This window comes from Bidens hawaiensis, unplaced genomic scaffold (assembly GCF_021521415.1).
Source record: "Bidens hawaiensis isolate Kalapana, Puna unplaced genomic scaffold, B.hawaiensis_p1.1 tig00024292_1, whole genome shotgun sequence".
In the NCBI taxonomy this organism is placed as follows: domain Eukaryota; kingdom Viridiplantae; phylum Streptophyta; class Magnoliopsida; order Asterales; family Asteraceae; genus Bidens; species Bidens hawaiensis.
The window spans coordinates 148883-220971 of NW_027493829.1; the positions used below are offsets into that span (position 1 = coordinate 148883).

Genomic DNA, 72089 nt, shown 5'->3' on the forward strand with positions numbered 1-72089 from the left:
TTCAAATACCCGATCTATACCAAAAACATACCTTAAAATGAGCCGAAAAATACCCCTAAAAAGTGCAACATCTTAAAAAATTCAATCTATACCTATTAAAATACCTGGAAAAAAGCCCGGAAAAAAAAACCGATAATAGGGTTTTTTAATACCCGAAAATAGATTATTCAAAAAACTGGTTTTAAAATACTCGGTTCTATACCTGACCCAGACCCGATGAATAGGTTATGGTTTTTAGAGACAATACTCGGACCCGAACTCGACCCGGGTATTACTACTACCCGATTGTTCAGTACCCGGTCATACCCAAACCTGGTTCCATACCCGAAACCAGGTATTTGAAATACCCAATTTGTCCACCTCTAGGTAAATCCTCCCCTTTTTTTCTCTACCTATTTACCCTTCAAACATGTATCCATCCTTCCTTTGACAGTTTCTCCCTTCCTATCCTAGTCCTTGTTGCGGATAAGACCATTCATTAAATAAACAACCATTTCCATAGCGACATTGACAGTTTGTGGTAGATGAGACCTCACCATGTCTCGTATCTCTCTTAATAACCTCAGATGTAGGGTATTGCCAATTGATGAACAAGTCTACAATACTCTTGAACTTTGTATTGTAGTCTTTCAAACTTGTTCCAACCACCTTTGTGGTTCAGGAACCTTATTTGGATCTCTTCCTCTTGACATTATTAGGGTGTTCCACCACTCTAATGCTTACCCTTTAGAACATTTTTATGTATACTGGATCTTTTCTTTCTCAGTGCATTTGCTAATAATCATAATTGACTCCATTTCTTCCAGCCAACGGAGTGCAACTATGGCGCTTTTGTCACCATGAAAAATTTTTGGTCCATGAGCCTTGAAATCTTTGAAAAGACAAACTTCAATTCTTAACTATTTATTTTGTTGAAGTTATCATCAGCATTCGAACTATGCACACTTTCTTCTTGATGTACTGAAGGATTTGGACGAGATCGGGATTTGACGTTTTATTGGACTGTCGAGTTTCACTTTTCAGTGTTGATCCTTCGTTCATTTATCGAATAATTGGGTTCATTGCATTGGTTATCATTTCTTGAATTTTTGTTATCAACTGCTCATGAATTTCTTAAGATGGTTCGGTTATGTTGCTTCTTGGTACCGAAGCTTCGTTATAATGCAAAGAGTTGTTTTGTTCCGACATTCTACAAAAAAAGTAGATTTGTTTTAGAAAAAAAAATATTTGTATTCTCTTGGATTGGATATTTTATGAACAACCTAACAATATGTACAAATACTAACGATAGAGTATAATACAGAGACTGACACAGAACAAATGATTACAAACACGATAGAACATGATTCTTAATCCTTGAAATCTTTGCTAATACTTTTCATTTTACTACAATTCTGTAGTAACTTCTTCCCAACTTTCTTCTTCTTATTATTGTCTTCGGCTACCTTCGTTCTAAGATCATCGGTTTCATGTAAAGCACGGTCAATATGCTCATATTGTCTTTGCGGAATGAAATTGGGATATCTATAATGTAGTGGCGGATCTTGGTAACCCATCATTACAATATCATAATGATTCCTTGGGTATGGTTGTGGGGGACTTGATTGAAATGGTACATTATAAAAAGCTTCGGCAACTTCTCCTTGCTACCTTATTTCATCAACTTGCTCTAATATGGTGGGAATAACACCCGTATAAGGTGGGAAATTGATTGGTGTTTGAACATCATTGTTTTGATAACTATAATGTGAGGGCACATGGAATTATGGTACTTGCAGGCTAAGGTATAAAGAACATTCACATTCCATATTATTTTTCACACATGGGCATTCGTCATCAACACTTTCCTCTTCATGTGTTTCTTTATGGGAATATCTAGGTGGATCCACATAAATTTCTTCTTATGATTCTTTTTGGATCCTATTCTGATTCTTCCTCTGGGTCTTCCTCAGAAGCGGTTTCTATTTCATTTATGTTTACTTCCATTTGGAACGTAAAATTATGCTGAGGTTTCATCACCCTTAGTCTCTTGGATGGGCCTGCTACTGAGTCTGTGTTGGATACAGTGGGGTTGTCTGTTGGTTTTCCAAAACACCGTATGCTTTGATCTGAATGACATTGCATCCAACTAGATGTATCTGGTTTTAGCTTGATTGAGTTTTCCACCTCCATCGAGGGATGATAATATGGAATATTTGAAGGATGATATTCGGGAGTGGGTGGACCACATGGTATATTGATCGGCATTTGCACCATGCCAGGGAAAGTAACTTATTGGATTTTTGTATGGTATTACGGGCACAACTTTACGATCTTGGCTAAAGAAGTCGGTATAGTAATTGTCTCTATCCTCTCCTGTAACTTCTAGAATAGTTGGTTATGATCAATTTGTCATTCCACGCTCTTGGCTAAAGGTGTCGAGATATTTACTGAACGACATCTATCAAGATTAGAATGGTAAGGGATAGAAAAGAGTACCAACATATATTATCCCTATAATATACCATAATATAGAGAATTATACCTGATCAAAGCGAAGGTATGCTTAAATGCCTAATTTGTAGGTCCCCCCGGGGCGTCGCCGATCGATACGAGATCCGCACGAGGTCTAGGAGTGCGGAATCCTCCTAGACTCGTTTATTGGTGTAAAGATGAAGAACACAAACACGTACACGAACAAATACAAGAACGGGATAAACAAATCTGCAGATTCTTTATAATAATAATTAAACAAACACGTTACATACCGTAACATAAACAGAAACACGTCCGACCCGAGGTGAGCTCTACCTCGGGTCGTCCCTAACGACACTCTCTCTCTGTTTGTTCTCTCTCGACACTCAAACTGTAACACACAACTCTCTGAATTACTGGATACAAGACCTAAACAAGACACACATATATATAGACAAAACATCTTCTCGGGCTTGGGCTTGGGCCAGTAGGCGAAGTTGTTCTTAACTTCGCCTATGGCGAAGTTGTTATAACTTCGCCTAAGGCAGAAGTTGTTACAACTTCGCCGTTGGCGAAGTTGTTATAACTTCGCCTAAGGCGAAGTTGTTCTAACTTCGCCGTTGGCGTCTCCGCTGGTCTGAATTGCATAGCGACGGTCACAAACTGCACCAACAGTCTCCCCTTTGACCGTTGCTCTCAATTCTAACAAACACAAAAGATCATCGGTTACACGACATGCACCAACAGTCCCCCTCTTAACTGATGATCTTCTGTTTGCAGTCAAACAGCCGTGTCTGAATCTGTCATGTAGCTTCACAAATCTACCAATCACCCAGCGTCTTCCATATCAGATCTCCCCATCAGTATAAGCTTCTCCGACAATATAGATTGAGGTCTTTGAAATGCATGCATCCTCGTGCCAATAGATCATCTCAACCAATCACGTGAGTCCATCTGACTTCACCAACACGTGAAGTTGGGCTTCCTCCACAACTTCACCAACTCGTCGGCATACGATAAGGTTTAATCTTCAACTACTCAACATCAAGTGATCAATTTCATCACAAAACCACCATGACAGAATCTAACACATGACCATTAATTAATCCGAAGCATCTTCAATCACCAGGGATAGCGATCAAGAACATAAACACTTTAGTTCCCGATTAAATCCAACTTGTTCCAGAATTTTCACTCTAATAAATAAGCATCACGTTTCAGGATCCAATTCTCGAACGCCTTGAAAATAACATAAATAATATGCTCTGACCGCAATCCAGTAATGACAAAAACCTTCAGTTCAATTTGACTTTCTTCAGTTGGTCAACCTCGAACAACAACAATTTCATTGCCCACAAACACCCAAATATGTGTCAATATCCAGTTTCAATCAATATCCCATTCTCAAACTCAACTCCATATCCAGAGTTGACACGTATTTGTTCACACGTAAGACCCAGAGATAACAAGTTTCACTCGTTGACGGAACAACATCTCCGGTCTCACAATAATCGTGTACACATGGCCATACAGACGAAAACACCAAAATACTCTTTTTTTTTTTTTTTTTAACTTCGCCGAGAAGTCAACTTCGCCTAAAGTCAACTTCGCCTGTTCATAACTTCGCCTGGCTATAACTTCGCATGTCCATAACTTCGCCAGACCTTATATCTTCGCTGAAACCCTACAAACAGTGACGGCAACTTCGCCTGATGAACAATAACTTCGCCTGCGGCGCTGTTCGGCCAGAAACGCACAGAAACGTGCCAGAAACACCAAAACGCAGATCTCGAACCATAGCATAAGAGCCTAAGGCTCTGATACCACATGTAGGTCCCCCCGGGGCGTCGCCGATCGATACGAGATCCGCACGAGGTCTAGGAGTGCGGAATCCTCCTAGACTCGTTTATTGGTGTAAAGATGAAGAACACAAACACGTACACGAACAAATACAAGAACGGGATAAACAAATCTGCAGATTCTTTATAATAATAATTAAACAAACACGTTACATACCGTAACATAAACAGAAACACGTCCGACCCGAGGTGAGCTCTACCTCGGGTCGTCCCTAACGACACTCTCTCTCTGTTTGTTCTCTCTCGACACTCAAACTGTAACACACAACTCTCTGAATTACTGGATACAAGACCTAAACAAGACACACATATATATAGACAAAACATCTTCTCGGGCTTGGGCTTGGGCCAGTAGGCGAAGTTGTTCTTAACTTCGCCTATGGCGAAGTTGTTATAACTTCGCCTAAGGCAGAAGTTGTTACAACTTCGCCGTTGGCGAAGTTGTTATAACTTCGCCTAAGGCGAAGTTGTTCTAACTTCGCCGTTGGCGTCTCCGCTGGTCTGAATTGCATAGCGACGGTCACAAACTGCACCAACAGTCTCCCCTTTGACCGTTGCTCTCAATTCTAACAAACACAAAAGATCATCGGTTACACGACATGCACCAACATAATTTTCTAAGATCGATGGCTCTAATACCAACTTGTCCTACCCCAACTTAGGGCCTAGGAGTGTGACCAATAGTTGGTAACTGTTTTGTAAATATATTAGAGTTTATGGTTGTAAAGAGGAATTCTTTGATTAAAATATTCAAAAGTCGGGAATTAAACACTCGATATCGCTACAAAGGTTTTTAACTATAAACAATAATTTACATCATTTATATAATAAAACATTCATCTGAGCCATCAAATCGTCTAATGTCTAACCATTGTCTAATGTAAAACAGTTTATAAAATACATCAGCAGCACATGTTGGTGAACATGTTGACTTTATAATATTTATGAAAACCTTTAGTTCTTACACGGAAAAATCAGTGGTCCTCAAGAGCGGAGTACCAATTATATCACATTAGTCAAGCCCACACGGTCCTATAGACTGACCCAATAAGACGCGATTGGATCAATAGCCGCCTTTGATTATTTTAATTTTCCGCTTATCGCGACGGATGAGATGGTGGGTTGTCACATATTACGGTGTCACCCACTAGGGTTGCAATGTTGAACGTAGACCTGACATATTTTGACATGTAGTTGGACACGTGTCACACGATCGTGGTGATTACGTTGCATATTGCGATGGTTTTGAAAAGTATTCCATCGCGTAGCGCGACACCGCCTAACATTGGGTTTTGTAATACCTCCATAGCATATCGCGATGGATCTAGAAACTCAGAATTTTCATTTTAGTACTTTATCTTTTGTAATTTGTCAAATTTGGCTAGAAAGTTTAGAGATGTTACGGTCACCATGCATGAAACAACTTTTATAGTAGCCCGGACGACCGTGAAACCACTACCTCCAAGCCCACTAGAGGGAAAAACTAGGTTCTCACACACGTGTTTATCTCCCATCCATTCAAAAACCATAATGTCAGCAGTTTGAGTGTTGATATTCCTTCCAACGGTTTGGTTAAGAAATTTGTAGGTGCTTCTAATTTAACCAATATCCAAGCATGCCTAAATATGTTAAAAAGAACATCCATGACCAAGTTCTATAGGTACTTGAACCCCAATAGCTCTCTACAGCATACCGCGGAACGTGTTCCCCCAAAGGAGTCAAAGCACGCCTTACGACAACCAGGGAAAATACATCCTAAATTTTTTTTCATGCTATATGATATGAAACTAGTAGAAAGAAACAGACCAATGGTCGATTTAAGGGGTCAACCGCCCACCTTAAAAAAATATATAGTGTACTACACGTGTTAAAATCCCGAGTTAGTTTTGGGACAAAATATGTTATTTCTCCAAGTTGATGGAAAAATAAGTGGGTAACCACCATTCTTCTCCCCCTACCTCCACCATTCACCCCCTCCTCCTTCTTTTCCGGCGCTAACCATCACCACCAACTCACCAAGACATGATTTGTTGATTTGTACATACGTTGCAACTTCAAAAACAACTACATTAGGGTTTAATCACCCTCAACCATTCCTTCACATCTCCACAAATCAAATCAACAACTTCGTTATCATCAATATGTCTCTCAATTTCACAAACCTCATTTTTTATTGAAGCGACTTTACTCACGTTCTTGTTTGTTGCTAATCTTTCAACATTGACATTATTGTTTGTGGTTGATCAAATGAAATTAAGTGGAATGGCACAGAAATGACCTTTTGGTGACATTTTATGTTGTGTTTGTTGAACCGGAACGAATTGGAGGTCGTTGTCGACTAAGGCAAAACCCTAGTTGTGCCGCCTCTATTTCCTTTGTTTCTTCCGCCAACTAACTCCGGAGAACATGTCTTGTTTCCTTCGTCGGATAACGCCACCTTTGCCGTTTCTTAGGCCCAAAACTCACGATACCCCGAGACTCAACACCTCCACTCATCTTTTGATGTTTGTTTAATAGAATATCGGGGAGACATCTTGGTCATTTAATAGGTGACCGACGGTGGTAGTGTAAGCGGCATGATGTGGAGGTGGATAGGGATGAGCGTTTTCGATACCAGTACCGATTTGGTATCGATTGTACTGAATCGGTACCAAATTTTGAGTTTGCAGTATCGGTTCATACCGATATTTATCGAATTTTGCATGAAATATTGGTACCGAACCGGTATCGGTATCAAATAGTTTCAAGTTTCAGGATCGGTATTGGCCGTCCTGAGCTCATCCCTATTGGTTGAAGGGAAGATAGAGAGTTGTTTTGGTGGTCTTGAAAATGAAGATGGGGTGGGGGGAAGTAAATGATGGTGATGGTGATGGTGATGGTGGTGGTGGTGGTGGTGGTGATGGTGGTGGTGGTGGTGGTGGTGGTGGTGATGATGATGATGATGATGATGATGATGATGATTGTCTCAGTTAACTTAGAGAAATGACTTATTTTGTTTTAAAATTAATCGAGTTAATCGCTATTAGGAGAAGGTTCGGTGGATGCCAATAAGATGAAAGTTGAAATTAGCCTAAAGAATTTTTTAAGTTGAGATTAATACCCATGAATACACCAAAGTTTAGAATTTCTTTAAATGATTTTGCCATTAAACAATGGGTGTAACGTTTTCTTTCTTTTTATTTTACAAGAATTGAGTTTGCTCTTATTTTTCTTTTTACAATTTTATGAATATTGAATATATTTGTTGATATAGGTATTGGTGCCTCTAAAAAGTTATATCAAGGCTCTCACTTACTAAAACAATATAAAAATATGTATATAGTATTTTAGTGCCAATAAAACAAAAGGCTACAAGTTAGCACGTGCAAGAACATGTGCACCTCACTAATGGAGTAAGCTTTCGTGTGATCGGTGTGAACAAAACTCTCGGTTGCAAAACAAACGTGCGATGTCGATTAAGCAACGTGCTAAAGCATTTTTGATTAATGCCAAAACAATTTCAGACGATCACCTTCTTTTGTCTAGAGGCACCCCGTGTAGGTGCGGGCATAAATTTGATTTATCCAACCTTTTTTGAGGCCAAAAACGAAATAAGAATTAGAGGCTCTTTTCAAATTTTATTGTAACAAAGCAAAACAACTACGAATATATTGACTTTTCAAGTAACTTAACGGTCACTTCCATTATTTATCCATTGCTTTTATATAACCAACCTAAAAACCGAAGGTCCTATTCAAGTTTGGGGCCTAAAGCCTTATCTTGAGTTTACTCCTACCAGAGACTGCCCTAGCATAAATACGCTACCTTACATATCATATGTGTGTTATTAACCTTTGCATCCCCATGTCACATCAGTCATCTTTGGAAAAATTATTCAAAGCCTATAACATTATATCTTATGTGCTTTGCATACAATTTTTCACATATGACGTATCATATACACTTGTTAAAAAATGATTTTGCTGTTACATGGCCCTAATCGGTTAATCGATTTTTTATATACTTAGCTATAAACCAAACTAGTTAATAACTGGTTTGGGGATGCCTAAAACTCCAACCTATAAAACCGATTAGACTGGTAACTGAAATAACCAGTTTTTCGAGAAAAAAATTAATTAAATACTAAATATATAAAATAAACTCAATAAAGTTATCTTTTGTTATTTATTTTGGAAACTTTAAAATTAACAAAACATAATATCGTTACAAAAAAATGCCAATACATTTTCTTTTCGATTAAAATCATCATTGTTGTCGATTTGTTTCGCGTTTATTATTCGGCTTCAAAACTAGAGCATACCATTTCTTCGTAAAGGAGTTCATAGTTGAAAAATGGAAGCATCTTTCCTCATGCCACTGCTGCTTCTTGGTATAATTCTTCTTTGTGAGAGTTTGTCATGCGAGCGTTTGAGGCTTGAGATTTTTTAGCCTTCTTGTTAAAGTAGTAACACCAATAAGACCCTAAAACAAGTTCAAACGGGTATATATCAGTTTGAAACCGGTTTCTCAATAACTGGTTATTGAGTCAGGCCGGTTTTCGTTACTAACCTGTTTCGATTAGGTTAACCTGTTTTCTTTTCTCTACTCATATATTATGCATATCCAAATGATTCACCTTATAACAAAGAAATCCAAATATGACAAGCCTCCATAGAGGCCCAATATTTATGTCCAAATGATTCACCTTACTCTCATTCATATTCTTACAAGCTCATATCAAATTAGTTTATAGCTGGTCTCAACCGTCCAAGTATTCGATAAAATATCAATCTTTTGCCTTGCCAATTACATTGTGTGTAGTGTTACAATGCTATGATCCCAAAATGGTTAAAAGGAAACCAAAAAGATTATTATATAAGGCCAAAGACACCAAAACTGAAAGCAAAAAACAAGAAAAACAGCTGTACAGTAAACTAATCTTGCTACAAAAAAAGAATGGTTCGTAATTACCAGTAACTACACAGGGAAAGAAGAAAGAAACCGAAATAAGACCAATTGGAATGTTGTCAAATAAGAGGTTCAGAAAGCTCCATTTCATTTGAACTATGTGGTCGTGAATCAGGCGTGTGTGCGTGTGCATTCGAGTGCGAACCAACAAAATTCATTCCGAGCCATTGCCAGGGCCAGCATACGTACCTAGCACTACTTTGGCTGCTTTGACTCTCACGTGTATCAAGTTTTTCAAGTTGACTAGTCAACTCTTCCACACGCTCCCTCAACCGTGCAGCCCTAGAGTCTGCTAGTCTCAATGATTTCTCGGCTGCATCTCTAGCTGCCATGGCAGCTGCTGCTGTTTCCTCTTTGAATTTCAACTTTTTTTCCGACTCGATCACAGCTTGTTTCGCTGCCTCCAGTTCTTGCTGCACAGTAGATAGCTGCAACCAGAATATCAACACAAGACATGCTAAAATTCAAACAGGTTTCAATGTCAAAACTCACAAGTCACAACAATCAGATAATTATCTAAGTGGACCTACCCGGGCCACATACTCTTGTTCTATAGCCCGGCCTGCCTCGGCTTCTTGCTGGGCTGCTGCTTTCCATCTTGTAATCTCTTCTTCAGCTGCAGCAATGTCCATCATTAGCCCTTCAACCTAAACCATGCACAAAGTCAACATAGATACTTATCGCTGCTATAAACAATTTAGCATCAGGTTTAAAAATGTATAAAATGCATGAAGATAAAACCGGTAACTTACATTTTCATTGGCCACTCTCTCTTTTTCTTTAAGTTTCTCCACCTGTTCTCTGCTCTGCATAAGTTCCTTTGTTTGAGCTTCAGCATTTTCCTTAAGTAACCTGGTCTCCGCCCTTAAATTACAAAAAAAACCACAGTTGGTATTTAGCAAATATCTTTAAATAATGAAAACGGTTAACTTATAATAATCACAGTCGAACTCCCAAAAATAGATAAAAAATCATATAAGAGAAAATAATTATACCTTAGTTCATCAACAGTATGTTTCAGCTCAATAATCTCAAGCTGAGATTGCTTTATAATGTTTTCAAGCGCGCCAGCCTGTGCAAACCATATAAAGTCTTAGCCAAGAGAAAACATAAAGTGTCCCACATAGTTCTAAAGTTGGTGTTAAGGCTAAAACACGCACCAATGTGTATATTTCATCGTCTTTGTTGTCTGAATCCGAAGCGGTTCTGTTGTCAGTATGGTTGCTAAATTTATAATCAATCCCGGCTTCTTTCAACCCATTTTCTGCAGCTCTAAAAAGCTCATTAGTCTTAGATGCCAAATCATCCGGCATTCTTCTTGATAAAGCACTTCTGAGTAACGATCCAATATGTTCTTTCTCCTTCATCAACTGCGTAACACTCTCATTCAATCTTCTCACTTCTTGATTCCTCTCAAAAACCAAATCTTTCGTTTTCTGATGAACAATTGATGTCAACTCACTTACCGATTCTAACCCTGGTAAACACGCCCTAATATTCTCCCCAACATCGGTTTCTTGTGGTAAAAACATCGAATCTGACAGAACTGTCTGGTTATTATCACCATCATCATCCAATATCTTCACAACACCACAAAGCTGTTCATGCAGTTTCGAAACGTAATTCAACTGGTCAACAAGTAACGGCCTTTGCGAATCAATCCGCAACTCCAACTCCCTCAACTTCACATCATAATCACTCACTAAATCCCGCATATCACTTTCCAATTTCATCATCTTTTCATCCTTCTTCAACACATCTTCCCTAAGCTCACTAATCGTCGACTCCAGCTGCGACACCTCAATCGCAATCTCATAATTCCGTTGATCCACCTGCTCACGCGCCTCATTCGCCGCCTTCGTCGCCAACTCAATCTGTCTCAAAAGCTCCTCGACAATCTCATTCGACCTCTTAATAACTCCGTAAGCCACCGCAGGCAATCCGGTATACTTCTGAGACCTGGGCAAACCCGCGGCCACGAAATTCTTATAATTACTAACTTTTCCCGATACTTTATCGATCCCGGTAACTAACATCTGCGCGGCGGTCTCGATTTCCGATCTAACCGAATCCTTGGCTTTAACAGACTCCTCTAACTGCTTAACTAACTCGTCTTTCTCCTTAACGGCTTCAACTAACTGGGCCGAGATCTCGTCCCGTTGGCGCGAGATCTCGTCGCGTTTTTTGATGCCTTCGTGTGCTAAAACTTTTAATCGGTTGAAGGAAACTTGTAATTCGGATTTTGATTTGTCAGCTGCTTCGCGTGCTTTGCGTTCGCGATCAAGCTCGGTGAGTAATTCTCGGAATCTGTCAACGGACACGTCATCGGTGGTGTTGATGAGCGTTGCCGGAGGGATGTCGTCGTCTTCCACGTCACTCAAAACGATGCTGTCGTTGTTGTTGTTGTTGTTGTTGTCTTGTTCGTCGGCCATTGGTGATGGAGATTAATAAAGTTACTATGATCGGTTAATCGGAATTGAGAATGATAATGGTTAGGGTTTAGGTTGAAAATTTGGGAATTGGATGATGAGATGGCAAGACAGAAACAAGTCACATTACGTTGTAGCTGACCACTTGGCTCTTTGTTGTTTCAAAACAACAACATTTAGGGCGTGTTTGGGATTGCTTATTTAAGTGAAAAAGACTTTATGTTAAAAGAGCTTATAAACTTATGAATCTTTCAAAAAAGTGTTTGGATTAGCTTATGTGTTAGGAGAAACCAAAATGACTAAAAAGTACATCATTTTTAAAAGGAGTGTAATGAGTTTTGAGTGTTAGAGAGGTGTAATAGGTAAATCAACCTCATTAAGTTAATAAGGTACATATTCCTAACTTTTCAAAACCCCTTTATTTTGTCTTGTTCGTAAGTTAAATTCATAAGGCCTTATGGTTTGTCAAACACCTTATACCCGTTACTAACTTTTCAAAAAGTTTATAAGTTATAAGTTGATGAAAATAAGGAATCCCAAACACCCCCTTTGTTAACTTTGTTAAAAGTAAATCTGATTTTGGTGTCGCTAACGTACTCTTTTAATACGATTTTTAATAAATGTATACCTTATTTAACTTCCATTTAACATTCTTTAGATATGCATTTCCAATGTGATGCATTAAGTAATTTGGGTTTTTTTAATGGAGACTCGAGTTTAAACTCTACTAATAACACTTTAAAGAGGACATAGGTGGCTCAAAGAAAGAAGAGTGGGATGATATCCATTTGGATCCAGAGGGCATTCGGGTTTTCTCACAAGTGGGCATTTGGGTGGGCGGGTTTTTCCCGGAACTGAAGATATCTTGGAGGCGCTTAAGGGTTCGTGCGACTGGGTTGGGCCAGCAGACGATGGCCTTTTACCATTGGGTCGCCCTGCACGGAGTACCTAGGCAATTCTCTTTGTTGGTCGTTCATAAAAAATATTTTTTAGATACATATTAGACTCTTCAATATTTTATTTTACTTAATAATCTCTACTAAATATATATCAAATAAAAAATTATTTTGTTATTATTAATTACTTTTATTTTTATCATCGTAAATATTATTAATATTTTTTATATATAATAGTATCAATATTAGTATCTGTTTCTGTCACATAAACACATATTTATATATAGTTTCATAAATATAATAATAGGGTAAAGTTAAAATACAAAGGACAACAAAAATGAGAAAGGTGAAAAGGAATCCAGTTCATTGATCTTATATTTGAATGACTGAGATTAATTTAATAAATAAAAATTGATGAAAAAGGCATGAAGGTAATAACACATCTTTGTTGACTTTCTCTCTCCACATGCAATGCACATGTCAATTCCCCCATCATTTTAAAATGTCCATAACTTTTTCATACAACATTATTTTTTATGAAAAAATTCACCATAATAATAAGCGTTTTTTATCTTTAATATGAGTATCATATTGTTATATAAAAATAAAAAAAGTTAATGGGTTTTTTTAATTGTGTTTTTTTTGTTGTTCATTGTGTCATTGTGTAATATGTTGTTTCCATTGTGTTTTACTTTTCAAGTCATTGTGTTATATGTATTCACCGGTGTGTCTAACGTTTTAGGTCATTGTGTTATACATATTTACCATTGTGTCTTACGTTTTAGGTCATTATGTTATACGTATTCACCATTGTGTTTTATGTTTCAAGTTATTGTGTAACATGTATTAAGCATTGTTATATGTATTAGATAAAAAGACACAATTGTGTGCGAAAAGACACAATGACGAAAAGACACAATGATAAGCGAAAAGACACAATGTTGTGGGAAAAGACACAATGACGAAAAAAGACACAATGATAAGCGAAAAGACACAATGGTGTGCGAAAAGACACAATGATAAGCGAAAAGACACAATGGTGTGCGAAAAGACACAATGATAAGCGAAAAGACACAATGGTGTGCGAAAAGACACAATGACGAAAAAAGACACAATGATAAACGAAAAGACACAATGGTGTGCGAAAAGACACAATGACGAAAAAACATACAATGATAAGCAAAAAAAACACAATGATAAGTAAAAAGACACAATGGTGTGCGATAAGACACAATGACGAAAAAAGACACAATGCATGATAAGCGAAAAGACACAATGGTGTGCGAAAAGACACAATGACGAAAAAAGACACAATGATAAACGAAAGACACAATGACGAAAAAAGACACAATGACGAAAAAATATACAATGATAAGCGAAAAGACACAATGGTGTGCGAAAAGACACAATGATAAGCGAAAAGGCACAATGGTTTGCGAAAAGACACAATGGTGTGCGAAAAGACACAATGACGAAAAAAGACATAATGATAAGCGAAAAGACACGATGGTTTGCGAAAAGACACAATGGCGTGATTTTTGTTTTAAATTTTATATAACAAAAATCATACTCATATTAAAGATAAAAAAATGCTTGTTATTATGATGAATTTTTTTTTAAAAAAAAAAATCATACGAAAAAGTTATAAACGTTCTAAAATGATGGAGGTATTAGCATGTGCCTTGCATGTGGGGAGAGAACATGTGTACAATTACCTCTATACTCATTTTCCTTTGTTCCCCAATTGACACATGTCAATTATTTATGACTTCTCACACTTCTCATTTTTGTTACCCTTTGTAGAATAACTTGACCCTATAATAATAAACCAACAATAATAATAATAATAATAATAATAATAAATATTATTATAATCAAGGACAATAAACATAAAAGGAGAGAGAAACAAAAAAAATAATAATAATAAAATTTTAAAAAGAGATCATAAAATATAAAAAATGTTAGAGACTAGTAATAAAATTATTGAATGAATTCAAAGTTCAGGGGATGATGTATGACAAGTAAAGGGGAAGGTACATGTAACCTAACCCTTGAACTTTTTTTTTTGTTTTGAGGACATGCTAGGACTAAACAAGTTAGGATTGAGTTTAATATATTCCGTGTCTTATGTATGTTAACATGTTTAAGACAAATTTATATTTGTAAGTTAACTTTTTAACAACTTGTTTAATCATTTTATATTTTTAATATTCTATAAAAAAATAAAATAAAATATATGGATGTGACATGACACATAACAGCCATTCATGATGTGTAGGTGGAAAGTAGACAGAAGAAGGGTATTGTTTAGAAGAGGTTCCATGCTAAATTAAAGGACAAATTCTTTATAGTGTTGTACTTCGACCGATTATTTTATGCGTAACAGATTGTTGGGTCATCAAGAAGACATAAATGCATAAGTTAAAGGTAGCAGAGGTGAAAATTCTTAGATGGATCACAAGCTTGGACCAGATAAGAAATCAGCGTACTAAGGGAGAAATAGGGGTCCTAGTATTACAAATAAGATTAAAGAGTGTATATTGAGATACTTTGAACATGTGAATAACTACAGATGGTTAGAAGGATAATGTAACATCATGAAAATAACGGGTCAAAAATACCAAGTTCAAAAGATAAAGTACTAAAATTGACAAGTTTTAAACTTAAAAATGAAAAATGAAAAATCTATCACCAGGCATGATCGCGATACGCGACGGCCTTAGACCAAACGTCATCGCTATCGCGATGACGAGGTCTGACATGGTGACACGTGTCCTGCCACGTGTCACCACGTGGCATAAAGTCGTGATAAGGTGACACGTGTCGACACGTGTCACCTGGTGGCATTATGTGTTGCCACGTGGCATCGCGTCCGCCACGTGGCAGCCCTAGAGGTGACTATGCATGCCTACATCGCGATACGCGATGGCATTATCAAGGGACCATCACGTGTCGCGATGGATCCCAGATCAGCCTATAAATAGGGGTGACCACCCCATTCTTTCATAACACCCAACTTCAAACTCTCTTTCCCTCTCTAAATAACTTTCTCTCTAAAATTTTCCTAGTAAATTGTGCCAGGACCCTCATCGTTTTCCGTGCCAAAAACCCGACATTATACCTCTTAAACCGTATCGACCCGACGACCCGCCTCGAAGTACGTGCCGACCCGAGACGACCCGACGACCAGCCTCGAAGTGCGTGCCGACGAGACTTGAAGACCGGCATGCCTCGATTTACGTGCCAATAAAGTGTTGATCAAGACTCTCGATATACGTGCCAGCGTCAAATTGATGCCCGAGAATCTAGAAAATAATAAGCCAAATAAGGTAGGCATAATGCCCGAATTAAATAAAAATAAAATAATAAAGGCTTAGACCCTAGTAAAAGGTATAGTCAATACCTCGAAAATAAATAAAAGAAACTAAAACAAAGAAAATATAAAAATAAAGATAAAAGTATAAATTATTTATTATAAATAAAATATGATTATTATATAAATAGATTTTAAATAATAATAAAAAAAAGAAAAAGAATAAAGAAATAAACGAAATAATCTTTATTAATATATAAATATAAAAGTATTTTAATTGAATATATATATATATATTGTTTATATTATTATTATTAATATAAACTAAATGATGTATATATAAGTATATGTTTTGGAAAACGTAAATTTTAGAGAAGAAAGCATGTCAGACTATAGGTCCGAACATAAGAATAAAAGATACATGGTTTAAACTATAGATTATAACATGTTATAAAAGAAAAGGAAAATATGAAAATAGAAAATAGTTCTAATTGATAATATTATTTAAGTTTATTATTCTTAAATGATAAGTAAAAGAAAAAGTATACGTTTCTTAATTAAGAAGAAACGTAGAGTTTAAGAAAATGGAAAACAAGTTAAACTAAATATTTATCTTGTAAAAGAAAGAGTTTTAACTTGAAAAAGAAAAGAAAGAAATGATGTTTTAAACTAAATGTTTAAAATAAAGAAAAGATGTTTTGAACTAAATGTTAATAAAGAAAATAAAATCGAGGTAAAGATTTTACAAAAGAGACTAGAGGTTTTAAGCCGGATTGTATATCCGACTAACAAAAAGTTATACTCGTACTATAGGTGTGGGATAACAAAGAAGAGGGAAAGACCCTCGGACAGTGTATTGAAGCTGATCCAAAAAGAAAAGGGGAAAGACCCTTGGACTGTGTATTGAAGTTGATCCAAATCTAAAAAGGTGAATACGCCCCAAACTTTACAAACTTGGTTAAAACGAGTCAAATGAATTAAATGAAAAGGTTTACATGGGACTACGTGTCTCTAAAACATTATAAATAAAAGTAAAAGCGCTAGCCCTCAGGCTGTCGTGTACGTTTGTCTGGATCCTTCCATATGTGGTATACGCGGTGGGCACACCGCACCATACCTGGTCATATTACGCTTTCATGCAGGGAGCATGACCATGTGTATACGAATGGTACTTAACTAAGTTGAACGCTGCGGTGTTTGCTGGGGTATTTAGTGTAGAACATGCCCGGCTCCGAGAAAGCAAAAAAAAATAAATTGGGCCGAAGGCGATTTTTTTTTAGCCTTAATTAAACATGAGTATTTTGTTGGTTTAAACAATTAAATTTTTATATAGTTTACTTGGTTATAATTTGGGTTGTGTAAAATTTTTTTGTAAAAAAATAAGAATAAACATGTCTTAAATGAGGCTTGAACCCATAAGCTTTTGGTTGAGAGTAATACCCATTTACCACTAGACCAAGCTAGTGGTCATGTAATTAAGTTTAAACATTAAATATACATATTATTTTTTAATAAAAATAAATATAGTCTTTTTTAAAAAAAAATTCGGGCCTAACGGGGTGTCGGGCCTGTGGCCGTCGACCACCCCGCCACCCCTATGGGCCGGCCCTGGTGTAGAGACTTGAGTTTATAATTGCGTTGTTTTAAAGCTTGACTATTCCTAAGTCACGATGGGCCAAGTATAACTATGTTCGAGGGGTAATCAAGTATAAGAAAATATTTTCGCGTCAGCGTGTTCACCAACATATCGCTGACGTATTTTTATAACATTTCAGGAAATTACAGTATCAAGAAATTGGATCCATTCATGAAGTGGATGTTCACAGGTAGAGATGACTCATTGTTTTAATTATTAAAATAACACACTAAATTAAATAAAGATTTATAAATACAAATACTTGGGTGTTTATTTCCCGAGAAGTTTTCAAAATAAAGGAAATTATATTTTATTAATAATGGTTTCAAAGTATATAAATATATTATAATAAAATGTCTTCCGCTAAAATAAACTCTGATATATTTACAAAATCGGTATCAACTATTGGTCACACCTAGATCCTAAGTCAGGGTGTGACAGATAAAAGCGAACCCAAACTGAATTGTGATGAACATGTTAGCCAACATTTGATAGGCTTCCACCTCTCTTTACAAACTGAATTTGTAAGACGTATAGTTATGGCTAGGGCTCTCTAGGGGTGGGTATAATTTTTTTTTATTTTGTTTTTGAGGACTTAGTCTTTCTTAGGCTATTAACGGCGGTTGCCTGTTATCCTTTTTACTTTCGTTGTCTTCATTTGATGTTTTATCTACCACTATTATACTTTGGTATCATGTTTTGATTATTGGTTGTTTGCTAATGATATGTTGTTAGTAGTTTTCATACAAGTATCCTTTTTGGTTATATGGATTCACGATAGATATATGTACTCTATGTTTCCGATACAACTTTCATATCTAGATATCGTGTTTGGAGTTAAGAGCCTCTTTACAAGCAGTCTCTCCATCCATCCTATAGAATAGAGATATGCTATGTTTACATCTCACTATCTCCATATCACACTAATAACTTTTTTATGTGTAAGATTTTACTAGGTATGATTATTGTGTTTTTTTAATTTTTATTGTTAGATTTCAAAAACAACCATAAACATTAGTAAAGAATGAAGGACAAATATGTGTGTGAGGAAAGTGAGAAAATCTTGAAATCACCTTTTACACTTATTATTATTGTTTTTTTAATATAATCAAACTCACACGACAAGTAAAAAGTTAAACGCGGAAAAAGAGTTACAAAAGCATCATGGGATTTTATGCCTACAGTCCTATACACCCAGTAAAAAAAGCTAAACTTCTTATACCCATTACTCTATTAGCGATCCACAAAGTGAAATGAAACGATATTACTAAAATCTTTATCCTTCTTTGATTTGAGAGCACCAAAATTACTCTGTTACCAAATCTCCACAAATCCCACCAGATAGTCATTACTATTCATTCTACAATGGTCTTTTTGACAGAGGTTAATGGTCACAAAGTTGATCAGTTCGCCAACAAGTCAACCATGCGGGAAAGAAGGATAAAAAGATTGAGCCACTAGGCTATTGAGGACCAAATCGAATAGGCCACCTCATAGGAACCGAGAATATTTATATGATTGACATCTTTGTCACAAACAGGGCACACTAAGTTAGGGATGTCTAACGCCTCATTATCTAAATTTTGTCTAGGAGAAATTCGATTCAACCTGATACGCCATGCTAATATATTATCTATTTACATTTATATATATAAAAAAACAATAAGCAAATCTTCTATTGTTTTAAACTTCCCAAGAAAAGAAATATTAGAAAAAACAAAGGGCCAAAATCATAAATGGGCTTGCAACACCAACCTAATCAAAATTCCATTTTGATCTCACTACCATTTTTTGTTGTAGATAAGGTTATGTTCTTCCTCTTTTCTTTCTTTCTTTTCTTGTCTAGCTTGAATATATACTTATAAACCTAATTACCAAAAGTATACACCTGTCCACCATGCCAAAAACTTTACCTCTTATTTCGTGCCTTAATGTATAAACCATTTTTCAAAATTTAAGCAACAAAAACTGATTTGTTGGACGGAGTATGGAGAAAGAGCATGGCCAAAAAAAGAGTGAGTTGCCTTGGAAGGCCTTCAAAAATCTTAGAAAGTCAAAATGTGGGGTTCGTTACTTCATTTAGCAATTACCATTCATTTTCAAAATCAATAAAAAGTTTTTAACAAACAATTGGAGTGTTGGGTTCTCAATTTGATGCCTTGAAATGTTTAATTTGAGCACATATATTTATTTGTAGTAAAGAAAAACCCGTACACAACACACTTAAAATAGTTATTAAATGTATAACTTAAAAACAACTTGTCTAAACCAGTAAACCATTTATTGATGTAGGAGTGTTTTTATTTTAATTATCTTTTTGTTCAACTCATTTTGAGTTGTTGGTTTGTTTGGTGTTTATCTTTTATATTGGTTGATGTTTATCTTTTAGTTATTTATCGTTATCTCTGAGTTAGTTAAAAACCATTAAAAACACTTTCGATTTGAAAATCAAATGGGTGATTTTGTTTTTGAATATTACATTTTATTTCCCAAGAAACCTTGAGAGTTCTTGAATTCTTTTAATTTAATCATGAAATTATCCAGGCATCTGACTGCTTCCGTGGATTCGACATCATTCACCAAAACAAATTTTAGTTTTTAAAATGTGCTATAAATATAAACATCAAACATAAACGTGTGAAACGGGTTTGATGGCTATAGGATGGGCTAAACAAGTTGTAAATGGGTTGATGGATCAACCAATTAAATAATTTAACCTATCAACATGTTTAATTAAATAAGTGAAACAGATCAATCAGAACAAAACTCATTTAATTTATTATGTACGTTGTTCATTAACATGTTACATTTTATTTTTAGTTTAAAAACACGTTTACATAGAACAAACTAAAACCTAATATATAGTTATAATATTCTAAAGTCTAAACTAATCATTTAAATAAAAGGATAAGATATTAAGATGTACACCAAACGTAAATTAGTGGCAACTAAAGTTGAAAACAACTTTCTCTCATTATAAAAGTATATATATATACATACATATATTATTATACCCACCAAATCCATAAATATGCATCTCTCATCCTCCTCATCACCACCACCACTCTCCACCACCACTTCACGGCGGCACTACCACTCTCCACCAACTCACGGTGGATAGTGAACGATGGAGGTGGTGGAGAAAGAGTCAAACTGTCATGTGTGAACTGGGTTAGCCATCTTGATGCAGTGGTGGCAGAGGGTCTAAGCAAGCAACCAGTTGACATGATCTCTAAGAAAATATTGAACATGGGATTTAACTGTGTGAGACTTACATATCCACTGTTTTTATTTACTAATGATAGTTTAGGGTCTGTTACAGTGAGACAGTCTTTAAAGAAACTTGGTTTGATAGAGTCCATTGCTGGATTTCAAGCCAATAATCCTTCTTTCATTGACCTCCCTTTAATCAAGGCTTTTCAGGTATATGCTTACACTCCAAACTTATTATTATTAATATATTTGTTTTTTATATGTTCATTTGTATGTATGGTGTAGTGTAGTGTAGTGTAGTGTAGTGTAGTGTAGTCACTCATCTTATCCTATCATACTTGTCCACTAGGCATTTATGAATTGGTTGTATTTATTTATTTATTTATTTAAAAAGAGGCCTAACTTTCTATCATCGAAGTTAATCGAAATAAGTGACGGAATCAAAACGTTTTAGTTAGAGGGCCGTCCGTCGTCATCAAGGTTATCTTTTTTTTTTTACTACAACTAGCTAGGGGTCAAACCTATGCTTTTATTAGAAAGAACACGACTTTTATATCTAAAAATATTAACAGATGTTGGTGATTGGAGGGTCAGTCTTGACCCTCCTTTGCTTCCGCCTCTAATCGAAACCAAAAAAAATTTTAATAACAAACAAAAAAAATGTTAAATTCTTTTAAATAAGTTTATATAATAGTACATTAAATATTATATAGATGAAGATAACACGTTGGGTTTTAAAATTTTGTAAACAACTTAAGTCTTTAAATTACAAAAGCTCTACTTATTTTCTTTAAATTCGAAAGATAAAAAGCTTTATAATTATGTCTTAAAGTCCCAATTTTTGTTAGAAATTTTAAAGCAACTTTAAAACGTACAAGTAAGAAATAGCTCAACTGAAGCGTATAAGAATGTAACAAATAAAAGGATGAATAATGTTGAAGATTACAAGTTAAAAGAAGAATCTATGGAGTTAGAATAACAACAAATCAAAGCATCTTCCATTAGATGACAAGATGAAGTTTTGTGTGTGTGTGTGTGACAGGAAGTGTTGCAAGCCTTGACAGAAATAATGTTATGATGATATTAGATAATCAGATAAGCAAGCCCGGTTGGTGTTGCAGTGATTTTGATGGCAACGGTTTCTTTGGTGACCGATACTTTGACCCTGATGTGTGGCTCAAAGGTCTCTCCAAAGTTGCCACCATGTTCAGCAACTTAACTAATGTGGTTGGTATGAGTTTAAGAAATGAACTCCGCGGCCCTAAACAAAATGTCAGCGTTTGGTATAGGTATCATACAAATCACCTTTAGAATCTTGTTTTAATCACTTTTAAAATCGTTATGTGACCACACCAATACGCTGCTAGGTAGCCTTCATTTGATTATTGATACAATTTGTTACATTAGGTACATGCAAAAAGGTGCAGAAGCGGTTCATGCAGCTAACCCGAATGTTCTAGTAATCTTGTCTGGCTTAAGCTACGACAAAGATTTATCTTTTATTCAAGCTCAAGATGTAAACATAACATTTAGCAACAAGTTGGTTTTCGAAGCTCACTGGTACGGGTTTTCCAACAGCGAAGAATGGGAAAGCGGCAACCCTAACCAAGTATGTGGTCGGATTGTCGATAACATAATGGGAAAGTCAGGATTTTTGTTGGAGAAAGGTTACCCATTGTTTATAAGTGAATGGGGTGTGGATCTCAGAGGCACAAATGAGAATTACAATAGGTACTTGAATTGTTTCATGGCATGGGCTGCTGATCATGATCTTGATTGGGCTATATGGACACTTGCTGGTAGCTATTATTATAGAGAAGGTGTAGTTGGAATGGAAGAGTTTTATGGAGTTTTGAATTGGGATTGGTGTGGACCAAGAAATTCAAGTTTCTTGGACAAGATATCAGCCATCCAGACTCCCTTTCAAGGTAAGCTAACTTTTATACTCGTAACACGTAAAATGACTAAAATACCCTTTATGTTATGCAGGCCCGGGATTATCAAACATCCGTCCACATAAAGTCATCTTCCATCCAGCCACAGGTTTATGCGTGAAACGACAATCGTTTTTCAAACCGTTGACTTTGGGTCCATGTACCGAGGCCGAGGGTTGGGATTACACACAAAGAAAGACCCTAACAATAAAGGGAACTTATTATTGCTTACAAACAGATGGAGTAGGAAAGACAGCAAAATTAGGCCTAATATGCACTGACAATTCTTCTAAATGGGAACCCATATCAGCCTCTAAACTACACCTTTCATCGAAGACCAACAATGGGACAGTTGTTTGTTTGGATGTAGACTCGGAAAACAACATTGTTACAAACAGTTGTAGGTGTTTAGCCAATGACAATATGTGTGATCCTGCTAGCCAGTGGTTTAAAATCATTAACAGCACAACGGGGGCGGGTGCAGAATCCTATAGTAGGGTTGATTTTATCTTGCAGACCCTTGGAGCAAATTTATTCGGATAAAATTTCCTGTGTACATATATTATAAAGTGTAACACTATCTGACAATAACATTTAGCAATTTCATCAACACATTTTGCATAATACCACAATCTGGTTATATTTCCACGAATACATGGATATATGAGAAACCATCTTTAAATTCTGGTAACCGAACAATGTTAACATGAACTTATTACAAATAACAGGACTCACTGTAACTGAAGCGCAAGTTTGAACATTGTTTAAATGACAAAAGTTATTCTTCCATTGCATCTCCTACCACTTCAACTACATTGACAAGCTCCTTGAGTGGTGTTACTTTTGTATGCAAAACCTCTGTAGAAGCAGATTATATCAGTATAATCAAATCGCGGATAAAAACGAAACTCAGATTAACTTTTTCTATTTCTTTTTCCTTAAATATTAAAAGAAAACAAAAATGGATTCTGGGATGGAATTACTAACCTGTCTTTTTTGAAAAACTGTAGCCATTTGAGCTGATATAAGTGCGCGGGTTCGGAGTAAGATGATTCCTCAGATATTCTTTCTTACCCTGATTTATCAAAATATGATTAAAAAATGTGCCAATATATTGTCAAGATGAGATGAACAAACAGACCTTTTCTATGACACAAACGTCCACGTTGCTGCCACTTCCTAAGTCATTAAAAATTCCCGAGCATATAGCTTTAGTTACCAAATTTATTCCTTCCTCCCTCTGCAAATTTTTTTTGAACACTTATTAATCATCAGAATGTATAAAAGTTAAATCAACAGTAGTGAAAACTCACGGTAAGCCCTTCACGAAACTCTGACTCAAAAACAGCCATTGCAGCAAGGGAACCCGAGCCCATTGTAGCAAATGGAAGCGAGTCTGTCGATCCATGAGGATAAATCTATAAAATAGACATTTATAAACGTTAGCACATTATCTTGAAAATTGTAAAAAAAATGTCCAAAAGTATAATCAACTCACGGTATATAGATGCGGGCCAGTCACATCAACTCCACCAAGCACCAAAGCAGCAGATACATGACCTTGGTAACTTTATAAGCAAAATCAAGGTTACATAATATCAAATAATTCAATATCCCATAAGAAATCAGATTTACATTTAAGCTTACCGGAAAAGATGAGTTTTTAATAATGTAAGTGCTGTTACAACTCTTGATTCACGACCCGTATGATATCTGTGAAGCTTCAGCTGAGAGTTGATGTTGTCTATCAAAAAGAGATGTTTAATACTCACAGTTAATTGTATGGGATCCTTAAATTAAAAGAGTGAAAAACATGCGATAAAACGATTACCTGTGACGGCTTCTGTATCAGCAGCAGTTCCAGCTCCACAGCAGGAGATGTTTGGAGCCATATCATGAATCTTTTCACAGTTCTTGTCAGCAACAATGGAACCCGCTGTGGCTCTGGTATCCGCCCCGAGAATGACACCATTCTGAAAATCAAATTAAGATTTTAATTTTCTGCAATTCAGTCATGTTTCAATGCATTTTCAAAGTTCAAATTCTAAATTGCCAATGAGGGCTTTATGAATCAATGAACAATTTCCAAGATACTAATGCATTGAGCATAGGGGTGTAAACGAACCGAGCCAAGCCCAAGCTCGACTTGATTTGACTTACGAGAGCTCGAGCTCGAGCCCGAGCTTGACTTGTTGCGAGCTCTTTTTCAAAATCTCGAGCTCGGCTCGCGACTCTTGTTTCAAGCTTGAGTTCGACTAGCTTACTATTTGTCAAATAATAATATACATTTATAAGTACTTTTTATACATGTTGAGAAAAACCTTAATGCCTGAGCTGGGCTTGAGCTTGTATGCAGTACCTTAAACAAGCCAAAGCTCGGTTTGGACTCGGCTTGTTTATTATTTATTAAATAATTTATTTACATCTTTATTTAATTTTATATGTTTTTGAGAAAAACCTTAACAGCCTAAGCTCAGCTAGAGCTCGTGTGCAATACCTTAAATGAGCCAAAGCTTGGCTCGTTTATTATTTATTAAATAACTTACGTACATTTTTAATTAGTTTTAAATATTTTAAGAAAGACCTTAACGACCCTAAGCTTGGTTCGAGCTTGTGTGCAGTACTTTAAATGAGTCAAAGCTCGGCTCATTTGTTATTTATTAAATAACTTATATACAATTTTGATTAATTTATAACGCAATTATTACACAGCTTAATCAGAGGTTGAGGGTTAAAATTATAATTTAAAACCATCAAGAAAGTAGTATTGATTAAAACGCCATAATCTTACTTCACGTAAAGCTAATTAGAGTTAAACATAAACATAAACATAATAATAATAATAATAATACTAATAATAATACCTTAAAGATTAAACCGACAATGGTAGTTCCGGTTTTGAGATAACCCGGAGGTTTTAAGCCTTTCTTCGTCATCAGCATCTCGTTTCTGGTGTAGAGGTCGAAACTGAATCCGAGTTTAGGAGCATCCATTGCTTCACTTACCATCTTCCTTCAGATTCAAGCTTATGATTGATAATAGATTTAGATTGAATATTAATAGAATGCACAATCGATTCGTCTGAGTAAATCAATTTAATTAGCAAACAAAGCTTGAGAAACAAGATATGAAAAACAAAAGGGGGTTTTCTCAGTTTAAATAGATTTTTAAGCAAGGCAAATTACACCCCGTGAGTTTCAACATTCTTCACATAATAATACTATAATTGTTATAAATCTAATATTAAACCTTGTGTTTTAATGGGTTAGGCTAAATGTATCCCCTGGTTGCTTGTCATACCCCCATTTGGAAAAACCAACTTTTATATTAACCATTGAAATCATATAATTACCAAATTAGCACAAAAGTAAGGATTTAATATTATTTTTTTTTCACAAGTTGCGTTTTCTTTTTATGATTTCGAGTTTAGGGTTTTGGGTTTCGGTTTTAGAGTTTAGGGTTCGGGTTTAGGGTTCAGTTTAGGGTTTAGGGTTTCGGTTTTAGGGTTTATGGTTTAGAGTTCGGTTTCGGGTTTAGGGTTTCGGTTTTCGGGTTTAGGGTTCGATTTCGGGTTTAGGGTTTAGGGTTCGGTTTCGGGTTTAGGGTTTAGGGTTTAGGGTTTTGGATTTTTGGTTTATTTTGTAAAAGATAAAGTGATAAAATAAGGATATTATAAATATATATACTATTAAAATTAAAAAAAAGATATTATAAATATTTATAATATTAAAAATATTAATATTAAAAAAAATAAATTAATAGTAATACTTGATAGTTTCTAATTTGATATATGTAATGAAGGTTATCAAATGAAAGTAATGTTGTAGGGACTAATATGTATATAAATAATGTTAAGAGCCAATTGTAATTTATGTAATAAGTTTAGGGGGGGGGGGTATATTTAGTAAAAATGGAGTCAGGGGATATATTTAGCAGCACCCATTTTAATTTAATATAACTAGAGGCGCGTTGCGCGGGAAACTCGATTAAAACACGAATATACAAACATATTGTAGCAACTATCACTTCAACACAAAAAAGGGTTTATTTAAATATTAAAAGAACTTGGTCGGTGCCAATGTGGTGTTGACAACACGGATATATAAACACATCGTAATGACTATCACTTCGACACACAAAAACGTTTTATCTAAATATTAAAAGAAGTTGGTCAATAATGGTTCGGCTCATTGCGGTACCAATGCGATACGACTCCGTTTTAAAAAAAAAAACTTATACACTTTATTGTGCATATAAATTAAAACAATGATAACTGTAGTGGTTAATTGCAAAGTAAACAACTTTTGGAAAAGAAAATATTAAGGCATTAATTAAAAGCATTAAAATTTTGAGGGGCTAAAGTGCAAACCAAATGCATTTACTCTATAAACTACTAGTTATTTACCCACGAGATGCGTGGTGAATTCAGACGGTTAAACTAGGACGTTGTAGTGGCGAGCTATCGCAAATTCGGTTGGTATTTGCTATGTTCTTTACGGCACCAAAACTAAACCTACAAATAAATATACCTAACATAAAAAATAAAACAAAGTATACATCCCGATGTTTATTCGGTTGGTAAAGCCCGAACGTTGGTAAAACTCGAGCGTTGAAACTCATGTGTTGTTAGACCCGTGCTTTGATAATACCTAAGCGTTATGGTGGCGAGTCAACACAAATTTGGTCAGTATCAGTTACATTTGTTACGATATCAGAACTAAAACAAAAAATATATAAAAATAGAGGTGGACCTGCGGGGTGGTATCGGTCAGTAAAACTCGACATTGGTAACACTTGAGCGTTAAGGCAGTGACTCCACACTAATTCGGTTAGTCTCTGTTACGTTCGATACTGTACCATAACTAAACATTATAAAACAACAAAAAAAAAACATTGTTAAAACCCTAGCGTTGTTAGTCCCCGACGTTAATACGCAAATTCGGTTACTTTTATAGTTGTTGAGGCCACCAAAGAAATGAACATAAGCTCATATACGGAAAGAAAAAAAAAGGCTAGTGGAACTGAAGAGGAAAGTGACTGCTAAAGCCACTAAAGATATGGAGTGTTTATGTTTAATTACGCTAAGCAAAGAAATGGATTCGAGCTTGCGTTACTTGGTGCCTTAACACAAACAAACTGCCAACTCACCACCGAACACTCATGTTTATTTGTGTCAAAAACAAATCCTAAATAGGAATTCGGCGAATCAGAAAACCAAGTGTGGCGCCAAATTTCACCTTTACTTTATGCTAGATTGAAACTTTATCATGTTCAAAAATAGATAGACCCAATGTCACATTTAGTAAAGATTTATGATACACGTATCGGGTGTACTCAATGCGTCTGAGCCTGTCCTACGGATGCATTAGAAATGATCCCTTGGGACGGATGTAAAGCCAAACAAATAGCTTCTGCTCCAAAAACAGAGGATTTGTCGGTTGTAAGAGATGTGAATCTGCATGCCCGACAGATTTTTGAGTGTTCGAGTTTATTTATGGCATGAAACAACACGACAAATGAAGAAATCCTCTACAATAGATAGGGCCAACCAATGTCTACCTATAATAATATAAAAAATCAACTTACAAAATCCAGACTCGAACTTAAGTAGCCAGTATATAATAGTGACCATACAACATGACCACTAGGGCATTAAAAAGACTTTATTCTTTTAGCCACATATATTCAAATTAAATCAATTTAATGGCTTATCATAATTGTAACACCAACTTTGACATTTACTCTATATAGAATTATAGATAATAGATGTTGCCTATGTTTCTTTCAATTGGAATTCCCAAAGTGCCCATGTATGTTACTGTAGCAATCAGGTTTCTGTTATATATAGTATAATATCAGTAAAATTATAACTCAAAAAATTACCAAAACAGGATAAATGTTGAAGTTGGGCTAGTGGTAACTAGTGCTATAGAAATTGCTAGATGTTAGTCGGACGGTTAGATAGAGATAATCGGAATTTATATGTAAATATTCAAATATACATACATATATACACACACCAAATTTTATATATTATTATTTATTTTTAATATTTTGACCGATTTTGACCGGCGACTAATCGGCGTCTACGCAAGACTTTTACAAGCATGGTGGCAACATAAGATATGCAGGCAACTTGTTGCTTCTTGGAGCTTGAAAATTGTGTTTTTATCAATCTTTTGGTCTAGTTTTCATACGAGATGTAAATTGGTGATCTTATACAATACTTTTACTAACTTTTGGTATGAATGTCTTAGGACACAGACATATTACACATGTCAATTTTGGTATTACCATAATTTGTATAGTGACTAATCAACTTTTAACTCTAGTAACCCTGTTAGATTTTATTCATGACAAAACTGTGATCAATAGTAATTCAAATGTAGTTAATGTGATTTTAAATAATTAAGGAAAAAGTTAGGACCAATTTTCGCTGAAACTATTGGACCGATAAAATTTTGGGCCTTACATTAAAATACATTTCAGGACATGCTATATACTCTAGTAGGGTAACTTGTTTTGTAGAAAAAGTTTATGGTATTTCTATATAGTTAAACTTTGATTTGTAATGTTTAGTGAAGTTATGATTAGAATCAATATAAAATTTTATTATATCTCACATACATGTATACATTGAACCCTAATTAAAAATCCAAGCAAGTTCATAACAGGTACAATAATGAAGAATCAAGCAACTTCATGATGCCAAGTTTAAATCAATATCAATCTAGAAACTTTGGTCTAGGCTCCATGGTGACCAATAGTCCATGCTTCATGTAAAGTGTAGTGTTTATTTTTGGAGAAATCTTTTGACCTTCAACAAGTTTCAATTTATACCTTAATAAAATAGAAGCAACCACCATTTTCATTTGCATATATGCAAACTTTTTGCCCACGCACAACCTTGGACCCGCGTTAAACACGGTGTATTTGAACTGGCTTTCACTTATGAACTCGCCATCTTTGATCCATCTTTCGGGCTTAAACTCACAACAGTCTGGACCCCATAGGCTCTCCATCCTAGCCATGCCATACATGCAGTAGACGACTCTTGCACCCTCTTTAATAACGGTTCCATCCGGGAAAACATCATCTTCTTTTGGCTCTTTGTGGTCAAATGAGACGGGAGGGTACAATCTTAAAGATTCTGATATTGCCGCTTGTAGATACCTCATTTTCTTTAGTTCTTCTTCGGTAAAAACTATGTTTTCTTGATCTTCCGTGTAGGATTTCACTCGTTGTCGTAGGATGTTGTGGATTTCTTGGAGTATTAATGTTTCTACACATGGGTGTTTTGTAATTAACCAAAAAAACCATGATAATCCCACTGAGCTTGTGTCTCTACCTGCTAAGATGAAACTTATACAAAAATCTTGAAGTAATTTGTCAGTAAAAAACACTTGTTGTTTATCTTGTTCCATTATTATAAGCCTTGACAATAGATCACACCTCAAAGTACCATTAATTGTCCCTTCTTTGCTAGATAATAATAATTCAATCTTTCTTTCTCTTACTGTTTTCTCAGAAAACTCATGCACAATTTTCATTGCATCCTCTAGTGTTTTTTCAAACCCTATTCCGAAAAACTTCATGGTCTTCCAAAGGTACCGAGGGATCAAGAACCTCATCAAACTCGCAAATGTCACTTTCTCAAACGCCTTTGCGAATGGTGTTTCGGGTAAATCAACTTCCAAACACCCCGAATCAACACCGAATGCCACTGCACAAGTATTGTCAAAAGTAAACCGAAGCAACACATCTTGCAAGTCAATGACACCACCTTTTTTAGCCTCTAAAACCTTCAACAACTTGTCATGCACCAGTCTTTTCACCGAGTCTATTGAGAATTGCGTGAAGCGAGTCGAATGCATTTCCGAGTTAGCCACACGACGTTGCGTCCTCCATAAATCGTCATCAGCGTTAAAGATCCCATCTCCAAGAAAATCTTGGAATCTCTCTTTATAAGCTACCCCTTTTGGGAAATTTTTGAAATTTGTTTTGAGCATGTATTCTATTTTAACAGGATCACTAGTGACAATCCCAAAAGTACCACCCAACCACACACCTCTATAGTAAAAGGTCCCTCCATATTTGATCAAAGCATTGCTACCCCATTCGTAAAGATTCGTCGTGTGTAATGCAACCGTTGGAAGTATTCCGAAAATCGGCCATATCATAGGACCTTTTATGGTGAAGCTTAGAAGTATGGAGTTAAAGATGAATATGATGAAGAGCCCTATTACTATATCTGAGAACCATATATGAGAATACAACCATAATATGAGGTTGATCATGTTATACAACCATATATAAAAAGCTAGCCCTAGTACATATGGTTAAACATGTCAATCAAATCTTATGAAACTGGTTTATGTATGTGTTTGAGAAGAAATATGATTGGTGGTTACTGATTTTGATTGAATTAATTAATACATATATTCATCAATTGAGTTAACACGGCTTCTTTGGAAAGTTGTGAATCATTTTGTAACAAACACCTTACCATGCATAATGTGTGATTTTGTATGTTGGTTTCTAGTGCAAAACTTGTGCTATTTACGTGTGCAAAGTGGTTTTCCAAACCGTTGAGCTAACACTGTACCGAGTGTTTATTGGCGCACAAAGCAACATTAGGTTATAATAAGTCATTTTGGGCTTAAAGAATACATGTCTATGATTAATTCCACACTTTTGAGAATCCTTGCCATGTGTTAATGGGCTACGTTAAGTTACACAAAGCCACATGATACATATGCGTAATTTTGTTACACTTTCGAGACTTAATTTTTCTTTTTTTTTTTAAAGTCAAAATTATTGTGGATATCCAATAGATTAATTCATGTGGAAACTTTATTAATATTAGTAAAAAACATAGACTTAATGGGTTTTTTTTTCCTCTCATGTGCTAGTGGGTTAGTTTAGGTTACAAATGCACATCAAGTCAGAACAAGTCATGTTGTGTCTTACGATACATATGCATGATTACTTTACACTTTTAGGCCTCAATGAGTCTTGAGATATGTTAGTGGGTTAGTTTAGGTTACACAAGGCCGTATTATGATACTCATCATTATGACTTTACACTTTTATCGCTAATGGGCTTTCACGTGTGTTAATGGTTTAGTCTAAGTTACATAAAGCCAATTATTTTGAGTTTAATGATACACACGTATGATTGATTGACACTATTTGGCCAAAATGGCCCTTGCCATGAGTTAATGGGTTAGTTAGGTTACACAAAAACACATTAGGTCATAACAAGTTATTTCAATGCTAAATACACGTGACATATTGTTGTAGCACATTGCATGCCCAGGTATTACACACACAAAAACACATTAACTATTAGGTCATAACAAGAACCCAAAGGGCCAAAACACTCAGCCTATACACCCAATGTATTTAATGACTTCTTCTAGATGTTAAACCATTTACAAATCACTTATTTCATTTTTTGAGTTATGTATGTTATTCCAAAAAATGTTCTATATTTAAGTTGAATTTTAAATTACAATTATTTATATAACTCAATATATATTTTCGATGATTTCATAACTTGTTATTTTCATTGGTTTTAATAGTTTAAAATTTGAAGTCTAAGATGTATAAATTAATAAATATGAATAATCACACATTTATATTAGTTTTAGTTTTCAAATCTTATTAGATTGTTTACCCTATTTGGTAATAGTTCAAAGGACTTTCACTACAGTTACATGTTTCATACCTTTATTTGCTTTTTGAATGTCTTCCCACATAATTCATGCTTACAAGAAGGTTTAGGAACCTCACCCCTTTTCCTTTTTCTTTATAATGCTCCACATTTTGCTTTTTTAAATGCATACAAGTGCACATGGAGATGTTGTACACATGCAACAACTAGTTGTACTGTATCAACCAACTAAAGTGTTTTTTAACCTCAAGAAAGGCTCAACTCTAGCATAAAACACTTTTTTCATATAGACAGATGTAGGAGTTGAGTTCATATGTGAATTGATTCAACTATGGAGTTAAGTGGAAATGACAGTTTCACCCCTCAATCTTCTTCTACAGAACTATCTATTGAACAAGAAATCATCATTAACAAGACTCTACTCACTCATGAATCCGACGGGCATCGTGTGGATTGCAAGATTTTATTTCAAGCCATGGAAAATGTCATGTTATACGCGTCTAATTCAAACAATGTATCAATCCTTGATTCATTTGATCATCTCGATTAATATTGTTGTCTTGATCTTTATAACAAAAAATATCGTTTTTTTTTGAATTTTCAGACTGTTGATGTGCGTACTCTTGATAGCATCGAAAGCTTTGCAACAAAAGAAACTTTGGAGCATTGCATTTATAAGTTGTCACGAGCGATACTATGGGAGTGCCATAACACCATAGATATGCACGCGAGAACTCTACTTTTACTAGAGATGTTAGGCAAATACAGATGGGATGCAAAGGTGGTTTTGATTCTCACAGCATTTGCAATAAGTTATGGCGAATTTCTGCTCGTTCTTGAGGTTTATTCACCCAATTCGCTAGCAGCATCACTTGCATTACTCAAGAACTTGTGTTGGAAAAATTTTGAAGCTTTAAGACCCCAGTTTAAGGCTATGGATATGCTAATAAAAGAAATGGTGGAATTAGCTAAGTGTGTAGTGAGGTTTGAAGGCCTGCCTCTACAACTTGTACTTGTTGATGATCATGATTGCACACTTATGGCTGCTGCAAAGTCTAAGATTTACTTGGCTACATATTGGATATTTAGAAGCACACTGACCTCTGCTTCTCAGATCACAGACTTGATTGCCATGAAGCAGGAGCAAGTGCCTTTTCTTTTTTTCACTTTTCTTGGTTAATTAACTAATTTCTTTTGATTTTTACGGTTAAAATAAAACTAAAGTTGGAAGCTTTTTTACAGGAATTCGAATATAACCGTGAATGCAGCATGGGGTTTGTCTAGTTTGGCTCTTATGTTGAGCAGATTACTTGGTTGCCTCAGAATGCAGGTTGATGCATATCAAGAACGGATAGGTAGAGCCTCTCAGTTATTATGAGATGCGACCATAACCACCGAACAAAAGTTGAATCTTCTCATTATAGAAAGATTGTTCTGTTTTATTTTTGCAGAGCAGAAACTGTACAAAAAGCTGATGGTTCTTGTTAAGGATCAGACCAAAGCTGATAATCAAGAATTGCTTCAATTATTCTTTTCTTTGAATGATGATTTACCTCTCAAGGATTCTTCTTCTCAAGCAAAGGTAAGTACTTTCTTTACAAGAACCATCTATAGCAAGAAAGAGGCATAACCGGACCTACGTACATACCTTGATAAACAAGGATATGAACTATCATCTTAAATTGTTATTGTTTTCATCTTAAACAGGTTGGTATATCAACATTGAAAGACAAGGTAGTTATGCTTTTGGTTTCAAAGCCAGATCTTCTGCCAATAGAACAAACTCTATTGCTACTACAGCAAACTCATGAGCATCTGCACAACAATCACATAGAACAAGATTATGAAATCGTGTGGGTCCCAATCTCGTCTTCAGAAACATGGACTCTTGAAGAACACATAAGTTTCAATTACTTATCGAACTCATTACCATGGCTGTCAATCAGGCAGCCATGGCTGCTAAACTCAACCGTGGTGAGAATAATTAGAGAAGAATGGAAGTTTGAAGAAAGGCCTTTGTTGGTAGTATTAGATTCGCACGGTTCGGTTTCAAATTATAATGCAATCAATATGGTGTTGATTTGGGGACCAAAAGCTTTTCCCTTTTCGGGTTCAAAAGAGAAACAACTTTGGGAGGAAGAAAATTGGAATGTGAAGCTTATGTTAGATGGGACAGATCACTTCCTAACCAAAATGGTAAGATTCTTAAAATTGGTTATATAGTAAATAATAAAAGGTGGTTCCCATGTCAAATCAGGCTCATATCCACATTTTTTTAGTTTTTAAACTATGTACCAATGATATAATGAAAAAAAAATGTTGGTTTGTTCGAGTTTTAGATGCACTTGTTGTGTAATGCTTCAGGAGACTTATGTATCTATCTCTAAACAATATAACTTGATGCATGTAACTTTCACTATGCCACTTTAAAACAATTTACAGCATTCTAATTGGGATAAAAATGAGTCAGTATTAGGGGCATATGGATTTACTTTTCTATCAGAGTGGGATTTAAACTGGTAACAAAAGTGAAAGTTAGGAGTTTCAGTTGTCGCGTTGTTAGTATGATTTACTATCGGCCAATGAGTTATCGTTTGGATTATTAAAATCCAATGTGCCTATGAATCATCCCCTAAAGGCTGCTGCTTTTTCGGGTTTTGGACATGCTTACTCATTTGTCTTGTTTTCAGGTGGAAGGAGGCCAAAACATTTGCATATGTGGAAGTGGTAACCTAGACTGGATCAGGGAATTTGAATCGCGAATCAAGAAACTAAAAGCTGCAGGCTTGCAGCTTCAAGTGATCTATGTTGGAAGCAGAAACTCAACCGAAAGCATGCAGACAGCATTAGCCGATATCAACAAAGACAGTTCCTTTACTCCCATAAAGTTTCGGTTTTTCTGGCTAAGGTTAGAAAAGATTAAAGATTCAATTCTTCAGGCTGGTCAAAGTCAAACTTCTTTTGCCAACTATGAAACCCTGTTGAACCAAGTCTCAGAATTGCTAGACACCGATGACCAACACACAAATTGGGCTGTTTTCGGAAGTGTGAGTTCTAAAGATTTTGTGATGTTAAAAGGAAACAAAGTCATGGAGTTCTTTGACCGGGTTCCTGACTGGGCCAACAAGGTTGGAACATTGGGATCTGTGGGCGCAATCAAAAGTATTGAAGAAGTTAATGGTGCAGTCACTTGTGATCACACAACCATGGTTCCATATGATGAAGGAATGAGTCAAGGAACTGTGGTTTGTGATAAATGTAAGCGTGTGATGAGTGCATATATCGTTTATAAGTGTGATCCAAGTAGAACGAATGTTGAATGTTAGAAAAGATAAGTTAGTTTTTCTGACAAACACAATAACTAAGTGTAGGTTTTGGATAATAATAATAATAAAACCAATATATAATGCTGGCTTTTCTCTTTGAGCTAAAAATATATGAGCCATGAGCCATGATCCATAAGCCCTATGGTTCAGCTTTTATGCAGTCTTAATATAGTATTATTGAATTGGATAAAGAACTTGACACAAAAAACCAGAATTTGTTTGGTAAACAGAACCTACATAATTGTGCTTTTAGACCATGCGTAGTCAAAACTAGGCACACCCGGGCATTTTACGGCATGTGGCGCCTAGTCAGCTTTTGGGCATTTTGCAAAAAGTTGGTGTAGTGGGAAAAATACCCCAAAACGCCTCTCTGTCCTCTCTCTCTCACAAAACCCTCAAAACTCGTGCCACACTAGCGTTTTCTACAAAACGCCGAGGGGGCGGTGTGCCCCCGGCGTTTTCGGCTGAAAACGCCAAAATGCCTAGCCACTACGGATGGTCTTAGGTAAACCATTACATGGTTTTGAGAGAAGTATTAGTGAGAGCCCCCAAGCCTATGTGGCACTGATGATGACGCTAACTAATTCCAAATTTTTGAAAATTTCAAAACTAAAATCCCTAAATACCGGCTTAAAACTCCCAAACACGTCTTCGTTAACTCTTGCAAATAGCAACTGAAGCCCGATTATGAATCTTTGAATTGCGAATTACAATTGAAGAAGATTTGAAGTCTGATTCTGAATTTCAGAATCTTTGAAGCAGCCAAGTAAGAGAACTAATATTGATTCTTAATTTATTATTATTTGTAAAGTCGACCCATTTTATATAAAAAAAAACAACTTAACTTGATAAGTTGTGTGCATCATAGCGCATCTTGCGCTTGACCACATCATACGAATTGCTCGCAACATGTAATCGCTAAGCATCATATGGTTCGTCTATCCTAATCCATCACAACAGTGCATCAGCACATTATGTTTTGCGCGTGTTAGTTAAACCACTACACACAGTCTTATGAGTTCGTCTATCCTAATCCATTAAACAGAGCTCAACATATCCCAACAAATGATCACTCTAAAAACAAAGCTAAAAACCATAATCTATCATTTCACTAAACATTATGATATAAAATAGCATAAACATTTCACTAACAAATAAGCAGCAACAATCAAAGAATCCACAACTGATCAATCATTCAAATGCATAAAAATTAAATTCTTTATTGCATAAAAGAAACACCTTTAAATTAAGAGCAGTGACGAAGACGCTTCTTTAGTTTCTTCAACTTATGCTTATTCATCTTCTTCTTTCTTTTCTTCTTCACACTATCCGCCCAGATCATACCCGACCCATCAACATCCGGATCCTCCTGGGGCCAAGAATCCGGTAACCCGGATGACGAAATCGGATTCAAGAAATACCCAAATGAAAAACTTGGGTAAATATGGACCCGACTGAAACGGGTCGGTTTGTCATCAGAAGATGATTCGGGTAAAGGGGTTATGAAATTGGGTTGTGGGTGATGAACAAGATGAGGAATTGCAGACTGTGGTGGAGATTGGTGGCTGATTAATGCTCGAATTGTGGTTCCATTGATGGGTTTGCGGAGAATCTTGTGAAAAAGTTGAGACATTTTTTGATTAATTTTGTGGGTGTCTGTGACAAACAAAGGTTAAAAAGAGAGTGATTTGAAGGGAAAAAAATATAAAAAAAATTATATTATTATTATGCCCCCATGCAGGATCGAACTACAGACCTCCAGTTTACAAGACTGGCGCTCTACCACTGAGCTATAGGGGCAATTGTGATAATAATAATGATAACTAGAAAATGTATTGTTTTGTATGAAAAAGGTGAAATTAAGATGAATAGTTGTTTGATTTTAATCGTTTATCTTGAGTTTTTTGAGTTTTATGAACTCAAGTTCGACGGCCTCCGTCGGTGTTAGACTCATGCACACTTTCCTCAATACGAGAGGGATTAGGACGGGATTTAACGGGTTAGAAGGATTAACAGATTGTGAATTTCGAGATTGCCTAGAATGAGATCTATTCATAGATTCTTCCCTCACGACATCTTTTATCATCTTTTGGATTTTGTTCATGTATTTCTCGGGAATATCTTCCTCTCTCTCATTTTCGGGGTCTTTCCCCTTGGCTTTTATTTCTCTCTCTCTACGAGCATTCTCGTTATTATTGCTTTATTCAGACATTTTTCTCTTTTCAATTAGTCTGAAAACTTTAACAACGTTTCTTTCAAACACATATTTTATTTATTACATTATATATATATATCCAAAGGATATATATATTTTACAATACATATATATATATATATATATATATATATATATATATCGTTCCCATGATATATATATAGCTAGTCCTATCATTACATAAGAATGTTTCAAACGTTCTTTTATTCGTACACACATCATACAACACTAGTTTTATACATAAAAAGTCTTCACATCACACTCCACATCTTCAGTCCTTCAAGAACTTCTTCACAACCTTCGTTAGTTTGTTGCATTTACGAAGGAGTGATTTTCCAATTTTCTTCTTTTCCTTCTCTTTCTCATCTACCTTCTTCCTCCAGTCGTCGGTCTCATACAATGCACGATCCAGATGTTCTTCGTACGATTGCGGGACTATGTTGGGATATCCGTACTGCGGAGGTGGGTCGCGATAACCCAGTGTTACCATCTCGTAATGGTTTCTTGGCTCTGGATATGGAACATAGTCCATGTCTGATGAAAGATAAAGGTAGGTCTTGGCAGCTTGGTTTTGTTCGCGGATCTCGTCGGCTTGTTCTTGAATCGAAGGAATTTCTCCTTGAAACGGTGGGAAGCTTGACGAAGTTTGGATCCTTAGTTTCTCCAAGTACTAGACATACAGGTCCACGGAACCATAGCTTGCATTATTGGAAGTGAGTGATCCATTCATCGGGCTTGATATTTCGTTCGGGTTCTCTGGATGCTCTTCTTCCATCTCTTCCTCGGACTCTTCCACCGGGTCCTCATCATCTTCCTCTTCCTTGGGATCGGAATTCTCCTCTTCTGTTGGTTCTTCCTCCTCCATGGGTTCCTCTTCCTCTTCAGGTTCGTCTTCCTCCATAGGTTGTGGAGTTTCTATGTTCATGGAGGGAATCTTGAAACTTTCGAAAGGCATCATGATCCTCATCTTGGGCTTTCGGGATGGCCCTTCTCCATTTTTGGGTTTTGAACTGATTTCATTAAAGGTAGAACTTCCGGTAAACCATCGGCATGGGTCAGAATGACACTGCATCCAGTCAGAGGACGGGCTTCGTGGTTCTTCCTTTATGGGTCGGTTCGAAAGGAAGGCGTAGGATGGATGTGGATTTGGCGGTACATAACCAGTTGGGAAATGTTGTGGTACCTCCGTGGGCTGATAAGTTGGAACCTCCGTTGGGTGGTATATTGGTACTTCTGACGGTTGATACATTGGCATAGTCGGTGGATGATAACTTGAATGTCTCGGTGCCTCAACACTTGGCTTCGGTGGACTATCGGGGATGTTGATCGGGTAGTGCCTACTTCCGGGATAGTATAGGGGTTTGGACAAGTCTCGTTCCACGTCTTGATCAAAGAACGCTTCGTAATATCCATCACTCATGTTATCTTCAGGGTAGGGATCGGCTATACCAGCTTCCTTGGCCTTGCGTATGTAGTTCTCAATGTGAGCTTTAAACGACATCTAATATTTATAGGTGGTTTAGAATGTAGAGAGGGATAGAATGGTTACCAGCCTATCTTATCTTTAAAACAAATAATCAAATAATTTTCCTATACTTGGATCGAAGCTTGGGTATTGTTTTATGATACCCAATTCGCTAAGATCGATGGCTCTGATACCAAGCCTGTCACACCCCCTTCCAGGGCCTAGGAGTGCGACCCATAACTTGGTATCGTGTTTGTAAATAAATTAGAGTTGCGATAGTTTGCAGAAGTCTTATAAAACTATAAGGATCAAAAGTGTAACATTTAAATATATTCAAAAGACGGGATTGTAAATACCCGTTTTAAGTTAACAAAAGGTTATTTGTTTATGTTTACAAAACCACCACATTAAAACATTAAGTTCACAAAAAGAATCCGAGCCATCGGATATTAGTACTTCGTCATGCCAAGCTCTAGCTTTGTTCACCTGCAAAATGTAAGAAAATACGTCAGCAACGAATGCTAGTGAACACGCTGACGCAAAAATAACTCTTTTACTTTATTAACCCTCGAGACTACGCCTGCCTCGGCCCAGCGTGGCTTAGGAATAACAAAGTCAAATAACACATTATAAATATGAGCCTCTACGCTAGGTCACCTCAGCAAACACCGCAGCGTTCGACTTAGTTAAGTACTCGTAAATATACACATAAGGTCGTACTCTATGCAGGAGAGCGTCCTACGACCAAGGGTGGTGCGATCATGCCCATACATCGCATAGTACCACCTATGTAAGGATCCAAACATACGTATACCACAGCCTGAGGGCTAGGTTTATACCCTTTATTTATAACGGTTTTAGGAACACATAGTTCCTTGTAAACAATTTCAAAAAACATGTTTGACTCATTTTAAATAAATAAAAGTTTGGGGGCGTATTCACATTGTCTCTTTAGGATCGGCTTCACTCACCGTCCAAGGGTCTTTCCCTTTCTTTATCTCGCACCTATAGTACGAGTATAAATATTTGTTAGTCGGATACACGATCCGGCTTAAGACCTTTAGTCTTATATCTCAATCCTCGATTGAACCTTTAGTTCAATTCTTAGTTTACTTAAAAACCTTTAGATTAAAAGTAATTTTATAAACCTTTAGTTTATATTTAAAAACCCGACGTGTATTCTTCTCCAATAAACGTAATCTTTTTCTTTTATTATTTAAGAATACTCTTTATTCATTAAATAATATTTCATAACAAAGAATATTTACATATATACTTACACACATATATACGTATTCAACAATATTCATAATCACACTTTTATTTGTTTCTTTGTTATGTTTTCTTTTCTTTTCTTTTCTTTTATCGAGGTATTAAGTATAACCTCGACTTAAGGCTTAAGCCTTTAATATAATATTGAATTATATTGAATTCATTATTACGCCTAACCTTAAGTGGCGTATAGAAACTTCTAGGGACTCGGGCAGCACTCCAACGCCGCTTTACTTTTCTCGATCAACTTTGATATGCCAACTTCAACACACGTCGGCACGTTTTTCGGGACTCATTGTCATAACAACGCCTTCTTGATGATTGAGGGTGGAGGGTGGCACAAACTTCGAGGAAACGGTGTATACAAACAAGAGATCGGGGCACGCTTATCGAGGCAAATCGTTTATATGATTGTCGGGACTTAGAGAGATGTTAGAGAGAGGTAAGAGAGCTGTGTTTTGTGTGCAGAATGCAATGCCCATGGTCGCTATTTATAGACTTGAAATTGGTTCCTATCGCGATACGCGATAAGTTCCTCAGCAGACCTATCGCGTATCGCGATATAGGTCTGCTGACTCACAGCGTAGACCTGCCATGTGTTGACACGTGGCAGGCACCGCTACACGTGGCAGCAGTGTTGCCACGTTGTGTCAGGTACCCCATCGCGATATGCGATGGGGCTCTCCTCTGACTCATCGCGTAGCGCAATGGGTCAGGAAATCAGAGTTTTCAAATTAAACCCTCAACTTTGGAATTTGGCAATTTTAGTCCCTAGACTTTGGAAAGTTGATACTTTGAACTCGAAATTTTCACGTTGTTACAATTCAATTATCAAATAAATCAAAATACAAACAAGTACATAATTTATACAACAAAACAAATTTTTTACTTCTTGATTAAAATATTCTTCTAACTAAAGTCTTCACTAAGTCTTCACCAACCTGCATATGCGTATAAAATAGAATTTGGTCAACAACACATGTTGAGTGAGCAACACACCAGTTTAAGTGTACATATAGTATAGTATAAAAATAAGTATTTGTAACAAGTCATATGAGAATAACAAATTAACCAAATGAGAAAGTATAACTGAGATGTTGAGAAGCACAAAGGCTATAACGACTGGCGTATGATCATACTATACTGAGATTATATTGGACCTCTCCGAATGCGAAAGCGTACAAAGCAAATAAGCACATAAACAAGAAAGGTATAAGTTGTTAACACATAAGACAAAGTTGCAGTTTTGTGTATAAGTATATATGAGAAATATATTTACGCATGTCCCCAAAACGTGGAAAAAGAAGTAAAATAGGGGAATGTGGTACTCACCTCGATAGACGAACAAAGATGATTCGAGATATTAAGAATGCGGGAAATCACACGAGAACGTTAGAGCCTAATGAGGAACAAAGAGAAAATGGATACGCTAAGTAAAGGGTAAGTTCGATTACAACAACTCGATAATCATTAATAAGTAAATATTATAATACTATACATAAAGATTTCTTATATAAAATAATTAGTTAAATTTAATAAAACATATCTTGGAAAATATCACTTTTAATTGAATAAATATAAGTATCTATAGTTTACTTAATTTATATATATAAAATATTAGAGTTTAAGTTAATATATATATATTAATCAAACCCTTTTTATAAATCAAAACCTTTAATAATTTTTAATATTTCAATATATAGATATATAAAAATGCATGCACATATATGTAGTTTTTAGCCAATGTTCGGGAAAACGATTAGTTATGGTGACGTTTTTAGATAAAATATTGACTATTACATTTACAACACTTAATAATATACTTTAAATAGTTAAAAGAGTAAATGAGATGATTAAGTGGCAAAAACAAAAATAAATTTAAAAACACGGCCGGAGAGGATTCGAACCAGCGCCCTCCAGCCTCGCAACCAAAACACACCCTCAAACCAACTGATCTGACTTGCACTTTGATACGAACACGCAAACAGAAAAACTTGTAAACAGTGCAGAAGAAAAGGCCCAGACAAACTAACTCTAGACCGATCAATCGTTCAACCCAGATTATAAACGATTAATTAAGCATGGGGTTAATGATCTAGGCTCAAAAACGATTCAAGTAGTGTGATTAATTACCTGTAACGATGATTATAGGAGGGTTAATTGAACATGAACAGAGCTGGCGATGGAGGACGATGAACAACCAGTCAAACAGTACATAAAACTCAATTGAGTTAGGGGTTAAGGACGGCTAGGGTCTGGTGAACGCGACTGCAAAGTTAATTGCGTTTATATAATAATTTACATGTATAACGGCTTAGGGTTTAGGTCCGATAAGTATGCCACAAGAAACGAATCCGTTTGATCTTAATAACTTAATTATAATGTCGGTAGAGTCGGTTTAGGTAAGTATAACACGAGTATGGATTAAATTTCTATAAATGTTTCGAGAATTAAGGATCAAGAAAACCCAACTGAATCGGGTTTGGGATTAGGGTTTGGATTTGGGAATTGGATATGGGTTATCCAGATTATGAAAATGGGTTATGACAAGGTTACAAAATGGACCCTGGAGTTTGAAGGTGGGTACAATATAAGCTAATGGTTTAAGTTTGGGTTAAATTTGAATATAAATCAAAGTAGTTATATTTATATTAATTAAATATGATAAGCAAATATTAATAAAATAATATACACTTGTATAACGTGATAAAATTTCCCGAACATTGAAAACGGGTCGGGTTAAGACTACTAAATATAAATTTAGAAAATCCTAATTGTTACATTCCTCATCATCCATTTTGATTCCATCGGAAATCCAATTTTGAAAAGGTGTAATGGAACAATGCCATTTGAAATTACAGATTGAAATGAAAAAACAATGTCACTTGAAATAGCAGATAGAAATGAAAAAAACAAGAACATCGCAACATAGTTTAAGATGTGATTTTAACTGAAAATTGCAGATATGTGTCTTGGAGGAACTGCTACAGATCGACGCCTTTGGAGATGGTGGATGGGAGATCAGGCATGATAGATGGTAGGAATTGGGGATTGAATTAGTTTTTGATGGGTTTTTATTAAAACTACATAGTTTTGATAAGTTTTGCGTCTAGCATTACACGGCTAACAGCATCGTATTCACTTTCGCCATAACATATTTACACAACATGTTAAATGGTCTATGCATGTCATAAACATGTTTAGCCAGTTGAATCGTTTAGACAAATTATTATCTAAACCCATTTATCCCAAGCACTAACCCATTCAATTTCATATTTGGTCATGCCGTGCTAACAGTCATGAGATTGTCCTTGAGATTTTCTAGAAACATGCTATTGATAGGCTAAACATGGTCAACTTTGCTAAGTAGGATGTTGTAGAATTCCAACGACCTACTTGATTGATTCCTCATTTCTACATAATTACATTTACTTGATGTTACTAGTAATCGTGATGGGACTTACAAAATGGAAGTTGGACAATGAAAAAGAATTTTTCGGTCATTTGAGATTAGCATCCATGTATATGGATTCGATTGGTAGTCAAAATATCGATAGGGGTTTGAAAAGTTAGGTGAACGTTTAATCAAAAAGTACTTTGTTTGTAGTTACATTGTAGAAGCTGTAAATGTAAAAGTAGTACTAGTAATTCAAAATCTAAGATTTCGCTAAGCATTATAATGTAATTACTTACGAGAGTATGCTGGAAGAATAATCATGACAAGGATCTATGGTATTTTGTAACATGTTAAACTTAACCAATTAGAGAGCACTCGTTATGTCCAGACACTTTAAGTGTTGGAAGGTATATGATTTTGCTTACAAATTTGAGGTTGGGTTAGATTGACACAAGTTGAAATTTACTTGCAAGTAACTTCTAAAGTTCAATAATAAACGTTCTTGATAAGTTGAGGGTTCTCCGGTTTGTTGGTGTCTTGCAGTTTTGGTTCACGTTGATAAACTTAAAGTATTTCTGGTAATGGGTTCTTTTAGTTAAAAGAAAGACGATGGGGTCTCGTGCATAACAAAATCATTGATCACCACTATCCATTGAACGAGAAAACACAACGTTCTCAACATTATCAAGAACCAAAGACCAGTGTGGTATGGTAAAATGATCCCACTGGACACTAGACAAAGGTTATTTGCTTTTATTTTGAGGAATTTCATATTTTATTTACGGTTTACTTAGTAGTATGTTCTTTTATACGTTTTCAATTGATACTTTATAAAAGATCATGGTTCGACAAAAAGGGTCAGCTACAAAGCATTATGCACCTACACTATGTATAAAACGACAGGGCATCAAAAAGAGGGTTGGTTTAGTAGAATTTGTACGGCACAAAGTCAAACCCCTCGATTTGTAAGTTAATGCATTGAAAATGGTTTTTCTGAAATAATAATAATAATAACTAGGTAGAGCCTGCCGCATTGCGGCGTTGCAGCAATGTGAATTTGGTCAGTATCAACTCGGTTTATTACGGCACCGGCTCTCGAACAAAAAAACAAATCCGTAAACGCCCAAAAGAAGATCGACAATATGCGTATAACTTATGATCGAAACAACACGAATTCATTCGGTATACATACCAGTACTAAAAATAAATTACAAAACGTCATAATGGTAACACGTATAGCTACGACAACATGAATAAATCCAAAAAAAGATTTGTAAACGGTAAAAACAGTATTGAAATTTGTGCAACTTATTATTAAAGCGACGCAAATTCAATTAGTATCGATTAGGTTCGTTACATTAATTAAAGTAAAACCCAAAAAATAAATTCGTCAGTGTACGTTGGCCCAGATACAAAGACTAACATAGTTAAAAAAAACATCGTTAAAACACAATACATAACATGATTTCGGTCAATATCGGTTAGTTTTGTTACGGTATTAGACGTAGAACACAAAAATAAATTCTTTTGTCAAATCAAATGCTAACATTGATGTATATTAAAACGTTATTATGAAAAAATTCAGATGAGGATTTGCCTTTGGTGATGATAATTAACAGCAACAAGAAAATCCGAAAATCAGACAGAGTGGGGTTTCGAGTCTGCACCGGGGGTAGGACACCATCTTTAAAACATCACACAAACCATTGGAGCAGCCCATCATATTATTAAACGATCCAAATAGTTAATTCAAAAACTCATAAACGCGCGCTGCTTAAAAATCTATGGCACCGACCAGCCAATTTTTATCTTATACTAGGTTTGGACCCGTCGCAGCGGTTTGACATAAATTCGGTCAGTATCGGTTAAGTTCGTCACAACACCAACACTAAATCAAAAAAATATACGTGAACACCCAAAATAGTGTCAAATAGTGTTAGCACACGTATAACTTAGATTAAAGCGGCACATATACGATCGACATCGGTTACGCTCATACCGGTACCGACGCTAAATTAGAAAAATAAATTAGTAAACGTATAGCTTATGATACAAAAAAAATAATATATGTAAAACGACGTTTATTCGGTTCGCAAAATACGAGCCTTGTGGCGGAAAATTCGGTCGATATCGATAGGTTCGCCACGACATTAGAACTAAACCCAAAAAATAATTTCGAAGAATTAATAAATTTAAAACAAAAAAAATCTGACAAAACACTACATTGCAGCGGCGAGTTGACACGCATTCGGTCGGCATCGGTTAGGTTCGTTATTGTACCAGAAGAAACATAAAAAATAATTTTGTTATTGGCTAGATTACTTACGATACGATACTAAAACTAAATCTAAACTTAATTTTCTCATATTGTTATTGGCCTTCAATATGGTCGACCGCACAACCCTTCTCCGGGAGGTTCATCATCATTGCCCGTCTATCTATATATGGGTCCAGTTCCTTTATGGCCAGCCGGCTAGGTTGTACGTTGGTGATGACTGTATAGGGGCTACTACTGGGGTTCAGCAGGGAGACCCCCTTGGGCCCCTCCTTTTTGCCTTAGCATTACACCCTCTTGTTCTCCAGGTACAAAATGACTGTAACCTCCCATATTATGCTTGGTACTTGGATGATGTGACTATTATTGGTGGTGCCAACGAAGTCACTAAAGCCCTAGACATTATCAGCCCGGAAGGGCCATCATTGGGGCTGCAACTTAATATTAAGAAAACCGAGGTTTTTTGGCCAGCGTGTAAGGGGGTGAAAGTCAAAGATGGGCTTTTCCCTAGTGGGATTGGTAGACCAGAGAGAGGGGTAAAGCTCCTTGGAGGGGCTGTTAGTCGAGATCCCTAGTTTATTAAGGAGTTGGCGAGGCGGAGAGCATCTCGTGCGGTTGATCTTATGAAACTCTTACCTTGACTTAGGAATCCCCAGATCGCACTCCTCCTGCTTAGGTCTTGCATGGGGGTTTCTAAGTTGCTTTTTGGGTTACGAACATGCCACCCCCATATGATGGATGATGCGGTATCCTGTTTTGATAAGGGGCTTCGAGAAGCCATCGAAGACATAGTTGTATGTGGAGGCCCGTTCTTTGGTGATCTTCAGTGGCGACTTGCATCTTTACCGATGCGCTTAGGGGGTTTAGGCCTTCTTTCGGCTCATAATGTTGGGTTTACGCTTTTGTAGCGTCGAGGGCTTAGTCTTGGAAGCTACAGAATCACATCTTAAGGAATAACGGAGTTGTCGACCTGGACTCAGACTACGTGCAGGCCCTGGAACGCCTTAATGGCGCTCTCCCAGACTTTGACTTTGGCGGTTTCTCTAATAAGGACACCGCCCCACCAAAGCCTCAAAAAACTTTGGCGAATGCCCTTTTTGGCAAAATCGCTCAGAGCCTGGGAGAAGTTTTTGGATTGTCCCCCCGACAGAAGGCGGTTATTGAATGCTTACAAGGTCCTCATGCCCAAGATTTTCTGACCGTTATCCCGATTGATGGCTTGGGCCAAAGCATGTATGCGGTCGAGTATAGGGCCATTCTTAAGTACTGTTTGATGGCCCAATATACCCAGAAGACGAAACATGTCCGATTTGCCTTAAGGCTTGCCTGGATAAATTCGGAGAGCATGCGGTTCATTACAAGGAGATGCATGGGTTCAAATACCGACATGATTGGGTGCGGGACGTTCTTTGGGACATATTAAGGCGAGCTAGGATATTAGCTAAAAAGGAAGCCCCCGTAAACTTCCTTACAGCCCCCACGGAAGGGAGATCCACTCTAGGACCGACAGATTTGCTCGTCTTTGGTTGGGCCGGGGGAAAACACGCTTGTGTTGACCTCACAGGGGTATCTTCCTTAGCTGGTTTGAGGGATAATGAGTTTGTAGCTGGGCAAGCAATGAAAAGGGCTGAAATGAAGAAGGTGGAGAAACATGCTAAAGCCTGCGAAGAGAACCAACATGTTTTTGTCCCTCTGGCTTTTGATACCTTTGGCTCCTTGGCACCGGAAGCTATCCGTTTCCTAACGAGGGTCCAACGGGTTGTGCATAGCAATGTGTCGACTCCAAAGGGTCAGGGGTATGTCTTTAGCAGATTAGGGTTTGCAATTTAGAAAGGGGTGGCGGGCCAGCTTGTTGCCCGCCTACCTGCTATGTTGATGTAATATCTATATTTCTATATAATGAAAGAATTATTATACGTAAAAAAAAAAAAACTTTCCAGAACAGAACCTCAAATCAAAGACACCTCACCATACTTAAAACAATTAATAGAGATGCAAGACAACCCATCAAAATTAAGACAACCCACCAGAATTAAAACTATTAATAGAGATTCTAAACAACTCATCAAAATTATAATCGTTAATAGAGATGCATAGATTCGAACCCGGGCAGATTGAACACATAGATTCGGTCGGTATCAATTACGTTAGTTGCAGTACCATAATCAAATCAAAAAATAAATTCGTTAAATTATCATATAAAATAAATTGAAATATCTAAAATAGCGTTTATTCAATCAGTAAAACCCAGGCGTTGGTAAACCCTGAGTGTTGTCAATAAAACCCGTGTGTTGGTTTGGGCGTTGGTGGTCGGTTAAACAAAATACAAAAGCTTAACATATTTAAAACGACGTTTATTTGGTCGGTTTACTCGAGTGTTGTGGCGACATTCGAACACGAATTCAAAGGGAGAGAGACGCGAAAATGTGGAATGTAAACAAAAATACACACAATCAGTTAGCGGTCTCTTAAGCATAACGAAAAAAATTAAAAAAAATTGGGAAAAAAAGGAATGTAAAAAGAAAATCTTGCTAGGGGAGGGATTTAAACCAGAGTAGTAACACCAATCACCAAGATTTAACCAACTCAAGATTAGCCAACATGCTACGTATGTATAACATACTTACTTGCCAAATTTATTTCTTAAATAGCAATATCCTTAAAAGTAGTTGTGGGCTTGTGGCACCGACCTTTGTTATTTATCTATAATAATAATAATAATAATAATAATATGAAAGCAATACATATTTTCCACATGTCATTCAACTAACCTCTCCACATCAATTGTTCACATGTCATTCATCTAGCCTCTCCACATCAATGCCACATCATTGCCAAGTCATATATTTCCTTTCTTATCTTGTATATTATTAAATCAAAAATGATGTTAACGATGGGAATCGAACCCTGGCACAATCCCGAGATGGAAGCTTAACAAATGCAACAATGGCCAACCAATCAAAGTCTACTGTTGTTGAATTATTTGAAATACAAATCCTATATATTGAAAGAATCATTGTAAATGGAAGGTTTTTGTAATTATGACAATGGTTGTTTCTCAATACATGATCAATAATCATTTGATATTTGAACGGTTAACCGGCATTAGTTATTATATATATATATATATTATGACGTCATCCGGGTTAATGTCCGGTCCAACCTCTCGGGTCGGGTTCCGGTCTGAAAACATTGATTTAAACTTTAAGATTTTCCACCATAATCATTTTAATCTCTCTCTCTCTCTCTCTCTCTCTGCTTACTAACTCCACCATCCACCATCTTCTATATTCGGTAATGTAGATCGGAATTAATCGTTTTCCGGTAAAGTTATATATTATACTCTAATGGCCAACAATGTTATATGATTTTCCAGCAAGGTTATATCTTTTTCTGGTAAGGTTTTCCGATATGGTTTTATATTTATTTTAATTATTATATGATTTTGTAATAATCTCTTTAGGTTGTATATCAAAATCCAAGATTGAATAAATATTTTGAAGTTAATACGGTTTTCCGGTAAAGTTTCCGATAAGATTTTTGTTTTCCGTTTTTGTTTGTGTTTATATCAATTATTATATGATTTTCTTATAATCTCTTTAGGTTCTATATCAAAATCGAAGATACAATGGATATTTTCCCTATTTCGTTTTTCTGGTAACGCGATTCAAATATTCTGGTTATCAATTAGAATATCAATTTTACATTTGTTTACATAATTCAAATCTTCCATAATTGATAATTTGTTTATTATGTGATATTAATATTAATATTTAATTTTCTCATTTCAGGTTCTGTTCCCAACTTGATATAGCTAATTTCGTGGGTTGAAGATTTGTTGATAAGATATCTTATTTTTTGTTTAATATTGATGTATATTTTTGTTCTTATTCATGTATTTATGTATTATTCGCAATTCATGTAATTTATTTGATTTTTATATAATCAATCATATATTGTTGTTGGTTAAAGTCCATTTAATATATTTTAATCAGAACCGATGTATTAAAGAAAAATTTATTTGTATCTTATATTTATCTATTTATTAATGATAATCTATATAATTTATAATAATTATTATAAGTTTAGTAATTTTGTTATTATTAATCTATTACATTTTCTAATTAGTTGTTATATCTTATTTTGACTGAAATAATAACTTTTACACCTTACCATTTTTATATTTAAATGTCTTTAACTTAAACATTATTCTGTTATTATATTGTAAGATACATTATATTTTCTATATATAACCAATTACGTTATATATGGAAAAAACCCAATAAATAAGTTATAAAGTTTGCATGATTTTAATTACAATACTAGGGTATAGCCCGTGTTACACACGAGTGGAAAAACATGTCAACAAACATAATAAATTTAAACAACAAATTCATGCATAACTAAGTTATTTAATAAGTGTTACCTTAAATTTAATCTTCAGATTCCAAAGAGTTTAGAAGATCATCAAAATTTGACTCATAGTTCTTACACTCTAACAACCATTTTACCTTCTCGCTAACTTCATTTTCCAAATCCAAATGTGCCCTTTCTTTTCTAACATTAGCAAGATTCAAGTGATTCAAATCTCTTAAAAGAAACATATATTCTAATATTGATTTAGGATAGTGCCCGTGTTACACGCGGTGGATCATATATAAAACATAATATATATGTAACATCATATAAATTTAATCAAATGCAAATATTGTACTTATAAATAAATGATATATTTCAATATTGTTCCAAATGATAGTATTTGAAATAACAATATATTTCAAACCCGAGGTAATATTTAAAACGAAAGTACGAAATAATTCGTACTAGTTGTAGAGATTATAATATTGGATTTAAAATTGAAATAGATTGGAAGATAATTTTGAATTTCGATTTGTTAATATTAAAGTCTATAACTTTTTTTTGTAAAGTTCATATAAAGGTTGAAAATTATAGTCAAATCATTATTCATTATCATTATTATAAAATAAAGTCTAAATCATATACCAAAGATGCATACAATTACCGAAAAGTTAATTTGAATTTGTAATTTATATATATACAATATTGTATATTGTATACAATTACCAAATATATTTTATATATATATATACAATATTGTATATTGTATATATTGTATACAATATACAACAAATTAACCTATTAAAATTCGGTTTTTAAATATATGGTCAAAGTCCAACTGTATAAGTGGTCAAGAATTCGAATTTCAAAATGATTTAAATAAATATTTTTTATTATTCACATTTTGATATACAACCTAAAAATATCTCCATTGTATCTCCCACAACCTTCGTCTCCTTTATCCTAAGAATATAAACTTTGAAATGAACAATCAACTTTGTATTGTGAATCTTTTGGACCTGCTTGACTGCAAACGGAAGAACAATGTAATTGTAAAAATATTAGGAACACAATTTCAAAAAAAAAAAATTAAACATATATAACCAAATTTAAAACGGTGAATATAAAAAGAAAATTATATTTTAGGTGTGGAATCCCATAATCAATTAAATCTATTATAAATAATAACAATAAGAAAATAATATGTGATTAATTTAATTTTTAAAAAACAAAGTGAAATGTATATTAATAATTCGTTGAAGAAATTACATGCTTCAGCTTAAACATCGGTGTGGAATCCCAAATCATACATTTTTGTTTCATTGTATATGTTTTAAATTATCATTTTTCTTTATTTGTCTTTGTATATTGGATTCTTTTAAGTAAAACAACAATGTGATACCTTATATAAATAATATTATATTATCTGACGTTTACAATTCATTAAAATATATATAACACACGCATATATATATATTCATGATATAATGCTAAATATTTCTGTTTCTCGTGTATGTTTTGTAGGTTCCGGGAGATCCGGAACGCGTCAGGAAGGCTCAGAACAGAGAACCGGTCAGACCGGCCTTCTTGGTGGAGCACGCCGCGCCGCGCGACCGGGGAGGCCAATGGCCGTCGCGCGGCGCCTAGGGGATGCTAGGTGAATTATTAATTCGTTTTTGCTTCATGTTGGGCCTTGTTTTGAGTATTTAAACACAATTAACTTAAATCTAAACATAACTTGAAGCCACCATCCGAATTGGAGAGTTCTTGGAGTTATCTTTCGCGTTTCTTGGTGATTTTGAAGGCAAGGAGACAGCCGGTGAAGACTTATACGTTCGCGTTTGGAGATTACGGGTTTTATCGCCTTTAATCTCTCGTTTATTAGATTTTCACCATGTTTTCAGTATTATTTGTTTTGTTTGATTTAGACTCTATGATGCTAGGCAAAATTCCATAAACTACCTAGGTTGTGATGAACCTTAGTTCGGTTTGATTTTGTTTGGATTTCGTTTCGTTATGGATTTTATGTTCTAAGTAAACTGTTATGTTTGATTTAATGAATGCGTATGATTGCTTGGTTTTGTTTACTTGAATTTATTGTTTCACATTGCCCTTGGTGATTGTTTCATAGGATAGGGTTTGTTAGGTCATTTACTGTGTGTTCTTGACTAGTTTGTGATTAATATCGATTAAAATCATAGAAACAATAAAATCAATTAAACAAATAAAAGTGAGCTGCTAGCCTAGAAAGCTGTAAGGTGATAGGCTATTAATAGATCTTTGCTTTTCGGGATTACTAGATTTAGTTCTTCGTAAGGAGTCCGTCTAGGTTTGATTGTCAGCTTAGTCTATTAAGTTAATTGAGTCTGCTTTACTATCTTTGAATTCCGCGCTGTAAGGTAGGTTTTCGTCATAAAGAAACTTAGACATAAGCTATTAAATAACCGTAAGGAAGTTTAATTAATAAACTGGCGAGTCTTAAAATTTGTTAGAAATCCATAGGCGTCTTCTTGAAGTTCAAGGGTCCTGTTTGGGTTTTCTATCAATGGTCTATTTTATGATCGCAGTTCCATAACTTGAGTTTTCCATTTAATTAATAACTGTAACTTTGGGGATTCTAGCCTAGGTAGTTATCTTTGTCATCTGAATTAATCTAAGTTTTTAATTGTTTAATTAGTTAAAAGTAATTAGGGTTAAGGTTTTATTATTAGGGTAAAGTTAAAATACAAAGGACAACATAAATGAGAAGGGTGAGAAGGAATCCAATCCATTGATTTTAGATTTGAATGACTGAGATTATTTTAATAAATAAAAATTGATGAAAAGGGCATGAAAGTAATAATCCACATTTGTTGACTTTCTCTCTCTACATGCAAGGCACATGCCAATTCCCCAATCATTTTAAAATGTCCATAACTTTTTCATACAACATTAATTTTTTTTTTAAAATTCAACATAATAATAAGTGTTTTCTTATCTTTAATATGAGTATCATATTGTTATATAAAATATAAAAAAAAATTAATGGGTTTTTTAATTGTGTTTTTTTGTTGTTCAATGTGTCATTGTGTAATATGTTGCTTCCATTGTGTTTTACGTTTCAAGTCATTATGTTATATATATTCACCATTGCGTCTTACGTTTTAGGCCATTGTGTTATATGTATTCACCATTGTGTCTTACGTTTTAGGTCATTGTGTTATACGTATTCACCATGGTTTTACGTTTCAAGTTATTGTGTGACATGTATTAATCATTTTGTTTTATGTATTAGATAATTTGTTGTTTACATATTATTATTACATAATGGTGTTATTAGTGTTTAAAAAAACATAATGATGAGTTGAAAGACACAATGACGAAAAAACACAATGAAGAAAAGAGACACAATGATAAGCGAAAAGACACAATGGTGTGCGAAAAGACACAATGGTTTGCGAAAAAAGACACAATGGTGTGCGAAAAGACACAATGGCGAAAAAAGACACAATGGTGTGCGAAAAGACATAATGGTGTGTGAAAACACACAATGAGAAAAAAAGACACAATGATAAGAGAAAAGACACAATGGTGTGCAAAAAGACACAATGATGTGCGAAAAGACACAATGACGAAAAAAAGACACAATGGCGAAAAAAGACACAATAATAAGCGAAAAGACACAATGGTGTGCGAAAAGACACAATGACGAAAAAAGACACAATGGCGAAAAAAGACACAATGATAAGCGAAAAGACACAAGGGTGTGCAAAAAGACACAATGGAGTGCGAAAATACACACTGACGAAAAAAGACACAATGATAAGCGAAATGACACAATGGTGTGCAAAAAGACACAATGATATGCGAAAAAACACAATGACGAAAAAAGACAATGATAAGCGAAAAGACACAATGGTGTGCGAAAAGACACAATGACGAAAAAGGACACAATGATAAGCGAAAAGAGACAATGGTGGGCGAAAAAACACAATGACGAAAAAAGACACAATGATAAGCGAAAAGAAACAATGGTCTGCGAAAAGACACAATGGTGTGTGAAAAAACACATGACGAAAAAAGACACAATGATAAGCGAAAAGACACAATGGTGTGCGAAAAGACACAATGATGTGATTTTTGTTTTAAATTTTATATAACAAAAATCATACTCATATTCAAGGTTGCAAAAGTCGCTAGGCGGACCCTAGGCGGTCGACTGGGGAGTTGGGAGTACTCGGCCTTAGTCGGTGAGTACTCTGCCTTAGTCGGAGAGTACTCGAGGATGGCTCACCGAGAACTCGGCCTAGGTGGGGATTACTCAGGGATTACTCGTTGAGTACTCGGCGCCTAGGCGCGATTTTTACAACCATGCTCATATTAAAGATAAAAAAACGCTTGTTATTATGATGAATTTTTTTTTTAAAAAAAGTATCATACGAAAAAGTTATAAACGTTCTAAAATGATGGGTGTATTAACATGTGCCTCGCATGTGGAGAGAGAAAATGTGTACAATTACCTCTATACCCTTTTTCATTTGGTCCCCACTTGACACATGTCAATTATTTATAGTTTCTCACACTTCTCATTTTTGTTACCCTTTGTAGAATAACTTGACCATTTATTATTAAATTAATTAGTAATGATTATGTTTATTATTTATATAAATTAGGGTTAGGTTTTAATATTTTATTATTAGTTTTATTATTAAGTAATTAAAGTAATCATTAGTTAGTTATTATTAAGTTTTAATTATTAGTATTAAATTCCCCCTTGATGTGGCCTACAATATACATAATATTATATAAAAATTTCCTATACTTTCAAGTATTTTTAGCTAGATTTTTATTGAATATATTCTATTTGGCTCATATTTAGATTTTAAAGGTTTCAAGAAACAACGAGCTAGAATAGAGTACCTTTGCTAAACTTGAGATCGAAGAGTAAAGCTTAAAACATATTTGCATATTTATTACTAAAATACATAATTTACTAAACCATACTTAATGTTTTTTTTTATAATAATAATAATAATAATAATAATAATAATAAAAGTAATGATAGAAAAGTTATCATGACTTCATATTTGAATAAATATACTAATTCTCTTATATGTCTTAAAGTTTTAAAGAAGAAGCAATGGTTCAGCCCGTTTCAAGTTATTTAATTTGAGAAGAGCTACTGTTGGACAAGACTACTAATGGGCCAACATAAAACGAATTAATACATATAAACATGAGTTAAGAAGAAGGCCCAGTTACTTATTAACCTAGAGATGTAAAAGGCATCATATAAAAAGAGGTTGGCAATTAACCAGAAGGGGGTACACAAGCTTGAAGGGGGACCACCCTTGGTGGTTTCTCGAGATCAAACAAAAAGAAGAACAAGAAGCAAGCTAGCACGTCAAGCAAGCAAGCACGTCTACATAAGTCACGACAATTCAAAAAGTGAATTAATTAAGCAGGCAGCTAGGACAATTAATTTAACCAGGCTAGTAGCTCAATCATATTTATTTCTTTTACGATGAACTGCAGTATATATTTTATCTTTGTTTCATTCGTAATTATGATTGGCTAAATTGTTAACTGTCTGGGTTTGGATGAATACTTTTTAGACTCGTTTTATATTTAGTTTTGGATTAGTTATTGATTGGTTCATGTTTTGGTAAAGTTTTTATTTTATTTGGTTGTGATGCATATGCGTATTTGGTATTAATTTATTATAAGTTTTTGTTCCATATGCGTCTTTGTGAATGTCTTTCATGTATGGATGCATATTAGGTTGTTTACAGTGTGTTTACAACTAGTTTATGGTTTGTTGTTAACGTATTCCATAGGAATGGTAATTTTGAGTTTAGAGATTGCTTATATTCTGTCACTTGAGAGACCGGGAGGTAATTAAGTGTCGCCCGTTTTGGTCTTTTGCGGGTTTGGGTAGTGATTGCACGGGAGTGAGTTACCCTAGATTCCTTTAGATTCATACAGATCTGAATTATAACCAAATTTAATAAAAATACCCCTTTACGCCTTAAGGTGTTTTGTGATTAGAGAGACCGGGAGGTGATTTAATCTTTGGGTACCTTAACATAGTTAGGTAAGGTGAGACCGGGAGGTGATCCGAGCCATTAAACCGTTGAGCTTACATGATATTTAGGGTTCTTAGGTATTGTTGGTGAGACCGGGAGGAGATCTAGCATACTTTAGTTATTCCTTAAGTTTCATATTTTTAGAATACGGTACCATTCATAAATCCAGTTCCGAGAGTTTACGAGTTGACTAGTAGGATTCCTTACCTAGGTAGTTGTTTCCCCTATTTGAGTTCTAGTTCTATTTGTCCGTGTCTAGTTTAGAGTAAGTATTATTTATTTTATATTATTTTATATTTAATAATAAAAAAAAGACAAAAATCAATAAAATCAATTTATTTAAGTTATTAGTCGGAGTCTAGTTTAGGTGTCGCTAGTGTCTCGTGGGTTCGATATCTGGACTTAATTAGGCTTTACTACAGTTGATAGGTACACTTGCCTGTCTATTGGTCTAGCATTAGGATAGTCTAGATTTATAAATTTAAAACTAGAGTTTCTAGGTTTGGTTAAGTTTTTAATAGACCGTTTCGCACATCACCCCTCAAATATTATTAATAAATAGTCGCGTCTTATAGTTGAGTCTAATTTGCTAGTTTCGTAATTTATAGAGTCTCGTGGGTTCGATATCCGGACTTACTTAGCTGTACTAGAGTCGACCGGTTCACTTTCCGGTTAGTAGTTTAAGTTAAGTTTAAGGGTCTAGAGTATTACTTAGTGTCTAGATTAGTATAATTTTAGATATTTATTATTTGACTACTTCAAGTACATCAAGTTTTTGGCGCCGTTGCCGGGGATTCTTAGCGATTACGTTATTTGCTTTATTTGGACTTAATTTCTACACACGTGCTATTTGTTTTATTTTCGTTTGAGTCGTAGGAGTAAGTTAATTTTAGTTTATTCTCGTTTTTAGCTTTAAGTTTTATTTTTAGTCTACTTACTTGGTCTGTTGCGTTTTCAGGTTTATGCCACATCTTCGTTCGCAAGGACCATCGCTGGTAAGTCTGGATTTTTCTCCGTTCAAGACCGAGACCATCTCGTCAGCAGAGAAACCACCGTCAGAAGCTACTTCTTCACCAAAATCGTCATCGCACAGTTCACCACCAGAAAGTCCGAGAAGTCAACCAGACGTCCAAATGGCCGACGATAGAACAGTTGCTGCTCAAGCCTTTGATGGCTTAACCGGAAACCAATCATGCATCGTTGTTCCCGAGATTGAAAATCCCAACTCATGGCAGATTCTGTCATACGTCATGAACAACATCGTTCAAACTAATCAGTTTCATGGGAACGATGACGAGGATGCACCGACTCACATTAACCGACTTTACCGCGTTTTGAAAACTTTTAATTTGCAAGGTGGTATTGAAGATGCAATTTTCTTACATCTTTTTCCTTTTTCACTTACAGGAAAAGCGGCTCGTTGGCTTGACACTCAGCCACCTCGCACGTTCACTACTTGGGAAGCCCTACGTTCATCCTTTATAAAAAGATACTTCCCACCGGCTAAAGCGGCTATTCTTCGTGATCAGATTCACTCGTTTCACATGGAGCCGGATGAAGAGTATTTTCATTCTTGGGAGCGTTTTCAGAACATGCTAGCTCGTTGCTCACAGAATGGTCTCACACATTGGGCTCTCGTGGAAAATTTTTACAACGGGCTGACATATGAAACCCAAGTTCGTTTTGACATTGCTGCCGGAGGTAACCTAGTGGCAAGGAAAAACGTTACCGAATGCAACGAGATGTTTGAAAGCTTTGCTCAATCTGACCTCGCCAAAGGGCCACGACGCGGAATTCCACTCTTGTTAGTAGTACATCCTCATCTTCTCGAGGTGTGCACCAGGTTAATCTGGATATTACTGTGGCTTCTGCTTTGGAATCGTTAACCCGAGAGGTGAAGGAACTTATGACTAAGGTGGACAAGTGTGAGTTTTGTAGAGGTGGACATAGCACTTTGGAGTTCCCGGTGATGAATCAGCAGGTTGATTTTGTTGGTGGCCAGAATAGGTTTCCTAACAACAGCTTCAACAACAATCAGAATTAGAACACCTACAAGAACCCAAATCAGAATAACTCCAACTGGCGTCCGTCAGACGCACCACCCGGCTATCAAAATTCTTACAATCAAGGACAAGGTCAGTACAATAATAATAATTATAATAATAACAATGGTACTAATGTTCAAAATAATGTGCATGATTCTAATGGGAGTATGGGACGTCTATAGGAGATGATTAAGCAAATCTTGGAGAGAGATCAAGTTACACAGGAAAAGTTGGTCGAACACGATATGCTCTTCAAGAATCAACAATCTTCTATTCTCGATATTCAAAGAACCGTTGGTGATATTGCTCGTCGTCTCGATGAAAGGCCTCAAGGACAGTTTCGGGTTCTACTCAGACGAACTCGGCCGCTCAACTGAAAGCAATTACTACTCGTAGCGGAAGGGTTTTGGTGTGACATTCGTCAAATTCAGATCTCGAATTATATTCGTTTTTGTAAACTTTTAATACGTAAACCCAACTCAACGTTTTAGAACCTTATTTATTTATTATATAATATTATAATATACCTCGACCATAAATAAATCGATGTTTGTCATATTATACTATTGTTAAGAAAAACATAAGGAGTTCAAAAATGATTTTCGTAAAGTCGTTACGAGTTGTACAAACCTTTAAGCTCGTATTAAACCATTATTGAAACTTGAGGAGCCAAAATGTAACATTTATAAACCATATATAAACTAACAACCCTAATCCTAATTTCATTATATCACCAGCCGCCCCCCACCACTCTCACACTTCCGGCGCCGTTTTTCTGGCGTTTGGCGACATCCGGCGAACCTCCGGCAACCCCTTTTCACGTGCAATAAACTCCAAACAACGATTTCATTACGTTTGTCCGCTAGTTTAGGATAGTTTTCACGTGATTTAACACGTTAAACAGCCGAGATTCGCGGATCAACATCACGGACTCACCGGAAACATACAAATGACCCGTTTGACTAATTATTCTCAATCATAACTCAATTAATTAATACCACAACATCCTCTCAAGCCAATGATCAAAAACCAATCTAATTAACAAGATCGTTTGATATTGATTTGAACCCACTTCCATCGCGGCGTTCTTCACCTTGTTCACCATCAATCCATCATCATTTTAGGTAATTAAATACATGGTTTTGATCGCGTTTACATGAGGATCAAAACCCATAAACTTGTTTTGATTAACTATAAACGGATTGATCGATTTGATTTTCTAGGGTTCTTAATCAATTTAGGGGTTTTGGGTTAATGTATTTAAAGTTTAGTTTCCATTCCTTAACTGAATTAGCTACTGGCTCAGTTGGCCAGTGCACTTGGGTTGCACGGCTCAGGTCGCGTGTTCGAGTCCGGCTCAACTCAAATTTTTGTTATTCTTTTTGTTAATCTATTTTTAAGTATTTTAAAGGTTATAAAACTTATAAAAATTAATATTAAATATAAATAAACCTTTTCGTATTAAAACAAACATCATTATAACCTGTTTTCTCGGCTCGACTCATTAAACTAATTTTATCATATATATATATGTATAAATATATATTTATACAATGTTTAATAAATACGTTTTAATTAACTAAAAATCATAAAAAATATTAAAAATAGTTTCTAATAAACATATAAAAAACCGACACTTTTATGTCGATCTCGTTTCAAGGTTTTCGTGTTTATATATGTATATATCTATATATATGTATGTGTATATCGTAAATATATAAATAACGAACTCTAACTTATTTAAACCCGACACCATCTTTTTGTGTAAAGTTGTTTTCATAAAAGATGTACATTTTCACACGATAAACATAAGCCTTAAATCAAAATCTGTAAATTTGGAGCTTTCGGTGGTCAAATCGATCCCGGCCCGTTAAGGGGCATTGTAGTCAATTTTGAAATAATTCGAATACTCTATCTTCTGGTTAGAACTAGCTTTCGGACCAGAAGAATTTTCTGTTCGTCATAATATTTTGAGTGTAGTGATCAGAGCCCGACTCCAGACTCGCAGTTCAGATTCTGAACAGTACCAGCTCGCTTAAATATTGTTTATTTCATAACTCAAGTTCTAGACATCCGTTAGACCTGATTCCAGCGGCTACGTTCTCGTTTTTAATTTTATATTATTCCCTCAAAGTTTCAGGTTTATTTATTTTCTGACCAGTCAGCTCGCTTAACCGCATCCTTAAATTTCTCGTTAACTTTATTATTTCAAGGTGAGTACTTTCATACCCCTTTTTCCATCTTCCGTTTTGGGGTGACATTTCATAATTATCAAACTAAATGCTTTATTTACTTGAAACTTTAAACCCACAAACGTGATTGTATACTTTACTTAAATAATTGCTCGATTTGGTGTTCTATGCTCATGCTTAAATGTTTATTGCTTTGGCGGGTAGCCACACTTGAATGATAAGGCAGGTTCCTCTCACAAAATCCGATCTATTTGGTATCCCCTTATAGACGGTATCGCGATCCGAATCGAAATCCCGAGTCCATTTGGTATTCTCTTATGGAGGGTATCGTTAATGTATTCTTATTAACGATAACTATTTAGCATGAGGCGGGTAGCCTCATGGACACCATGATCCGAGTATACTTGGTTGTTACCATTTAGAAAGGGTCCGAACTATTTATCTTTTGCATATCTAAATTGTTGCTATTATTATTGTTTTGTATACAAGTTTGGTGGTTTTTTATTACTATATACTTATATGCTCAAACTTATGAATTGCTCACCAACCTTTGTGTTGACAAACTTTATTTTATGAAATGTTACAGGTTTGACTTTTGTTGACTCGAGGACTTGATGAAAAACGTTACCAAGACTATTAGGGTATTAGTAAAACGAACAATATGATTACTACTTGTTTCCAAATTTGTTTATATGAACGAGATGTGTTTGTTTATTGATTTATGAAATAAATGAGTTGACTAAATATTGTCACTTTAAATAGTGTCTTGTGTATTTGTCCAATCACGTTGCACCCAGGCATGTTCCGCCGCCTTTGATCAGGGTGTGACATTTGGGTCCCGAGGTTGTTAAAGAAAGGGTTGGAGTTGAAGAAGAGGAAGTGGTTGATGAAGAAATTGAGATGGAGGCTCCGGGTAAGTCACAAGTTAAAACACCAATTATTGAGCCGCAAGTTGAGAAAAATCCGGTTGATTTCCGGCCACCACCCAAAATTAATATCACCCATGTTCCTTATCCCGCTCGTCTCAAGAATCAAAAGTACATGAGGGAATACAAGCACTTTCTAGATATGTTCCGACAGTTATAGATTAATCTTCCATTTGTTGAAGCTCTCCAACACATGCCAAAGTATGCGAAATGCTTGAAAGATTTACTCAAGAGAAAAGATCGGTTGGGAGAGGTTTCGTCTATTCCACTTAGTGGGGATTGTTCGGCGGTAGTGTTGAACCGGGTCCCAGAAAAGTTATCAGATCCGGGTGTGTTTACAATCCCATGTACGTTCGGAAGTGATATGATAAGTCAAGCGTTGGCGGATTTGGGTGCGAGTATTAATCTTATGCCGTATTCGTTGTTTGAGAAGTTGGAGTTGGGTGAGCTTACACCGACTCGTATTTCATTGTCGTTGGCGGATCGTTCGGTTAAGTATCCGCGAGGTATTATTGAAAATTTATTAGTAAAAGTTGACAAGTTTGTCTTTCCGGTTGATTTTGTGGTACTTGACATGGAGGCCGACGAGAAGGTCCCCATTATTCTCGGTCGGATCGTTTTTGTGAACGACTAAAGCTCTTATTGATGTGTATGAGGGGCGGATGACACTTCGGGTTGGTGATGAGAATGTTACTTATGATATTGCAAAATCGATGAAGCATCCGGGTGACAATGATGATGTTAGTGGTCCATGCCATTCGGTATATTTTCTTAATTCTTTTATTCCGGGTTTTGATAAGTGTCTTGATTATATTTGTGGGACCGATTTGGTTGGGATGGATATGGATGACGAGTTGACGGAAATTATGGAGGATGGTGAGGAAGACGTGGTAGATGACGTTTCTTGTTCGGCGGAGATCATGGAGGTTAGTGAGATTATTTGTGAAATAGAAGCGGAAAAACCCGCTCCATTGGAATTAAAGGTTCTTCCGTCACATTTAGAGTATGCGTATCTTGAAGAGGGCTCAGATTTGCCCGTTATTGTTTCTTCAAAGTTGAGTGAGGAAGAAAAGTCAAAGTTGATAGAAGTGTTGAAGGTGAATAAAGGGGCGATTGCGTGGAGACTTTCGGATATTCAAGGTATTAGCCCCACTTATTGTACCCACCAGATTCTGATATAAAATGAGTATAAACCGGTGGTTCAACCCCAAAGGTGTTTGAATCCAAATATGCAAAAAGTTGTCAAGAAAGAGGTCCTTAAGTTGTTAGATGCCGGGGTATTTATCCGATTTCGGATTCTCCATGGGTAAGTCCGACTCAAGTTGTTCCAAAGAAAGGGGGATGACGGTAGTTATGAACGAGAAAAATGAACTCATCCCTTCGCGTACGGTTACCGGTTGGAGGGTTTGTATTGAGTACCGGAGGTTGAATGATGCTACTCGCAAAGACCATTTCCCGTTGCCGTTTATTGATTAAATGTTGGAGCGTCTCACTGGTCAGCAATTTTATTGTTTTCTTGATGGTTTTTCAGATTCCAATCGCACCGGAAGACCAAGAGAAGACGACTTTTACGTGTCCGTATGGTACATATGCGTATCGTCGCATGCCGTTTGGGTTGTGTAATGCTCTGGCTACCTTTCAGCGTTGTATGGTGGCAATTTTTCAGGATATGATAGAGACGTCCATGGAGGTTTTTATGGTTGATTTTTCGGTGTACGGTAATTCTTTCGATCATTGTTTGGGTAATCTTGAGAGGATGTTGAAGAGGTGCATCGAGAAAAAGTTGATGTTAAATTGGGAAAAGTGTCACTTTATGGTGACAGAAGGGATAGTTTTGGGTCATAAGATTTCAAGAGATGGTATAGAGGTGGATCGGGCAAAGATTGACACGATTAGTAGGCTTCTTCCACCAACAAATGTAAAAGCTATAAGAAGTTTTCTTGGTCATGCGGGTTTCTACCGGCGGTTTATAAAAGACTTTTCAAAAATTACCCGCCCGATGACCCGATTATTAGAGAAAGATGTCTCTTTTGTGTTCGATGAGGAGTGTTTGAAGGCATTCAATTTTCTGAAAGATCAACTCGTAAGTGCTCCGATTCTCGTGTCACCGGATTGGAATTTACCTTTTGAGCTCATGTGTGATGCGAGCGATTATGCGGTTGGAGCGGTTTTGGGGGAAAAGGCGTGAAAAACATTTTCACCCTATTTATTCTGCGAGCTAGACGTTGAATGATGCCCAAGAGAACTACACCACCACCGAGAAGGAACTTTTAGCCGTTGTATTTGCATTTGACAAGTTCCGGTCTTATCTCGTACTTTCAAAGACCACCGTTTTTATCGATCATGCAGCTTTGCGTTTTCTCTTTCACAAGAAAGACGCGAAGCCCCGTCTCATACGGTGGATTCTTTTACTTTCTGAGTTTGATATAGAGATTAAAGACAAGAAGGGGGCAGAGAATGTTGCGGCAGATCATCTTTCTCGTTTAGAAGATCCGAAGAGAGAAGAGATTCGCGAAGAAGAAATTCGTGATAGAATTCCGCATGAGTCGATTGATTTTTTTACGCCCGAAAAGCAAGGTTTGCCATGGTTCACCGATTTTGCAAACTACTTATCTACGGTCCTTGTGTTAAAAGGGATGACTGCTCAACAAAAGAAGAAATTTTTCCGGGATGTCACTCGGTATGTTTGGGACGATCCTTTTCTTTTCAAAATTGGTGGTGACCGGATTCTAAGAAGATGTGTATCGAAAGAAGAAGGGTTGTTGGTGCATGTTGTCAGTAGTTCAGTATCCCGTGTTTATTTGTGTCTGTAATCGTTTAAACTGTTTGTTTTGTTTTGAACGTGTTAAGTTGGGTTTGGGTTTAGGCGAACTTGGGGCTTAGGGAAGTTATGCCAACTTCGCCTAGTATGTTAGGCGAAGTTGTCGAGGTTTATAAATACCTCAACTTCGGCCATTTTGTTTGAAGTTTTGGTGAACGACGGGTCTTGGTGATCTTTAGTATCACGTGTTGACTCTTGCAATATATCAAGTTTTACAGTATAATCTCGTGTGTTTATATACATATTCAACGTGTTAATTGTCTCGAAACTCGTATCGTATACATGGGGATTCCGCACCCTCGTGTTACGAGATATTCCTGTGTAGATCCGGCTGGGAACCTACAATTGGTATCAGAGCATTTTGCTCGTGATTGTGTGGTTCGGGATTATCACACGGGTGTTAAGATCGCTTCGTTTGAGTATTCGCGGAACGAGTTTACGTTGAAATACCTTGTTTTTGTCTGTTGCCCATCTTCCCTTATCAAATATACCTTCAAATCACCCTCGCATCCATCACAATCGACCTAACTAAACCTGCAAAACTCGCTGTTCTTCTGGCGAACTTGTCGTCACAGAAAGTAGGGTTTAAGCGAACATATAAGTGTTTGGCAAAGTTGATTATCTGTGAAGTTAAGGGATCATCGAAGTTGTAGGTGAAGTTATCCTTAGTGAACTTGTGTGACAGGCGAAGTTGTCCTTAAGCGAAGTTCTACAGGCGAAGTTGTAGTAACTTCGCTGCCTACTGCACCCAAAATCCTAATTTTAAACTCTAAGTATCGTTTCGTACAAGTATGACTTCGATAAACATCATAGAACTGGTAAAGATGGAGGTTGAGGCTGGTTCTGCAACTAAAGCTCCAAAACTACTGAAAGGTACTGATTTCGTTGCATGGAAAGATCGATTTGAACAGTATGTGAAGTATCAAGACGCAAAGATGTGGGTTTGCATTCAAGACGGGTACATTCCACCAATATCCATGTTTGAAGGTCGTGAACAGATTAAGAAGTACAGTAAGATGGAAGATGATGAAAAGAAAATGTATGAGTCAGAGAGTAAAGCGCATGCAGCTATAACAATGACACTTCCACAAGAAATTCTTTACACCTTCAAGAAATACAAAACTGCTAGAGAGCTATGGGAAGCACTAGAAAATAGATATGAAGGTAATGTTGGGATTCGTACCTCCAAGACAAAGCTGCTAAAAACTCAATTCTCCGTGTTCAAGTATATGAAAAACGAATCACTTGATGATATCATCACACGATATTATCATCTGATGACCGAGCTAAATAACTACTCCATTGAATACAAGGAAGAAGAAATAGTAGAGAAACTTCTTGATGCTCTCCCACCAAAATGGGAGATGTACACAGTTCTGATGCGAAAAGGTAAAGACTTTGAGAAGATTAATTTGGAAACATTGGTAAATAAGTTATGAAATTTTGAACTTAACATGGCTCGAAAGGAGACACCAACTGATCAGGTTCAGGATCCGGGAATGTATGGTGCGAAAGTCACTCCAAACTCAAGTTCAAAATCAGAATCCACTGCCTACTACTCAAAGGGAGAATCAAACTCCACTCCAGATGGTCATGTGATTCTCAATATGGATGGTGACGTATGTTTCGTAGCAGGAGGTAGTTGTTCCTCAAAACCTCAAACCACAACTGGTAACTTCTCATCCAGTGCTACACGCAAGAACTACTCACATATGCCTATGAGTGTGAAATCAGCTGAACAGCAGTTCGCTCTCTATGCATCCTTCATTGCATCTTATGAGAATTACATCAAAGGTAAAATAGTTGACCCTGCAACGTCGGATGAAGACTATGATCAGATCGACGCTGATGATCTGGAGGAAATGGATCTGCAGTGGCAGATAGCAATGATAGTAAGAAGGGTTAAGAGGTTTATGAAGAAAACTGGTAGAAAGTTTGTTGGAGAAAAACCGGGGTTTGATAAGTCAAAAGTTCGTTGTTACAATTGTCAACAAAATGGTCACTTTGCTAAAGAATGTACAAATGAGAGAGGCGAACGAAGCCAGAACAGGCCTGCTCAACAGAATGGGGGTGGTAATGAAAATAATGCTATGGTGTCTCAACAGAACGGTGGATACAACTGGAATATACAAGTTGAGGAGGTGTTCGAACAAGCAAATCTGGTAAATATTGAAACTGGAGAAAGTGAGAGAGAAACGGGGGAAGATCAAGCATACATGGCAGAAGTGAACGATTAACTCTCAGAGGTAAGCTCTGACTCTCATTGTGAACAATGTGAAAAACTGTCTGATCAATTGAAAACATTAAATGATCAGTTTGTTAGTTTGGACACTCAATTTGAAAACTTCAAAGAAGAACATCACTATTCTAAAACTAAAGAAAATAGTTATTCGGTAAAAATAAAAGCTAGTGAAAAGGATATCAGAAGTCTTAAAGCCACTCTAGCTGAAAAAATACAAGTAATTGATCTTAGTTATGAAGTGTTAGAAGAAAAGACCAAACTAATTACTGAAAAAGATAAATAGATAGCTGATTACCAGGTAAAAGTGGTGGAACTAAACAGAAAAATTGAACAATTTAGAAATTCTCCTGCAATGTTAGATCATATCATAAGTGTTCAACGTTCCCCGGTTAACAAAGGGGGAATTGGATTCTCTGAAGTTCCACCACCATACAACAATAATTATACTTATGATCCGAGTAATCAGCAATCTGCTAATGTTGAAATTAGTCAGACAGTTCCCATAAAAGTTTCTGCTAAAGAAACTGAAGTTAATGAGAGTGAAACAAGTAAGACAAGTTCAAATGTCACAAGTTCTATCTCTAGTTCTGTGTCGTCAGATTCGGACAAGACGTCCGAATCGGATGAGATAGAAGAAAAAGTTGTGTTACAAAAACGAGGGGAGGACTATACGCTTGATTTAAATAAATCTTCCCTAAATCCGTTCGTCCTACCATATGTTAGACAAACGGGTAGTAACGCAACCTCGACATCTGCAACAACTTTTGAGACGAAAGTTCAAAACAACCAAAATAGTTCGAACAGAAGTTGTTTCAGATGCAACAGAGTGGGACACCTTATCGCTGATTGTCCTCTGAAACAGAGAAAATCTAGAAATATGAGGCCTCCTAAAACTGAGAATAAAACGAATACTAATTATGATGCTGGTAAGAATGTGAACACACCAAATTTCAATCATTGGACTAATCCAAGATTTTAAAGAAATCAGTCTCATTTTTTCCCAGTGAACTACCAAACCAACAAGATTAATTCAGTTAATTCACGAAGGTTTGGATGGCCTCATAGCCAGTCCTCTAGAAGTTTTCCATTCAGAACTTATAGAAACTATCCTCAAACTAACTTTGGGCAACCAAGGTACTGGATGCCGGATAACAGGTTTACTCAACCCAAGACCAGAGGGTCTTGGGTCCCCAGATTTTAATCTATCTCTTTAATTGTGCAGGAACAGTCAAACAGGGCTGTAAACAATCTGTGGGTTGTTGACAGTGGCTGTTCCCGGCACATGACTGGTAACAAGAAATTATTACGTGACTGGAAATCTGTTCAAGGAGGAAGGGTTAGTTTCGCAGGAGAAAGTGGAGGAAAAATTAGTGGTATTGGGACTGTGACGAATGGAAGAATTAAGTTGGAAAAGGTGAATTTTGTGGAAGAATTGAAGCATAACTTGTTGAGTGTATCCCAGATTTGTGACAAAGAATACACTGTTCATTTTACTAAAGATGAAGCACTCGTACTTTATCCTGGTTTCAAGATACCAAAGACTTGGGTTGTAATGAGAGCTCCAAGAGAGAAGAACACGTATGTGATGGATATGCGATCAACCGAGGTAACAACAGAAGAATCATGTCTCCTGTCAAAAGCAACAGAATCTGAGTCAGAACTGTGGCACCGAAGAATGGGTCATATTCATCTTCGCAAGATGAATTACATTGTCAAGAATGGGCTGGTACTTGGGGTTCCCTTGAAGAATTTTAACTTTGAAGATCAATGCATGTCGTGCAAGAAAGGAAAGCAACACAAAAAGCCTCATAACTCCAAGAAGGTTAACTCAATTGTCAGCACCCTAGACCTACTTCACATGGATCTTTTTGGTCCTGTGAATGTAAAGAGTCTAGGAGGAACTTCATACTGTTTGGTGATAACCGATGACTACTCACGATACTCTTGGGTATATTTTCTGAAGACAAAAGATGAGACAGTTCAGTTGGTAATTAACTTGATTACCAAGGTGGAAAATATTGTTGGGAGGAAGGTGAAATACATTAGGAGTGATAATGGTACAGAGTTCAAGAACTATCAGATGGAGATGTTTTGCTTGCAGAAAGGGATAGAGCATCAATACAGCGCCACATATACTCCGCAAAAAAATGGAGTAGCTGAGAGGAAGAACAGAACTCTAATCGAAGGCGCCAGGACCATGCTGGCGGAAGCTAAACTTCCCGTGGTGTTCTGGGCTGAAGCTTTTGCTAGAGCCTGTTATATCCTTAATCGTGTTTTAACTGTTAAAAGATTAAATAAAACCTGTTATGAACTTATGCATGGTAGAAAGCCAAATTTGAAGGGTCTTGAACCCTTCGGGTCCCCATGTTCGATATTAAAGACTAACTCTAAATTTGGTGAGAAAGCTGACGAATGTATCTTAGTTGGCTATGTGGTTGGGACACCCAATAGAAGAGTCTTTAATCTATCGAACAGCAAGGTTGAGGTGGTCTGTAACACGGACATTACTAGTTACAAATCACCAAGGCCTAGCATGGGACCGGCAGAGGCTTTCGACTATCATAAGTTATTCAAATCTTTTAATGTGCCTTACTTGGATTTTGAAGACATTGATGAGAAAATGGCCTCACAGATGTTGTATGACGAAGAGGAGGACATTGTGCAACGGCCACAATACAGTGAAAATCAACCGAGCTCATCTAGTGCGGTTGAAACTCCAGCTGTCTCGAATGAAGATGAATTCTACAATCCATTTCACACTCAGCCTCATCCTGATGAACTCTCTCCAAATCTTGAGAATGATCTGGAAGTCGGTCCGGTACAGTCCACCAAAATTCACAAGAATCATCCTTTGGAGAATGTGATCGGTAATCCTTCCGATGGTGTACGTACCAGAAGAAGTTTGGATGAACACACGTGTGTTTATGCAAGCATTAAAGACACGGGTATTATAAATGAATGCTTGTACACCTGCTTCATCAGTCAGACTGAACCAAAGAATTATCAAATGGCACTAAAGGATAGCTCGTGGGTTGAAGCCATGCAGGAAGAACTGGCACAGTTTGAGAAGATGGAAGTATGAAAATTAGTTGAAAAACTGCAAGAAGTAAACGCTATCGGTACAAAGTGGGTTTTTAAGTGTAAGAGAGATGAGAAGGGGATAATCATACGCAACAAGGTAAGATTGGTAGTGAAAGGGTTTAATCAGCAGGAAGGAATCGATTACAACGAAGTGTTTGCTCCTGTGGCAAGATTGGAGGCAATTCGACTGTTTCTGGCATTTGCTGCACACAAAGAGATGAAGGTGTTCCAGTTAGATGTGAAAAGTGCCTTTCTTAATGGTAAAGTCGATGAGGTGGTGTATGTTGAACAACCTCCGGGTTTCCCTGACCCAGATTTTCCTGATCATGTGTACAAACTGAGCAAAGCACTATATGGGTTACATCAGGCACCTCGTGCCTGGTATGCAACACTGTCAGATTACTTGCTAGAGAATGGGTTCGAGAGAGGAAAGATTGATAGCACACTGTTTGTCAAGAGAAAAGGGGGAGATTTTCTACTCATTCAGGTTTATGTGGACGACATCATTTTTGCTGCCTCAAAAGTTACTATGCGTCAGGAATTTGAAGCGGTCATGAAGAAGAGGTTTGAGATGAGCGCCATGGGAGAATTAACTTTCTTTTTGGGATTGTAGGTAGATCAGAAGAAAGATGGCTTGTTTATTCATCAAACGAAATATGTCCATGATGTGCTCAAACGCTTCAAGATGGATGATAATACCCCATTTGACACTCCAATCTGCGTCAACCACAAACTGGGTGCTGATTTCGACAGTGATGAAGATGTGGATCCCACTCAATATCGGGCAATCATAAGTTCTTTAATGTATCTAACTACATCTAGACCTGACATTATGTTTGCAGTTTGTCTTTGTGCTCGTTTTCAGGCAAACCCGAAGGAATCACACATGAAGGGAGTGAAGAGAATCTTGCGGTATCTCAAAGGAAAGCCTAAGTTGGGACTATGGTACACGAAAGGGGGAGAACTAGATTTGGTGGCTTACACCGATTCTGACTATGGAGGTTTGACTCAGAACAGGAAGTCAACAACCGGTGGATGTCAGTTTCTCGGAGGAAGATTGGTGTCGTGGCAGTGCAAGAAGTAGACCTCAGTAGCCATTTCCACATGCGAAGCAGAGTACATGGCAGCATCAAACTGCTGCTCCCAGGATTTATGGATACAACAACAAATGCGCGATTATGGACTGAATTTCACTCAAACTCCTATTTGCATTGATAACACTGCTGCTATCTCAGTAACTAACAATCCCGTTAAACACAGTAAAACTAAACATATTGACATTCGTCATCATTTTATGCGGGATTGTGCTGAGAAGAAATTAATTATGCTTGAAAAGGTTGATTCACTGGATAATTTTGCCGATCTTTTTACTAAAGCGTTTGACCAATCCCGTTTTCAAAATCTTGTTGAGCTTAATGGGATGATCAATCCCGAGTAACCTTGTTTTCAGTTTTATCTTTAAAAAAAAAAAAACTATCACTATCGCTTAGAATTATGTCGGTTGCTCAAGTTTGAAGGACATATCCAAGGATATGTTTGGTCCTTACTTCTACGTATAGATTATAAGGATAGCCATTAACCAGATGACTGAAAGTGACCGGGGCGGTTAATGATGGGTTTTTATTCTTTCGCTAAAATTAGTCGTTCACACTTAGTTAGAAGGACACATACTTGTATGTGGTCGGTCCGGCTGATCCATTGGATCTTCAGGATAGCCGTTTACCTAAAGACTTTGACTTGATTGGGGCGCTAGAATTTTAAAATTTTTTTTGGGAGATAATATAATTTTTCAAGTCTATAACTTCGTAAGAAGTTTCAATATGATGTTTAAAATAAAATTGATCCAACCTTGGAAAGTGATAGATAAACTGATTTTGTATGCTTAACTGGTGAAGTTATTAGGCCTAAAAGACTCTAGAACAGTCATTTTATTTTATGGTAGCTTTCTATGGTGCGTAAAAGTAGAAGTGATACAAACTAAATCTTCTCGATTTAATGTGGAGAATCATTCTGAGTTGTGCATGTCTCCATATACATCTTTTCGAATGATA

The 72089-nt window shown here is 36.1% G+C and overlaps 5 protein-coding genes, 1 non-coding gene and 1 pseudogene across 6 annotated transcripts; 2 read left to right on the top strand and 5 right to left on the bottom strand.

Annotated features, from left to right (window-relative positions):
• Positions 1-9034: 9034 nt before the first annotated feature.
• LOC143569007 (uncharacterized) lies at positions 9035-11728 on the bottom strand. The gene is made up of 5 exons (XM_077055019.1): positions 10421-11728; positions 10256-10332; positions 10013-10124; positions 9791-9907; positions 9035-9688 (listed from the first exon to the last, which is right to left on the bottom strand). The coding sequence occupies exons 1-5, from the start codon at positions 11690-11692 to the stop codon at positions 9320-9322; spliced, it is 1947 nt and encodes a 648-aa protein (XP_076911134.1). The 5' UTR covers positions 11693-11728; the 3' UTR covers positions 9035-9319.
• Positions 11729-20454: 8726 nt separating this feature from the next.
• LOC143569011 (glycosyl hydrolase 5 family protein-like) lies at positions 20455-23363 on the top strand. Its single transcript, XM_077055021.1, has 6 exons — positions 20455-20467; positions 20518-20957; positions 21320-21336; positions 21767-22036; positions 22155-22675; positions 22737-23363. The coding sequence occupies exons 1-6, from the start codon at positions 20455-20457 to the stop codon at positions 23222-23224; spliced, it is 1749 nt and encodes a 582-aa protein (XP_076911136.1). The 3' UTR covers positions 23225-23363.
• On the bottom strand, positions 23311-25790 carry LOC143569009 (proteasome subunit beta type-7-B-like). The gene is made up of 8 exons (XM_077055020.1): positions 25546-25790; positions 24513-24654; positions 24329-24425; positions 24180-24249; positions 23995-24099; positions 23823-23921; positions 23669-23756; positions 23311-23539 (listed from the first exon to the last, which is right to left on the bottom strand). Exons 1-8 carry the CDS (start codon positions 25687-25689, stop codon positions 23460-23462), a joined length of 825 nt encoding a protein of 274 aa, XP_076911135.1. The 5' UTR covers positions 25690-25790; the 3' UTR covers positions 23311-23459.
• A 3359-nt stretch (positions 25791-29149) lies between these two features.
• On the bottom strand, positions 29150-31171 carry LOC143569003 (cytochrome P450 86B1 pseudogene; annotated as a pseudogene).
• Positions 31172-32665: 1494 nt separating this feature from the next.
• On the top strand, positions 32666-35683 carry LOC143569012 (protein SIEVE ELEMENT OCCLUSION C-like). The gene is made up of 6 exons (XM_077055023.1): positions 32666-32871; positions 32962-33506; positions 33600-33712; positions 33809-33939; positions 34065-34553; positions 35048-35683. Exons 1-6 carry the CDS (start codon positions 32689-32691, stop codon positions 35681-35683), a joined length of 2097 nt encoding a protein of 698 aa, XP_076911138.1. The 5' UTR covers positions 32666-32688.
• Positions 35684-36929: 1246 nt separating this feature from the next.
• Positions 36930-37316, bottom strand: LOC143569013 (uncharacterized). Its single transcript, XM_077055024.1, has one exon. The coding sequence runs from the start codon at positions 37314-37316 to the stop codon at positions 36930-36932; it is 387 nt and encodes a 128-aa protein (XP_076911139.1).
• Positions 37317-37411: 95 nt separating this feature from the next.
• Positions 37412-37483, bottom strand: TRNAT-UGU (transfer RNA threonine (anticodon UGU)). The gene has a single exon. It is a non-coding gene; the product is annotated as a tRNA-Thr (tRNA).
• Positions 37484-72089: the final 34606 nt, after the last annotated feature.

Bases quoted from the DNA above. Each gene is read 5' to 3' on its own strand.
- LOC143569013 (XM_077055024.1), bottom strand. From the start codon at position 37,316: ATGTCTCAACTTTTTCACAAGATTCTCCGCAAACCCATCAATGGAACC.
- LOC143569011 (XM_077055021.1), top strand. The intron at 22,037-22,154 runs GTATCATACAAA...TTGTTACATTAG, and splicing joins AATGTCAGCGTTTGGTATAG to GTACATGCAAAAAGGTGCAG. The intron at 22,676-22,736 runs GTAAGCTAACTT...TATGTTATGCAG, and splicing joins CATCCAGACTCCCTTTCAAG to GCCCGGGATTATCAAACATC.
- LOC143569012 (XM_077055023.1), top strand. From the start codon at position 32,689: ATGGAGTTAAGTGGAAATGACAGTTTCACCCCTCAATCTTCTTCTACA. The intron at 33,940-34,064 runs GTAAGTACTTTC...CATCTTAAACAG, and splicing joins ATTCTTCTTCTCAAGCAAAG to GTTGGTATATCAACATTGAA. The intron at 34,554-35,047 runs GTAAGATTCTTA...TCTTGTTTTCAG, and splicing joins ATCACTTCCTAACCAAAATG to GTGGAAGGAGGCCAAAACAT.
- LOC143569009 (XM_077055020.1), bottom strand. From the start codon at position 25,689: ATGGTAAGTGAAGCAATGGATGCTCCTAAACTCGGATTCAGTTTCGAC. The intron at 24,100-24,179 runs GTGAGTTGATTA...TCTATTTTATAG, and splicing joins CTGGCCCGCATCTATATACC to ATTTATCCTCATGGATCGAC. The intron at 23,540-23,668 runs GTTAGTAATTCC...CTGCTTCTACAG, and splicing joins CAGTTTTTCAAAAAAGACAG to AGGTTTTGCATACAAAAGTA.
- LOC143569007 (XM_077055019.1), bottom strand. From the start codon at position 11,692: ATGGCCGACGAACAAGACAACAACAACAACAACAACAACGACAGCATC. The intron at 10,333-10,420 runs GTGCGTGTTTTA...TGGTTTGCACAG, and splicing joins ACGATGAAATATACACATTG to GCTGGCGCGCTTGAAAACAT. The intron at 9,689-9,790 runs GTAGGTCCACTT...TTCTGGTTGCAG, and splicing joins AACAAGAGTATGTGGCCCGG to CTATCTACTGTGCAGCAAGA.